Here is a 72,089-nt window from a genome sequence, read left to right as displayed (position 1 = left end):
TTACCTTTCTGCTCTTCATCTTGGCCAGATAGACCATGTCTTCATATGTATCCGCACCGTCTTTCACTTTTTCTCTAATGCTCGGATACAAGAACTCTAACAACTTAGACAAATTCCAATATTGATCTCCTTTTACCCCAGTAGTAGCAACCTCTAATTGCCTCCAACTGGCTTCAAACTATTCAAGAAAAATGGGAAAATCCTTACATACATCCTGGTGTACCGTCTTCAGCTTTGCACCAGCTTCCTCCGGTGTATTCACTTCTTGAAACTGCTCTAGAAACCCACTTTGCAACTCTTGTCATGATCCTCGGTCACTGCTCTTTAAACCATCAAACCAAATCTTGGCCCATCTGTGCATCAACAATGGCACCGTTTGCAGCTTTTTTAAACCTACCAGGATATGCATCCACAATATCCACATAACTCGAAATCTGCTAACCAATCCTTAGGATGTTCAATGCCCATAAACATGGGGCCAAAAATTGGCTCCACCATCTTTGCCAGATTCAAACTCAACCACCGAACACTTTGAGCATCAGCCAACCTCTTTGGCGGCTACCAAACCTTGCTTTAAACCTCAAATCGCAGCATCAACCAGCTCCTGAGTAGGGCCACCAGAAGATGGAGAGGGGGAAAGTGAAACACACCAACACACAACACAATGCCTCACTATGGATTCTTCTTCTTGCCTTTCACATGTTCTCAAACTTTCCTTCTATTCTTCCATTGGATTACTCTTTAAATTTATCTCCAATCGTTGTAGTGGTTGACCTTCAAACACTTGTGGATTCTTGTCATCTTCTTCAGAAACTCTTTGGTTGACATGGAGATTGATGTAATCTTTCTCAATAGGGTCAATGGCATGAGCATCCTCTATACCAACAATCTCGAGTAAAACTTTGGCAACCACAATATCTTGTTGAAGGACTACAAGTTTAAAGAACACCCAATTTTAGATTCCAATGTATCTACAATTTCAATACATATTTTATGTCACACTCTTATAAAAAACTAATTGTAAATAAAAAATTTACTCAATGAAAATACATCTACAACGACTTTATTTTTATGCTCCTCATTGTCTAGAGATTCCTAATATTTATCTAGCTACATTAGTTCTTTGTCCATGATGGTGGTGTCTGGAACTGCAGGGTTGTAGACACCAGAATATTTTTACATTTTGTACCAAAACTGGGGTAACTTGGGGATTTGCGCGGGCATGTTAGGTGCATTAGCATGTTAATGATTTCCATAATGGATGCATTAGTGCTAATGTTTGTTAGTTTTTATGACTACTTGTTGATAAGTTCTTACTTAAGGAAGTTAGTCACTCGGTGGCTTGAGTTAGTTTTAGGCATCTTGTCGATAGCTATCTTAACGACATCAAATTCAAGCTATGGCCATAAGGTATCTCAGTTTATGCTGTTAGTGACCGCAATGGGGTTGTGAGCTTGAGATTAGTCAGAATGGATTCTTTAAAATTTCTTATAGTTGCTTTATGATGTAAAAAAATTATTCTTTTAATGACCGATTTGGTAGGATAGATGAGTCACCCCATGCCTAGTCCTAGTGAAGTGTAATAGTGAGGTCTTGAATCCAGTCTTAGCCAAAGTAGATCTTCGGAGTCTTGTGAGTTTTCCCTCACTTACGTTAATGCATGTTAGTCAGTTGAAACAGTAAAATCCTAGTTAGATTTTGAGCTTGTCTTTGAAGAAACGGGAAAGTTATACAAGTTTTAGTGTAACTATCGGGAAAAGCTTTAAATTTTGACTTAGAATCCGGGAGGGACCGTGAAGTTCAAGAGAGTAAGGAGAGAGAAGATGTGAGCTCGATGCTCATTGTCATGATAGAGATCTTTGAGGTTTTGGGGATTTTACCCCTTTTTCAAGGTGGGAGCGAGGTCTGAAAAGACCAATGCTTCACAATGTTTAAAAATAATAATAATAACAAAATAGAAACAGAATTACGTTTTTATTGGCCATGCAGAGGGGAACCGCCTGGAGGCGAGGTCGCAAGAGCGAGAGGGAGGGAAGCAGATAACCTGAGTGAGGAGAAGTTGGGAGCCCAAGTGGGCAACCCTATGTGTGCGTGTACTCATTGGGGAGACGAAGGTGGGGCTGCAGGCGAGCCCGAGAGGAAGCCGAGTGCAAGGGCCACGAGACGGGAGGAGTGCAAGAGAGAGCAAAGGTGGTCGCCAGAGCATAGTTTGAGAGAGAGAGAGCCTGAGTCGTGAGAGCAAGAGTTAGTTGGGGAGATAGTTTTTCTTGCCAGAGGGAGAGCATGGTGGGTGCTGCAGTATACGATACAGAGAGAGAGAGAGAGAGTTTTAGCGCTGTTTGTTAGTGAGAGAAATTAGGAGAGAGATATTTCGCTTGAGTGTGTGTGTGTATTCATTTGCTTGACTGTGTGTCTGTGTGTATTACTTGCTGCCTGCATAGTATAGGTCGCTACACAGAGAAACTGAGAGGGAGAGAAAAACGCTGCAGGGCATAGTTAGAGAGAGGGTCGCCTGCAGAGGTCGCGAGGCAGAGCCTAGAGTGGGGTGGCCATGGAAGGGTGAGAGCTGAGTAGGGCTGCTGTGTGCTCATTACCTGCAGAGGTCGCGGACCAGTAGAGGGTTGCAAGCCGAGAAGAGGTAGACTTGCTGTGTGTGTCTCGATTAGAGGCACCGCAAGTTGCCAAAGAGGAGAGTAGAGCTCGAAATGGTTGCATGGTGGGGGCTCCAAGAAGAGAGAGGAGGAGCGTGATCACGAGGCAAGCCAGGAAGGTGTAAGCGCTGCTCTGTGTTCAGAAATAGAGAGAGAGATCACTTCATGAGGTTGGAGCCGAGAAAGAAAGAGAGAGAGAGATATTTCGATGCAAGAAAGATAGAGACGATGATGATTTTCTGTGTAAGCGCTGCCTGTGTGTGTTATTGAGATTAGAGAGAGAGAGAGAGAGAGAGAGAGAGAGAGAGAGAGAGAGAGAGAGAGAGAGAGAGAGAGAGAGAGAGAGAGAGAGAGAGAGAGAGAGAGAGAGAGAGAGAGAGAGAGAGAGAGAGTAAGTTTTCTGCTTCTGTAGCGCAAGATTAGTGAGAGAGATAATATGCAAGCTTGCGAGAGAAGGAGCCACAGAAAGGGCTACCATTACCTCTACACTGCAGGCATAGTGTTGTAGTAAGAGGCATAGAGAAAGAGAAAATTATTTCTCTGTAGCAAATCGAGAGTAGGATGGGCCGAGTAGGGGCTGTCTTTGCTACGCCCTGAATGAAGGGAAGATACTGAGAGGACTTGATGGGGTTCTAAAGGAGGCCGCCAAGAAGGTGGTGTGTATGAGAGTTAGTGAGATAGAGAGAGAGTAAATACCTTGCTGATCTAGTGAGAGAAAGAGAGAGAAACTTGGAAAGTAAATTCAAAATTCTGCTGCGGAGTGACTCACTTTCAAGTGAGAGGAGCCGCTGCTCGAATTCGGACGGAGACGGAAAGCAAAGCACACGAAATCGAAAGTTAAAATTCACTGGTTAGTTTTTCTTGATTTCCAAACAAGTTCATAATACTAAAAAGAAGTATTGCTAGTTCCATTATTTGCATTGCTCGCTTCATAATTGAAAACAAATCTGATCGTTTGAAGATGTATCTGCATTAAAATCATACTTGGAAATGCAATGTTGCATATTGTTGCATGATTAGTGGCATTTGGGAAGGGAAATTAAATCATTGACAGTTTTTGGCATTTCAATGGAAATTTACATTTTACAAGATTATTCTGGTGTTTTTCATTGAAAAGTTTGCAAATATATTCAGTGATTCTAGTTGAAATGTTCAATAATCTGAAATCCAATGAGTGATTGATTTCTTTTATGAGTCTAGAATGTGTAAGTTTTGAACTCTAGCGGTCAAGTAAATGTCTAAATGATTGCGTGCTGATATATCTTGGTTAAAAACTCCATTAAAAATGTATATGGGAACTCAGATTTTAACCATAAATAGCATATCTAGAGAGCATACATGAGTAATCTTGCATATTAGAGAGTTGGACTACGAAGCATACTAAAGTAAGGAAAATACGAACGCATAATCAAAAAATTGCTAAAAGGAACTTGAAAGCCGCACAATTATGGCAAATTAGTGCACGTCTAGGGTAGTTAGGGGGCTGTTGGGTGACTTGAACATTATTTAGAAGACTTGGAAGGCGACGTTCAAGGGTTTACAAAACACCCCAATCCACTAGAGTTTTCACCTTCAAAACTCGACACTATCCGCAAGAAAACCACCACCTTCACACAACCATATGCACACATGCTCTGCAATGCATCAAACAGACCCAATCATTTTTCCCTGCTCAATTCACAGCCTTCCACATGCACATAGCCTCTTTCCATATCTCTTTGCACGACAAACATTGGGGGGGCACACACGCCGATACACGCCCAAAAACACACACACACACAAGCAAAGAAGGGAAGGGGAAAGGGGCAATGATGCCAAGACACATCAACGATGGACTCTATTATCACCAAATCAATCATACCAAAAAAACTATGAGCCGGCACAATCCTTGGCTAAAGAGCATAATGGCCAAAAAGCCCCAATGGCTCCAAAAAAAGCCCATAAAATTCACGGAGTTCTCCAGCTTCTGCACTTAGCTTCAACTCCTGATAACATTTATTTTTTTGCATACACTTGGTCTATTCCCTTTTATAGGGGTTAGCTAAGTCCAGAAAATAGAAGAAAAGGAGTTCTCCAGCTTGTGCACTTAACCTCAGCTCCTTATAACTTTTATTTTTTTGCATACACTTGGTCTATTCCCTTTTAGGCATGATTGCATGGTGGACACTTCACATTGCTCTTTGCCTACCTGGCTTGCCCTTTGAACTCGCCGTTTTGGCCCTTTCATTGCCTTGGAAATTCCCTCTTTCTCCCTCTGTGCCAGCTGTCGATAAGTCCCCTTGCATGCTTAGGACCGCCCTTGAGAGTCTCTCTCTGCATCTCATTTGACACGGGACACCCCCCGTAGCATTGATTTTTTTTTCCTCTTAGCCCTGCTTGCCAACTGCCCCACAATGCTCCGATTGCCAAGCCATCAAGGCCACCGAACCCTTTCCTGTGGCTTCAAGCCGCTAAACCCCCAAACTCATCTGGAATCTGGGAAGACCTCAAACCGACGCCGTAAAAACATGAGAAAACCAGCTGTAGCCAAACTTGAGGAGCCACACGCAGCCTTCCAACTACTATAACTTTTCGCTCCCCGCTCTGTTTGATGAGCAGTCAATTTGTGTTAGCTCCATACATCGCAAAGAATGCACACTGTTTTTAGAAAAGCTCAAAAATCATTAGATGGCACGTCTATCGATGAGACCAACTGGCACAAACCTGGCCCTCGGCAAAACTTCAAATGGCCATATCCTACAATCCATAGCTCGGATATGCAATCTGAAAAGATGGGCATGATCCATAGTTCAAGGACTAGCGTCTATACACTGACCTGCACTTAGACCACCTATCCCCAATTGTCCTGTCCGTCGACTGCACCTTCAAACTCCAATATCTTGGGCTTTATGGCTCTGTTTGATGATCCGTTTAGACTTGCTCCTTCAACACCTCAAGCTCTACATTTCTAGGCCCAGAGACTGCACCTTGAACCTCCTCAATCTGCTACCCAAATTAGCCCCTTTTGGAGCTTTTCTTAGCCTATAAACCGCATCAGCCATACATATGTGTTTCTACCTATCTGCCTACGATCTTTACAGCTTGCCATCCCTTTTCCATGCTTCTGTTAACCTGCACATACCTACCCATGCCATCTTCTATGTTTGACCAACTTTGGCTACATAAACATGTCCACTCTAATGAATCATTCTTAACCTCTTGCTGCAATGGATACAATAATTGTGATACCAAAGGTATGAATATAAAGAAATATTTAACCTCCTGTATGAAAGTGGAAAATTATCTTGTATCCTTTGGAGATGACAGCAATAACAAGGCTTCTACTTCCTGTGGATCTGCCTCAATCCCATTTTTTGAAATTACATATCCAAGGAGCTTCACTCTTGGCTGTGCCAAATGACATTTCTTAGGGTTTAACTGACCCAGGCATTCATCATACCTTGCAAATTTCATTTCAAGCTTTTGAACATACTCTGTTCTTGAACTTTATACACAGAAATCACATATAAACCCTTTGACAAACTTCCCAAGGAACAGGGTAAGGATCCAATCCACTTTTATTTCAAAATCTCCAAGTCCATTTGTCAACCCAAAAGGAAGACAGGAAAACCATAAACAACCCCATGGAGCTATGAAAATAGTCTTTTTTTAATCTTCAAGGAAAGGATAAGTTGGAAATACCCTAAACAACCATCACAGACACTGTATCTTTCAAAGACAACCACTCCATCTTAAAGTTGATCAATCAAAGGTAAGGGATAATGATCTTTATTGGTCAGTGCATTTAATGGCTTAAAATCAATGCAAACTCTCCAACGCCCATCTTTCTTTGGAGTGACCACTCACCCATTCAACAGTATCAACTGGTGCAATGAACCTTGCATCCAAAAGTTTATCTATTTCTTCCTTTAAAGCATTCGTTTTCTCCTTACCCATCCTCCCATATTTTTGTTTTACTGGCTTTGCCCCTTCAACTAGTTCAATATTTACAGGGTCTCCAACAAAACCTCTTATTTCTTGATATGAAGTGATGAAAAGATTTGAAAACCTTTCCAACATTGTTAAGTACTCCCTTCTTTTTCCTTGTGTCAATTCAGTACTCAACATGTTTTGAATCAACCCCTTCTTCATTGGAAATTCCTGTTTAGGCTGCATCAACTCCTCAAGTTGTTCTAAATGACTTGAAGCATTTATATCCCCTAACACTTGCAGTACTTTGCCAATTTCTCTCTTCTTCTTGTCCAATAGCAAGAATGAAACTTCATCCATATCACTGGAACTAGAAGTAGTGCCACTTTCTAAATCTTTGAGATTGTCTTCACTAATAACTTTGAATTCATCATTTTCACCCACATCTTCTAGTGCCAAAGGTTTCTTGGTAGTCATATCAAACAAACTATTTTCACCCTTCTTGCCATACACACATATTGTGCCCTTGCCCCAATCTTGCACAACACCCACAACTCTCAACCAAGGTCATTCCAAAATGAGAGGAAAAGCTCCCAAGCCAGCTCGCATAACATGAAAGTTTACTATAACTTTCATGTTGAAGACTTCACCTTCCAAATTGTTAATGAGCCCCAAAAAATTCACTTTGTCTTGCTTTTCTAGTCGTATCCTAACCCCGTAGCTTGGGCATCTAATGAGACCTAGTCTCTCAACACATGACTATGTGATCGCACAAACTTGAGCACCTCATGTGATCGCACAAACTTGAGCACCTCCATCAATGTAGGCCTCTCCCATGCCCACACATTTGTGCCAAGTGTTCACCACATGACAAATGTTAGGTAACTCTCCCACATCAAACACTCTGACTTGTCCATGCTTCGGCTCTTTCCTTGGATTCACTAATGACTTCCACCGCCTCTTAAGTTTGGGCACCATATTCATCTTCTTCTAGTTGATTCCAGTATGCCAGTGGCTTCTGAACAAGCACACTCTAGAGAAGTTACTGAAAATCAGAATAGCAGTTCAGAGCTCAAAGGACCGTCTTGGGATTATGCTGAGGAGTCAACCAAAAGAAAGGGTGGTGGGTCTAGCTGGTTGCTTCCAAATGATCAAGAAATAGAGGAATGGAATTTGGGTTCTGAGGAAAATCCTAGATTGATCAAAGTCAACAAACATCTAAATCCAGTAATGAAATAGAAGGCCCAATATATGTTCCAGAAGTACAAAGATGTGTTCGCATGGGGACATACTGATCTCAAGGGAGTAGATTCAGAGGTATGTCAACATAAAATACCATTGAAGCCAAATGCCAAACCAGTGAGGTTGCAAAGATACGAGATGAATTTAGATTATGCTAAGAAGGTCAAGGAAGAGATCAATAACCTTTTGAAGGCTGGGTTCATTACGGAAGTGTCCAGTAGTGACTGATATTTCCTATTGTGGTGGTTCCCAAGAAGAATGGAAAGCTTAGAGTTTGTATGGATTATCAAAAGCTAATGCTCATACCATCAAGGATCCCTTTCCATTACCATTTACGGACATGCTACTTGACGAAATTGCAGGTTATGAGATGTATAGATTTATGGATAGTTATAGTGGTTATAACCAGTTATAGATTTGCGCTTGAGGACCAGAGTAAAACCGGTTATGTTGTTTGGTCTTTGCAATGCTCCAACGACTTCCCAATGATGTATAATGGAAGTATTTAGTATATTCCTCCACCAATTCCTTGCCATATTTATGGATGACTTCACTGTATATTCAAAGGAGGATAAGGATTTACTTTTTATCAAAATGGTTTTCTAGCATTGTCAAGAAAAGCGGATCTGTTTAAATCCATTTAAATCTGTTTTCTTGGTCTAGAAAGGAAAACTAGTGGGACATGAAGTGTCCAGATATGGTATAGAGATCGCCAATGACAAGATTCAGTGTGTCCAACAGGACAAGGTGCCCCGCAATGCATCAGAGTTAAGTTCTTTCTTGGGATATATCAATTTATAGAATATTTGTGCATCAGTTTGCTTCCCAAGCATTACCTTCATATGAGCTCACAAAGAAGGACATCAAGTTCATTTGGACTGCCGAGTGTGAGGAGAGCTTTCAGAGATTGAAGAATGCTATTATCAGTAAGCCAATACTTCGACAACCAAATTGGGAGGTCATTTTTCATGTACATGTAGACGCTTCAGGACTGGCGATGGGAGAAATATTAGCTAAGCCAGAAGGGAGGACTTATTATCCAGTGTATTTTGCTAGTCGGAGATTCAGGCATGCTGAACAAGGATATACCACTACTGAAAGAGAAGCCCTAGGAATGGTTTTTAGTGCTACTAAATTTCGACACTATTTGATGGGTAAGCTATTTATTTTTATGTGGATCATCAGATATTATTATTCTTCAAGGTAGACTGATAAGATGGATGACGTTCCTGATGGAATTTGAGTTTTGTATCTTTCATAAGCCTGATAAAACCCATTATGGTGTGGATTTCATGTCCAGGAGTATGGATGGCTACTCTAAGACATCCTTGAGAGATGAGCCAGTGGATATTAAACTGTTCCAGATGACAATTGAGGAAACAATTGATCCAGAGTTGTATAATGAATACTAGTTTCTGTCTAAGGGAGAATTCCCAGAAATTGGACTCAGAATCAGAAGAAGGCTCTAATTATTAGGAGTGTGAAGTTTACCATCATTGATGGATCACTCTACAGACTGGAAGTAGATGGGGTTCTTCAAAGATTTGTACCTATGGAAGGGAGAATGCAAGTTATTTCAGAGGCACATGATGGGGATTCTGGAGGACATTTCTCCACTGATATTAATTACAAGAAGATTTTCCAGGCTAGATTGTGGTGGCAAACTTTAATATCTGATGTTAGAAGCTTTTGTAAAACATGTGATATATGACAGAGGATGGGTAGACCCACATCAACAGATGTGACTCCTCTAGCTCTAGTCCACTGGGAGTATTTACGAAATGGGGTGTGGATTTCATGGGCCCATTCAAGAAAATTACTTCAAGGAAGAATCGGTATATATGAATGTCCACTTGTTATGTCAGCAAATGGGTAGAAGCTAAGGCTCTTCCCGAAACACCATGAAGTCCACAACTGTATTCTTATTTAAAAATATTATCTGCCATTATGGATGTCCCGTGGAGATTGTGTATGATCAGGGAACACACTTTATAAATGATACTATGGACATTCTAATGGAAATGCTCTCAGTAAAGCATCAAAAATCAGCACCATATTATCCTAGATGTAATGGGCAAGCAAAGAGCAGTAACAAAACTGTCAAGTCCATTCTTACTAAGATTGTGCAGAAGGAGCCATACAGCGGGATCTGAAGCTCCAGACTTCTCTGTGGGCATATAGGATAGCTTATAAGGTCACCACTCGACTAACACCATTTAGAATGGTGTACGTCACTGAAGCTGTCGTGCCTATGGAATTTGTAATTCCGAGTCTCAGGATGCAGTAGAGTATGGATTGGATTTTAATCACAATCTCAAACAGACACTGGAAGAGTTAGCACATCTAGATGAGTTAAGACAAAGGGCTATGCTGGAACAAGAAATTGTTCAGCAAAGAAGGAAACATTGGCAGGATACAAGAATCAAAGTTAGGGAATTTCAGAAAGGATATTGGGTTCTGCTCTATCAATCTAAACTGGGTCCTAAGAAACCAAACTTAAAAATGGCTTGGGCTGGTCCATATGAAGTCGATTGGTGTTTTCCAATGGCATAGTAAGGCTGAAAGATTTATCTAGATTATTGCTGCCAGGTGTGTATAATGGGGCCAAAATCAAGCTATATTATTCAAATGCCAAAGAGACTTCCAGGGATAATGATACTGGTATTTTGAGAACTGAAGGCCAGGAAAATACAGAACACTTATCACCTCTATCAAAGCTTCTCTACCACTTATTCCCCATATTAAGATACATCGCTGTCGTGCTGTGACACGTACATAGTGTGAAGTAAAAACATTTGTCTCACTTTTAAAACTTCTCGATGCATGGAAAGAAAAGTAATCATGTACATATTGTGGTATATGTTGAAGCGGCTACTGCGGTCGCTATCATGTACATGCCTATCCGAGAATTCGGGGCCCTGGATGTGGAACCTTTGCGTGCTTTTCCACATGATAAGATGCTTAATTTGGTTTGAAAATGTACATAGTCCAAGTGTTTCATGGTGGAACCCTCATCTCGCCTATAAAGACTGATGCGAGCAAAAACTACCAAAAATAACAGCTAAAAGGCACCATTGTAAAATTGCATGGAAAGTGATCCAAAATGGTATATTGATGCAAAATGATGCTTATTTATCCTTTTTACGCTTATGCGAGTGATCCCACAAATTTAGGGATTTTCCTGACTCCGTTTGGGATTTTTTGCATAAAAATGACATTTTTGGGTAAAAAACGAGCTGAAAATGGCCTAGTTTTAGTCCAAAGTGGCAAAATAGCCCAACAATTGACACATCAGCTCATATTTCCGTGGGTAAGAGAGAGAGGGCTGCTTTTTACAGAAAGGACCGGAAATTTTTCTCTAATGTGCAATAGCTTCCATGGTTGCCCAATCTATGTGTGTTGTAGTCCCGCCTCATCGCAATCTTATATCTGGGCCTGTGAGGGAGTGAATTAGGGTTTTCCTTATCAAAATGTTGTGTGAGATTCAATAAAGAAGCTCTTAAATATCTTCAAAATAAAAAAATGGTCGCCAAGAAGGTGGAAGCTTGAGTATTCCGTTCAATTGTTTGAAGTGACGCCTATGTAACAAGGGGCGAGGCTACATGATACCATGAAAGAGGTTTGGTTTTTGATTGATATTTGTGCTTGTATGAGCGTTGGGGTTTTATGGCTGAAACTTTATTTTTTTTCAATGGTCTTTTTAAGTGAAATTGAATGTGATTTGGTGATCCTCCCATCATAATCTCAACAACAAAAGCAAGCAATTTCCAAGCACGATAGGAAAAGGGTTTGTGACTTTGCTGTCACAAATGCTCTTAGATATTTACTCAGCCTTAGAAAGAGGGTTGATGATTCTTCACAAATTCTTCTTCACAAAGTTTTTGTGACTCTCATCACAAACTCTCAGAGCCAGACGTTTTGCACCTTCCCAGCTAAACCGACACATTCTGACATTTCTAGTGAACCCGATGCGAAGTGGCTGGGGTGATAATTTGTGATGATATAAATCTATATGTACATGATGTTATTCTAGCAATGGATTGCAGATATAGAGTCAAATAAAATTTTGTTAATCAAAATGATGGAGATGGAAGAAGTAGTGGGGATTGCATTAAGTGAAGTGTATGAGAAATGTAATGTCTTTGATGGTTATGACCCAAGAGGCTTTCTTGAGTGCTATGCAATGCATATTAAGGTCCAAGGGGTTCCTGAAAGATTGATGATTATGTCCTTTCAACAGTTAGTGGCTCCAAATTTCTATCAGCAAGTACAAGAGATTGCAAAGGAATGTGGAGACAATTGGGATGATTTTTCAAATGCTTTTACACAAGAAACCTTGGGCTTTATGGAATGGGAAATGGAGTGCGTTGCTTCTACAAAAGTATATGTTTTGCAGGATGTTGAAAGTAACAATTGGATACAAGTACCATGCCATACAATTAATTGCAATCAGATTCATGAAAAAACTGGAATCTATAATAGATGAGTGCCTTCAACAGGAAAAAACATTGTTACATGCAAAAGATAAGGATGTAGTCAAAGCTATTTATGCAAAACTTGGTGTTTCAGTTTTGGCACATGAGAATTGTGCTTCCTTGTGTGATTCCATGGAGTTTTCACATAGATCTATGGTCAAAGATACTATGGATGGCATTCAATCTGCAAAAGATGCTTATGTGAGCTCAATTTCTGTTGGGGATTCACTGGAAGGGATTTTTTTTTGTGATGCTTACATTTCTTTTGGTGAATTGATTATGCAAAAATTGGCATGTTGTGAAGAGAAGGATGATAAAGATGTTGTAAATCATGTGGTAGAGCATGGATTTAGCCAAGGACATGTAAATGCACAAAACGCTATGACCCGAGATGACATAGAGTATTGTGATTTGGAAGTCAGTTCATGCTTCAAAGAGGTTCACAAATCTCCAAATGAAGATAATACTTCCTGTGATGCCAATGCTCTTTGATGTGATACATATGCTTGTGGATTTGTGGATGAGATGTATTTCAAAGTTGTAGGCTCTTGTTTGGAGGGGGTGCAATTTGATATTCAGCCACCCACCTCTACCAATGATTGGAAGGGTTACGATGATGAAATGGAAAAAGAATTGACTTCTATCTTTGTGAAGCATGCTGATATTTGTGAGATTGAAATACAGAGTTACTTGAAAGAAGGTGTGATGGTAGAGAAAAAGTGTGAAGAAAATATGGCCTATATGCATACCACATGTGATGAGGATCCACTGCATCATGGGATTTGCTCTCAAGAGGGTCCCATTGAAGAGGATCTTATGTATCTTTTGGATGAATCTTTGGATGGTTTCCATGCTGCATACAACAAGGGTTCTAAAATATATCAATCATGTCATAAATTGGGACATCATGAACATGAGGACTTGGAGCTTATGGCTCTTTTGGATGATGCTTTGGAGGAATTTCAAGCTCCTTATGATAGGAGTTTTCAAAATTACGATGAGGTATGTGACCTACAAAAAGAAGGAGATGAGCATGAGGTAGATATAATATTCTTGGACTAGGTTTTACAAGATTTCATGACTCTAAGAGAAATTATGCATGTAGCTTATGATGCACCAAATGAGGTAATGGATAATATGGAGCATGTTGAAACTTCAGATACTAGAGAGGGTGATGCTAATTCACTACAAATTCATGGTATGTGGAATATGTGGGACTTTCTTATGCTACCTTATGACCCATGAGGACATTATGATGCTTATGGTCTTTGTTGGTGTACTTATATGCCCTTTGATAGAGGAAAATGCTTTGATGTTCTTGATGTATGTCCCTCCAATATTATGCCTTCAATCTAGGGAATGCATTAATTATCATATGGTTGTGCTGTTATAACAGAAATATTGTATGCTTTCCCAATGATCCAGATGGGAACTATGTGCTTATTGTGTCTCTCACTGCATGTTTACAATCAAGGCGTATGCAAACAAAGAAGAAATCAAGTTGGCACATACCGAAGGATGTGCAGGCTTAGAGGGGGTGGATGGTGTGCCATGGCACGTACATAGTGTGAAGTAAAAACATTCACCTCACTTTTCAAACTTCTCGATACATGGAAAGAAAAGTAATCATGTACATATTGTGGTATATGTTGAAGTGGCTACTGCGGTCGCTAACATGTACATGCTTATCCGAGGAGTCGTGGCCCTGGATGTGGAACCTTTGCGTGCTTATCCACTTGATAAGATGCTTAATTTGGTTTGAAAATGTACATAGTCCAAGTGTTTCATGGTGGCATACTCCTCTCGCCTATAAAGACTGATGCGGGCAAAAACTGCCAAAAATAGCAGCTAACAGGCACCGTTGTAAAATTTCATGAAAAGCGATCCAGAATGGTATATTGATGAAAAATGATGCTTATTTATGGTTTTCATGCTTATGCAAGTGATCCCACAAATTTAGGAACTTTTTTGACTTCGTTTGGGATTTTGCAGATCAAAAATGACATTTTTTGGGTTTAAAATGACCTAGTTTTGGTACAAAGTGGCAAAATAGCCCAGAGATTGACACATCATCTCAAATTTCTGTGAGTAAGAGAGAGAGGGCTTCTTTTTACAGAAAGGACCAGCAAGTTTTCTCTACTGTGCAATAACTTCCATGGTTGCCCAATCTATGTGTGTTGCAGTCTCGCCTCTTCGCAATCTTGTATCTGAGCATGTGAGGGAGGGAGTTAGGGTTTTCCCTTATCAAAATGGTGTGTGAGCTTCAATATAGAATCTCTTAAGTCTCTGCAAAATCAGAAAATGGTAGCCAAGAAGGTGGAAGCTCGAGTATTCCTTTCAATTGTTTGAAGTTACGACTATGTAATTGGGGGTGAGGCTACATGATACCATGAAAGAGGTCTGGGTTTTGATTGATATTTGTGCTTGTATGAGCATTGGGGTTTTATGGCTAAAACTTTAGTATTTTTCAATGGTCTTTTTATGTGAAATTGAATGTGATTTGGTGATCCTCTCATCATAATCTCAACTACGAAAACAAGCAATTTCCAAGCACGATAGGAAAGAGAGTTTGTGACTTTGCTGTCACGAACGCTCTTAGATTTTTAGTCACCCTTAGAAAGTGGGTTGGCGACAGACGTTTTTTCACAAATTTTTTGTGACTCTCATCACGAATTCTCACACCCAGAGGTTTTACACCTTCCTAGCTAGAACACACACATTTCGACAATGGTATGTGTTTACCGAGCAAGCAAAAGCATTGCTGCCACTGTGGGATTTGCATGTGGTTGTGCAAGCCACAAGAGTCAAGTTTGACACAACCATAATTAAGCAGGTTCTTGATTCCTTCAATGTTAATGAAGACAGCGCTGTAGTGTATGGTAGAAAAGTGTCAGCAACTCCAGACGACATTGATTATGCTTTCAAGATGCCAAATGAGCCGAAGCCGACCATTGCCACTGCAGAGCATATAAGTGCAACTTTAAAGGAAGACGATGCAGCCAAGAAAAAGCACAAGTCCAATACACAAGGGGTTCTAGTAGCAGGTCTGGACGTCCCCATTGCTTACCAGTTTGTGGCTGAATTTGTGAGTCTGAAAAACAATCCCACATATGTCTCAAAAGATCTTTTTGCTATGTTGCTTGCAAAGAGACTAGATGCCATAGCTTCGATCAACCTATGTCATATTTTGTCTCAGAATGTGCTTCAGTAGACCACCAAGATAAAGTCTCAGACTGTTTTTAAAGCCTGGTATGTCTGGCAGTTTCTTTACTTGGCAACTTCTCATGATGCTCATGACCAAGTACAGATGGCTTGGAGTCAGAAACCCATCCCAACGACTAACAATGTTGATTTATTTCCACATGAAGAAACCCCAGGTACTCATTTTTCTCTCACTAGACAAAAGAGAAAGGCCACACAGGTGGAAGCTGGTAGTTCCAAAAGACTGAAAACTACATTGGCCAAGAGCAGTGCTTTCTTGAAGCAACTAGAAAGTCAGGTTAAAACCGTGCTTACTAAAAAATCTTCAGCAGGCCAGATTTCAGTTGGTTAGGCAAAACAACTTCCAGCAAAGATTACTGTTGGGACTATCCAACAAGCGAGGCAAAGTCTAGCAACCACCAGTGCTAGAAAAGACCAACCAGACAGGACCAATGCTGATCAGGTGGCTGTCCATACTAATAAATAAAAAAGGTCCAGCACCTGCTAGTCCAATTAGTAAAGATTTTATCCCTTTCAGCAAATTGGCTTTAGCCTTAACTAAAAAGGATAGATTACAACATCTACAGAGTCACCCACTCACAAGTTCAGAACAAACCAGACTTTACCACATTACCATATATGTCTCCTGTTATTACAGTTTATGAGCCAGTTGCCTCTGACCCAGCGACAATCATGGATGGTTTATCGGTGCTTATCCAGTCATCCTCAAATATGATTGTCAATGCTTTGGGAAAAATGACGGATGTATCAGAATCTACTAGTGAAGTGAACAAATTAAAAGCATAACTGAGGAACAGCGAGCAGCAAGGCGAGAAGTTGAAACAGGATATAGGGCACAGTCATTGTGGCATAGTGTTCTTGAAAATCAATCAGCCAGGACAATTAAGACATTGAAAAGCAAGTTGTTAATGCTTGAGTTTGACATGAGGCAGTTAAATGAAGAAAAGCTGGAGGCTGAGAGAGCTACTGACAGATTTGAGACTATGCTGAGGATGAAGAGAGTTGATTTCAACACATTTCTGACCATCCACACTGCATTAAAAGCTTTGTTAACAGAAAGATACTTTGATATTTTGAATCCAGAAGGCAACACCATTTTCGATATGGATAAGCGGAAGGCACTCATGGAAACCATACAAAGTTATTTTCAGGATAAGCTGTCTGAATCTAACAGCGCTTTGGCAAATCAAGCTATTCTAGACTACATTGATAAGAAGAATAACCTCGCTGAGGATTTTGAGAAAGCAGAAGAGAAGGATGAAGAGAGGGAGAATGAACTAACTGATAAAGAGGATGATGATAATGACTCTCCTCCATCTCTGCCTTCAGGATCTGGTGCTGGTGGATCAGTTGCCACAGGAGGCAATCATCCCAACATAGACCAGTTAGACCAATATAAGGATTAGCAATGATTGAATGAGACTTTGAAGGGTGATGAGCAACATTCATTACAGCTCATCAAATTGAACAAGAGGCTAAGACATCAGCAAGCTGCTATTACTAGGATGTATCTGGAGAATGATGTTCTTCCTTCTGATCTGGAACATTTTCAAAGACTATATGTTGGCGCCAAATTAAAGAAATGCTTCAACATTGGAGATCAGCCGCTTTTCATGATCAAGAGTTGTGACAATTACTTGATCATCCTAGAAGAATTTAGTTGCTAGAGAGAGTACTTGAATGGGCACTTACCTCTGATGATAAGCTCGTCAATCCACACTGGCAGCGACAGTCTAATGTAGATTGTCATTCCCTTGCCATTAAATTAGAGCTCCTACTTGGGAACAACTAAATGTATGAAAGAAGTTAGGAATCAACTGAAAGAAGTTCTACTTTAGCTGAAAATTGCTAGAGGAGTTCTGGACCACAAGGTACAAGCTATTACTGAAGATCAGACTTCCAACAGTAAAGGATCACAAACTCAAATGATAGTAGGGAAACAAGCAATTGCTCTCTAAAGACTATTTCAGCTGGTTCAAGTCACTAGGAAGATGATGCAATAGGAGAACCAAGCTGTCCTCAACTTTCTAGAGTTTGTAACTGATTTCCAAGCTCTCCTGTATGTATTGCCTGCTAGAGAGACTGAGCTGCCTAGGTTTTTCCCAGCTTTGTATCCTCAACATCTAAAAACCAGTGAATCGGCTCATATACTATAACATCACTGATGATCTTCAGGATAGGTATGAGCGATCCATTGTAGAATAGAAAACCTGGCAAACAGTGTTCAATGATGCTCTCCAGCTAAATGATGTTTTGGAGCTGCAAGGAGAAATACAGAGGGTCAAGCTATGTATGGGACAACGGAAGATCTAGCTCAAAGGTCTAACTAAGATCACAAATCAGGTACTTCAACTTACTTTGGAGTCCTTTAAGATCCCTGAAAAGGATATTATGGCTAAACCAGGTATGGGGCCATAGTACATAGAAATGGCTAAGATCCTCTTCGAAGATAGGATTAAAACAAATCAGCCTCTCACGGAAGGATGGATCTACACAGCTCTGCATTGTCATAAACTGGCCCAATGCCGTCTGACAAAGGGTAGACGCACACTGTATGATCCCGACAACAAAACCTATAATCCTCTCATGCCTTATGAATTGGAGATGTCTACTACAAGGCGGGATGAGCTTGAGAAGGAGGCCATTTATCGACTTATACAAAAGGACAATGCTTGCACTAGAACTTCTAAAGCACGAGCATAGAAGACGGGAAAGAGGAAGCGGGTTCAGTGGAAGGATACCAATTAGCTCGATCTCAGAATCAGACGGAGGATTTTCCCAGTGAGGCATTGGAATTTCTTTGCCTGGGCAGCCTTGGAATTACAATTATAGGGGTTTCAAGCACTCAACAAGCATGAAATATGGTATAAAGCTAGCAATACTAGAAGAGCTAGCGACTCCATAGGAGTACTATGAGGAACATAGGCCAACTCATGGGGAACATCAGCCAACTCAGCAAACAAATAAATGGGTTTAGGGTTTAGGGTTTATGGTTTGGGCCTCAACCAACAACCCAGATGGGTTCCTCAACACCATTTTAGAATCGGGGTGGATTTTTCAAAAAAATTGGCGTTATACCAAAATTCAAGGAATAATGTAGAAGGCGAAGACAGTCCCATCAGGCGGGAACTGTCTCCTCGGAAGCGGAACAGTGGATCAATCACACATCAGTAATTACCATGGCAGTTACTACAGTAACTTCTAGAAGGCTATAAATAGGACCTATTACATTGTAATTGGGTTTCTTACTTCTTAGTTCTCTTGGATTTAGCTTTCAAGTATTTCCAAGCTACAATCTCTTTGCCTTCAACTTCACCTTGTAATCAGTAATTATTGTTGTAATCATTTGAGCTTCAATCCGTTACACCTTGTACTGGTTGTTCCTGAACTATGAATTTGAAACTGCAAACACTTTTCCAGTTGTTTAGTCTGTCTCTCATCTCGGTATACTATTTCAGTTTAGATAACTATTTCAGTCCAGTCTCCACTCTCTATTCTAGTTTTACTGACTGAACTGATGATAACTATCCGTTACACCTTGTACTGGTTGTTCCTGAACTATGAATTTGAAACTGCAAACACTTTTCCAGTTGTTTAGTCTGTCTCTCATCTCGGTATACTATTTCAGTTTAGATAACTATTTCAGTCCAGTCTCCACTCTCTATTCTAGTTTTACTGACTGAACTGATGACTTACCAGGAGCTCTAAATTCTAACACTGGAATCAGCTATCTGATCAGCTTCAATTCCATACACATTTAGAGAAAAAGAGAAAGAAAACATTACTAGGCCTGTTAATAAATCAAACACAAAATACAAGAAATATACTAGCGTAAAATTATGTATATCATAGGGTCTATTTATAGAGCTAGACTAGATATCTAGCTGGCATCTTTCCTACTAGGCTTACACATACCCATGCTACAGAGCTTTCATCTCCTAAGCCGAATGCCATATACAATGCTACATAAGTATAGAGGTGATGATCCAATAATTTTTGCATACCAAAGCACTTTTACTTACCACCTCGAGTCCTCAATGGATATGGTAAGTAATTATCACTTTCTAAGAGGAACAAATTCATCAAAAACATATTTTTCTTTGTATAGAACTATATTCTTTGCACATGAAACTTTCATCTATCTACCGCATGATTGTGGAAAAGTTGCATACAATATTATACAAGGTCTCTTTTTTTTCTTGAGCTTATAAAGTCAATTTCTTCAAAGCATCATTGGATGAACTACATACCTACTCCAATAATCCTTCCTTTGGGCATGGACTATACTAAAGAAAAATGGATTAAGATTCAATTCCACACATGCTACTAGTCACAGAAACTAAATATGGGTTTCAATGGATATGGTGTAGCACAAACTAAAGATTCCTCCCCAAAGAAGGAGGAAGAGCATACATTTCTAGAGTATATATGAAAAGTTACTATAGTTATCAAGGGTGGCATAGACATGGAGACAATACTCCTCTTTTAATATTTGGCTTTGTCTTCTTCTACAATTTTTCCTTTGCCTTTGCCTTCGTTGTTTTTGTCATCGTTACTATGGCATTTTGTCAGTATATGACCTTTGATGTTGCATTTGCTACAAAAATTATTTTGGTAGCAATATTTTAAAAAATGCTCTAATTCTTTGCACTCATATCACTTTTTGTTATTTTTCCTGGTTATTTAAGATGTAGACCTATATGATGATGCAATGAGAGCCCATCCATTGGATGGAGTTATCTTTGTTTGGTTCTTCTCCTTTTCAATTAATGCATCGATCACATCCTGCAAAGTGGGTGTAGGATTCTTTTGTTCTAGCATTCTGACAATGTTGTAAAAAGTTTTGGGAGAAACACTTAAGAGCATGGGAACCTTATCTTCAATGGGAATCTAACATTCAATGTAAGTTAACCAAGTAATGATACTCATTAGCCTATTTGTGAGGCTTGAAATATATTTTCCTTGATTCATTGCTAGTTTGTAGACTAGTTTATTTTTAAGGCTTATCTTTCTCATATTGAGATTGGCACCAAAATTCTTGGATTGAGGTGGTTTAATTAACAATGACGTGTACAGAACTATCGTACAACAAAGTAGTAATTATGCAAAGAACCTGGCCATCTTTGGTTTGAACTTGCATTACTTGGGCTCTATTAATAGTGCTTTCATACGTGGAAAATTTAGCTACCTATGCTTTGACAACAAACCATAATTGTCTCTGCATAAGATATCCTTCCCACCTGGCTAACCAAGCATGAAAACTCGTCATTGAATTTCTCAATTTCCATATCCCCCATAATGTAAATAGATGAGTCAAGGAGAGTGTTTTTCGCTCTATAAGAAATTGCACGAATGCGGGAACACAAGTAATAAAATTGCCAAACGTAAAGTTACTCTTTACAAATAACTTGTGAGGAATTTTTAAAAACAAATTAAATTCATCTTGAACAATTTGGAAGCTCCATTCTTCGATTTGGGGATACCAAAAGAATCCTTTGAAGCTTTGCACCCTTGATATTAAAGAATTTGGAATTTGTAACTCACTCGCACAATCAAAAGTCCGGTGGGGCTTGGTTCCTGCGCTCGAGTTTCAGTTGACGGAAGGCATCTACCTGTGGATGGGTCGCACCACGAGCAGGTCGCAGCGCAACATTGTCTGCCTTCAGCTGTGTGCACCGCCTGCGTGCACTGCCGTAGTTAAGCAATCTCGACCTGCGGGCCGGCAATAGCCATCGCGAGGACCGTCCAATGTCTCCCACTATATCACCACCTCACAATCGACCAATCGCCGTCTGCAGCCACCATTGGACTAGATACATGATGCTGAGGTCGTGGGAAAGACACCACGGTGCGGAGCATGGCTGCGACCTAGTCCACTCACCGCATAAAGAGCATCGCCACCTCTGTGCTTAAATAAGCAGCTGGCCACGCCATTTCGTGCGATGCATCCGGCTCACCCTGTCCATGCCCATTGACACGCCACCTCGCCTTCACCTCTCCTTTTCCTCTTCACCTCCCGCTAAAGCATGGCGCATCTTCTCAGATTCCACTCACTTTGACCTGCTGCCAAGATTGCGGACACATACTCGCACAATCATAATGAAGATCGTACTAAAAGTTGCTTGACAAAAAAAATTCATTGAAAGTGAAAACTTGAAACCTTGGGATCTTGGCCTTTTGAAGTGAAGGTCCGTCCAATTAGACATGCCAAAGTAAATAGCCTTGTGAAGATGCTTGGCTTGATAGCCTTGGCTAAGCTTGTAAAGGGGTTTGACAAATTTTTTTTTTAATAGCAAAACTCACAATTGTGAGTAAATTATATTGAACAGCCCAAAAAATTACAAGGTCTTGTCATGCTCTTGTTGAGCCATGACATCGTCTAGGGAATATAATTACATCAGCTATCACGGCAGCCACCCCTACCAACCCACCCCCTCCTCCTTGACACACAAGGTCCATAATCTTGTCCTGTTGATATCTTTTATTTATCGATGACCAAGATTTCCCCTGACCTAGGCATTCCATCTGCTGAAAACAAGGCACAAGTAGTCCTAGAACAATCCTCCGAATGTTGCTTGCGCCCGAGCGTCCAAATTAGCACTTTGCTTTCTTGAATAATTTTTGCGAAGCTTGCCACCTCAAAACCTCCTTCAAACACATGGCGGCTCCTTGTTTTCCATACATTATGTAAGAAGAAGTATCTGACGATTTAAGTGTTGAGGAGGAGAGTAGGACTACCTGAATTCTTACCTTCAAGGAATATGTCAGTCTTGAAAAAATTAATTTTCCATGTTCTTTGGACCCACTTGCATATTTTCCCTGCAAGGCCTTTGATAGTTGGGCAGTCCATGAATAGGTGGCCTAGATCTTCACTAGCCATCCTACACCCCAAGCATCGATCTGACCCAATCCCTCTCTCCTGAATCTTCACCCCCTAGGGGTTTGACAACTTAAAGGGGTGTCGAGCTTGCGGTTGTATCATCTTATGTGAGACTAGTTGGGGCAATTTTTAAGTAGGGGAGAGCTAGTAAAAATGCCTCAAAGCAGTGTAGCTAATGTCTAATTAATATTGAAAGTTGATTTTCAGCTACTCAATGAATTGAGAATGGAAGAGGGGTTGGTAACCACATTCAAGAAGGATGATTGAAGTGTTTTGAAGTAAACAAGAAAACTTTCCTTGATTAAAGAAGCCAATTAGCGCTCTTAATCAGCTCCTAATGCTTTGTGCAATCACCAAAATTTATGCAAGAGGGGGTTCTTTGTGATTCTTACAAGATTTCTAAGCTAATTTAATATCAATTTTCTTTTATACCAATTGCTGGGTTCAATGTTTATGAGAGCTAAAAGAGGCAAAATGGTGATGGCGGCCGTAGCTTACATAGATAGATTGAGAGAGAGAGAGAGAGAGAGAGAGAGAGAGAGAGAGAGAGAGAGAGAGAGAGAATTTCACGGATTCCAATAAATTAAATTCTTGTTACAAAATGAAAGAAATACTCCATCAAAAAATTGTGTATATTATATGATTAATTTGTAGAGCTAGACTACACCCACCAACTGGTATGTTTCCTACTTGGCATACACATAGCCATACTTCAGAGCTTGTAGCTCATAGGCAAAATTTCAAGTACAATGGTACACCGGTGAAGACATGACATCCATACTCATTGGATGAAGGACATGCCTACTAAAACACCTAGTAATAACCATGCTTTATTTATTTAAAAAATATTGAATTTTTGCTTATTTATCTTTTCTAGGTAGATTTGACCAAAGGTGTAGCTAGTTCTAATAAAACTTGGGCCAATGCAGAGTGCCATGCAGGGTGTTCCATTCTAGTTCTACATTGTACCTATGAGCTTCCATTTTGATTGGATTTTTGTTTATTAGCAAAGGGTGAACTTCTAGTTTAATTAATCAAAGTTTTCTTTGCTATTATACAATCAAGGACCATAATTAACACTTATATTACATCTTGGCATCAAAATGGAAAATCTTCAAAAAATACAAAGTGAGATCTATCAAATAGTAGGAATATATCAAAAGTGGAAATCTAGAATTCCGTGTGCATAACCTATTAAGAAGACAAAGTAACATCATGAAATATCCCCTATTGATCATCAGGTGATTTAAACTGTTAAAAGATTATCTTTGGAACATGAAAATGAAAACTTGAACATTAAAGCATGAGACAAAATTTGATTACTATAGCATATTATAGAATATGCATATACATGAGTGCCTTAATGTTGCACTATATAGAGAAAACTATGGAATATATACATGTACAAGTGCCTTATTTTTTATGCATATAGATATTTATTGTGACATAATAATGGCTTAGTGGCCGAATGTACCTGAATCCCAAATGGGCTTCCTGGTGTCATGAAGGTAAAGGACAAGATTCCCATCATCTTGTACAGCAAGGTAGGTTCTAGACCAACAACCTGGTCCACTTGAGCATCGAGTAGGGGTCCACCATAGCGGGGTACCATCACCATTATACACAGCAAAAGTCCCATCTAGGTTGATGCGGGCAAAACAAGAATGTCCGCCCTCATAGCATGCAAAATTTGGACATGCCCATATTGGTTTGTTTATATTTTCATCCTTTATGTAATGATATAGCACCAAGTTGCAATCATCTTGAATTTGCAAGTAGTATCTCTCATTGGGTGAGTATATGTTGTCTGGATAATCAGGGCCACATTCTGCACTTGTAAGAACATTGAGATCATAATTAGACGTAAAGAGAGAATAATTCCATGGAGAGCAATCCCATGTAATATCTTCTCGTGAAATGATGCTTGTTGTATTGCTAGTAATAAAAGAGTTTTGCAAAACGTTGCTGGTTGTATTGCTATGACGAATATGTCGACGTGGAGGAGGTTGGCTTTGATATGTGGCGTTGGCTGGTAATGAATCAATATTTCCATTCATTGAAGAGTTTAATTTTCCTGTTGGAACACCTAAATGTACATCAAAACATACGATGAAGTAGTCATAATGATTTTCTAGCTAAAGAATAGCTAATTTTAGAAACATATCTTTAATCCAATAGATATGTATTGATCAATGATCTCTGTAGTTTCCATCTCCTCTCTCTCTCTCTCTCTCTTACCCATACACATCGTGAGTATGGGTTTAATTTCTCCTATAGCTGCACATGTTTACTCTTATAAAGAAGCTTAGTCTCTTCTTTGTATTTCTTCATGAAAAAATCATTGGGTGATTTCCTAAAACGTATTAATAAGGCAAGGGTTATGTGTGTGTGTGTGTGTGTGTGTGTGTGTCACACACATACATACACACATACCTCTCTCTCCCTCTCACATGTGTGCATGCACACATGTGCCACACACAAGTGGTAGCTCTCTCTCTCTCTCTCTCTCTCTCCTTATATATATATATATATATATATATATATCTCTGTTCATGGATTTTATGCATGTGTAGATATATCAAGATTCACCTCCATTACTATGTAAAGAGTTACTATATATAAAACACAATAGATAGTAGTACCCGAAATAGCAAAAAGTTTAGCACGACGATTGGAATTGTTATCTGAGTCACCCTCAGTCTCTTGTGTGTTAGGTGTAGATCCTCCAGCATCAGAGCCACCTATCGTCTCCACCCAATAATAGAATACTGTGGAGAGACCTTCTTGAAGCAAGTTTTGATCATCTGCACCCTCGACCACAACTCCAAATCCAAATCCATTTCTAACTTGATTTAGTATGGTGTTAAGCATGTTGTTCGTAAATACATATATATAGAAAGGACAGAAATAGGAATTAGTCGAATAAAGTGTCTCGGTTCCTTACCAACAATTGCTATAATCGTTTTATGTATCTAAAAGCAAAATTTCTAGGTCTTGCTCGTCATAAAGTAAGGTTACAAGATGAAGAAAATTGAAGATTTTTTCCATACCAAAATGAATCTTAACTTAAAAGATTCATGATAATTATTTTGTGCAACTATAAACAAAATCTTGCGCTATATTCTTAAAATTTACATAAAATGCACATAGCTTCCTTTCAAAGAAATAGTATTTTTTATGTTTATAAATCCTTGCTAATAAGAAAAAAAAAACTTAGTTTTCATGTGTCATATAAATAGCAATCAAACAAGTGAAATTTCAAAAATGTTTAAAGAGGCATTTTTGGCCCTTGAAAGATTTATTTTTGGAGAATTGATGTTTTTTCAATGAAAATTTATGATACAAAGTGAGTATATGGGTTAACAACAAGAGTTTCTATCTATTAAGGAATTATATATTAAAGAGAATTTCTTCCATGTGTAATTTATCCAAAATATAGACTTGTCACCAAAGAGCCATGCTAATGAAATTGTAGACGATTTATGATTGATCAATATTACTTGTTTTTTATATAATCATCAATAGAATACATGTGTAGACATTGAAATGACAAAAAAATACTACATACTTTATATATGAGACCCACACGACTTACAAAAATCTATATAAACTTACACCATTTTTTTCCAAGTAAACCTATTGATAGCCGTTTTTCGGCTCTTTGTAATTACCACAGTGAGTTACCTCACTCTACCAAAATCACCCAAACACTGTGGCTATCCCTACCATTTCACTGTACATAGGCGTGCGTGAGTCACGGGACTTTTCCCATATCTTCTTAAAAAACCCTCAATTAGCTAATCATTGGGCTAGTTGAGCCAAAAAAATAAAAAAAATAAAAAAATAAAAAATAGAAGTATATTATGGCCCATGCGTATGTAAATATTTCTTTGTATATAGGGCCTAAATAAACGATTTTTTCATAATTATTTTGGTATTTATTTAAATATTTCTACTTAGGTGTGTGTTATTTATGCTCTGTACATTGCCTCACCATTACCACAATTTTTCTTACCATTTTTCATACTCTTTATTCCATATAGAAATATTTTCATGTAAGCTTCTCTTATATTTGGTGTAACTCCACCCCAACAAAAATCCAAAAAAACTAGTTCTATTTATGTGTATATTTTTTTCACTATTGTGATTTTTTCCTTCCTACATATATTCTCTATTACTCTCATAAATTAGACCACCAAAAATATTCATCTTTTTATGGTAGACTTATAATGAGAGAGATTTATTTTGACCCCTTTATATTTTTCCACCTATATTATTTATATTTGACATGTACATATTTTTTAGACCCCTCAATATTTGATTTTCTTAGTTGTACTATTCACTTATATCCTAATCTCAACAATATCTTCAATTATAGACCTACCAAATAAGGTCAAGGGTAGGTGGCATGCATACATGCACTATGGAGGGCTCACTCTTGGAGGTATTCAAAAGAATCATCCAAAGAAGGACCCCACAAGGACCTTTGCAGTGGAAAAAAACGGTCGATTTTGCTAAATTTTTAAAGCTCACTTGCTCTCCGAATTTGAAACGGTGATACAAACAAAAGTTGTAGCTCGTGGGCTGAACTTTTGCCTCAAAGTTTTTCATATTTTTTTGAGCTACGAGCTGTGAGCTATGATTTTTTTAGTGGACCCCAGTTTTCCCATGCTATGCAACCACACTCTCTCTTCCACTTTATCATTTTCCTCTTTCACACACACTTCTCCACTCATCATCCCCATCTCTCTCACCACTCCTCTCTGCACCCTACTCACCTTCTCCTCAACCTTGAAGAATAAGAGAAACCATGGTGAACTCATACCTCCCACACACAATTCCATTCCAAAATTGACCACCTAGTCTCATTTTTCCTCCTCCAATTTACCCATATCTATCAAAAAAACCACAAAATTCAGCCTCTTCTCTTAAAAGACAGCATCATGGTGGTTGATTACTCAGCTTCAATTACCTTGTCTCTCAAGGAAGGTCAAGAGTGGAGAAAAAATGTACCGTCAACGCTAGTGGACCGTCAACAGGCGTCAAAATCGGCCCTACTCAAGACACTTGGAGCATCAACCTTGTAAGAAAGCCACCTTTTCTTACCTCTTAAGAGTTTTTTCTTCCTTATTTGTATCCTACATGGATACTCCCATTGTAAATATCCAATTCCATTTGTAAATTAAGACTAACTCTACTAACACTAACCCACTATGAAAAGTCCTATCACCTCCATTTCTCTCCTCTCTCTTTTCTCACCAACTTCTTGATAATTCCAAGAAAAAGAAATTAGATAAATTGCTGAAAATCTAACCCAACCATGGTTAGAGGAGTAACCCTAGCCTTCAAAATTGCTATAAAAGGAGGGTGTAGCTAGCACAAAAGGGGGAGCCATAAGCAAGAGCACTATGCTATAGCTTGAGAAGCCAAGCTCAACCTCTCTAGAAGGATCTCTTGAGCGGAAGCTCATTGTCTTATGCATGTGCATGTGTTGTAATAGGGGATTAGCAAGGGAACTCTATGCCATTGTAAGAGAGAGAGTGATCATTCAATTGAGAGTAGGAAATCTATCATTTCTCCTACTAGTGTAAGCCCAACATTTGCTGAATCAAGGAGGGTGGATTTGGACTAAGCTTGGATATTTTGTTTCCCTTCCAACGTGAAGTAATGGACAACAATGATGCGTAAGTGTCTTGGTGTTTTTTGTTAAGTTCTTGATAGCTTGTCTCTGGTGTTGTCATCAATCTAGCCATAAATCCCACATACTGTAAGAGGGCGACAGGGTGGAGAGGACTCCCCTGGCTTTAAGACAGTGATTGGGGTGGCTTTTCTTGTGATGTGAAATTTACGCAAGCTATGTTGAACAAATACTAATTTCACTTTGATTTGTCATGACAGATTTGTAAGAAGGTATTAATGCAACAAGCACCCCCTCCCCCTTTCTCTCTCTTTCTTAAATATATAGTTGTGTTTGCTTGATCATTGCCGATACGTTTCAAAGCAGCCCGAGCACTATCTCTCTCTCTCTCTCTCTCTCTCTCTCTCTCTCGTGTTTTAGTGTGTGAGAGTGTTCCATTGGTGTTAGGGTTAGTGTAAATTCCTTGCTTGTTTGTGGGTTGCTCTAACGATTCTCCTCTTTTCCGTCCTAGTTCGCTCTTAAACTAGGTGGTGCCCCTTGTGTAGTTGGGATTTGGCTGTGGGTTTGTTGTTTTGGTTTGTGTTGTGTTGTGCCCCAGTCCCATTGAGCAGCACGGGAGCCTTGAAGGGTGTCTAGAGGTCGCTCTTCTTGTTGCCCGCCCTGGACCGCCTCAAATTGGTGCCCCCACGGAGGAAAGGCTTGTGTATCTTTTTGTGTAGGTTCAACCTTTAGCATAGTCAAGTAGGTTGCATGAATCACGAGAATTTGTATGATCCTTTCATTCCCATTGCAAGGCAAAAGGTACACATAATTGTTAGTACTAAGTTGCAATTTCAGCGAGTAATTCATAGGATTTTAGGTCCTCTTAGGTTGGCCGAGATAAACGCTTCAGTAAACCCTTTTATTTTGCCTCTGATTAGGTACGACCTTAGTTTGGACGTCTATATTTTTGTTTTGTTTTGAGTATTAGGTCATGCATAGACCATGGATAATGGCCCAGGAATAGAGGTTTTCCCCTTCCATTTCACTCCACACATTAGAATAAACATTGCAATTAGTAGAAAAATCCATTTTCAACAACGTATGGTGTTCATGTTTGGTGCCAAAAGAGTAGGAGAAATTCTCGCGTCACCAAACCCTGTCATCCTACCTCTCATTGATTATCATAGGTCATTTGATGTGAATATTTTTATTTTGTTGTAGAATAGATTGCAATTTAGAGAATATTATTGTGTAGATCTTTTAAAGAAAGAAAAAACAAAAACGCGTCACTTTGAAATCAATTCAATGGAGAACCAACGCCAAATGTCTGGATATCCTCTTTTCTTTGGAGAGCCTGGAGAGGATGCAGAATTATTTTTGGCAAATTTCAAGATGTCTTGTCGTATCAAGAGGATAGTAACTGATCAAGAACGTGTAGAAATGTTTGAGGTAGTCCTTAGGAAAGATGCTAGTATTTGGTTTGACTCTTTGCCTCAGGAAGTTAAATAAAATTACATGGAAGTTGTCAATCGTTTCAAGAAATACTTCTTTGATCCCCAAAACACTCAAAAATTATGGCAAGACATTGTTTCTCATAAGCAAAAAGACTTAGATGACTACTACTTGTACAAGCAAGAGTTTCTATGTCTTTGGGCTCTATGGATACGAAATGTTGCTAACCCTGGTGATGGTGCAGAATTTTTAAAGAAGGAGAGGTTCATAGCCGGACTCTTTCCTGACCTTAAGGTAAAAGTTGAGGCGGGTGCACCTGCTACCTTTGATGCAGCTGAAACTAGGGCTGCTGAGAAATATAGGAAACTCAAGTGCTTAAGGGGGGAGGTTCCGATAGAAGGTCTTAGACCCAAAGGTAAGTCACAAGCATCAACATCTAAGGAGCTTCCTGAGGTAACGGCGGAAGTGATTGAGAAGTTAAATGAATCTTTAAGCAGCTTGTCAATTCACCTTGCACAAGCGGTAGGTCCAAAGGGACAAGCAAAGAAGTCTGAAGAGCGAGACCCACGACCTAGGAGAGTCTTGCAATGTTGGAATTGCGGTGAGTCTGGACATGGGATGTATAATTGTCCTTGGCCCCGTGGGGAGCCAGGGAGACCTAACTTGAATTACCCAGTGATGAATGCAGGCGAAGGAACTAGTCAGCAACCACGGCTTATACAAAGGCCAAATGGAGCAAGACCACCTCCACAAGGAGTGGAAGGAGTTCCACCTTTGCCAGACCCAAACGTGCATGTGGTAGAGGTGACAAATTCAAGAGAGGTTGACATGGAAGCAAATGGCATTAAGCGTGGCCGAGGGAAAGGTAAGGAGAAAGAAGGAGTTACATCACAAAGTGACCATGGACGAGAAAAGAAGGCAAAGGAGACCAAGGAAGCTAAGAGCACTCGACATCGTATCAACCTCCAAGACTTCCCTCTTGGACATGGAATGGCTCCATACAACCTGTTGGAAGACATGAGAGGTAAGGGTCCTGATATCTCATGGCCTCAATTTCTTGCATTATGTTCACAAGTTAGGAGGGATTTAACAAGGGTAGTTAGCACTAGGAGAAAGGTAAAAGAGAGTGTGCCTGTTGTAAAAATTGCACAAGCTGAAATGAATGAGGACATTACACCTGTGCTAGATTGTTACATAAAAGGGAGATTCGTTAGGAAAGGTCTAGTGGATGGGGGTGCACAAATTTGCATCATGATAGAGGGACTCATGCAAAGACTAGGCATGCACATCCATGAAACACCTGAAATCAAAGTGAAAATGGCAAACAATAGCAAAGCTAGGTGCGTAGGAATTTTTAAAAATGTTTTTGTGGAGGCCTTTGGCATTAAGAAGGCAGTGGATTTTTATGTTATGTCGACCAAGGGAAGTGGTTATCCATTTATCCTAGGAAGACCATGGCTAATGAAAATGCGAGCTTTGCAGGATTGGGAGAGTGGGAAATTAATTTGCAGGAATGACAATCATAAGAAGGTTGTCTTTGACATGAAGGAGCAACGCCAAGAGGAGCTCCATGAAGAATCATCTCAAAGTGAGACGGAAGAAGATTGGACTGAAAACACTTCAGAAGAAGAAAGTGGCAGCAGCATTACTGAAGAGGAGTCCTCCATTGAAGTCATGGGGGTAAGGTTTAAGCCAAACAACCAGGAGACCTCTTCTCGAGGTTTGGAAGAGGTAGGTTCCCAAGAGAACCAAAAGGTGGAAGATGAAGGAATGTTAGAAGGTATGTTGTCTACAACACTTACAAAGGATGAAAGAGAGGAGTTCAAATGTGTGCTAAGGAAATTTTTGAGGCTTTTTGCTAAAGACTACACCGATGTGCGTGGAGTAGATGTTGTTCAACACAAGATTGAGTTGAAGCCAGAGGCCACACCTAAGGCTCAAAAGCTACAAAGGCTAGGAGTCATCAAGGAGCAGGCTTTACTCAAGGAGGTAAGAAAGCTTCTAGCAGCAGGGTTCATTTATCCAGTGGAGAATTCAGAGTGGGTCTCTCCTGTTGTTGTCACTCCTAAGAAGAATGGCAAGTGGAGGGTGTGTGTGGATTACCGTCCCCTCAATGAGGCAACAAAGAGAGATCACTTTCCCCTCCCATTCCAGGATGAGATACTAAATGAGGTAGCTGGTCATGAGAAGTACACTGTGTGCGATGGTTACTCAGGCTACTTTCAAATAGGGATTGCACTGGAGGATCAATTGAAAACAACCTTTATCACTCCTTGGGGTTGTTATGCTTCTAGAGTCATGCCATTTGGTCTGACAAATGCTCCTGCAACATTCCAACGTTTCATGAATATGGTGTTTCAAGCATTCTTTGGAAAGTCAATTAGGGTGTTCATTGATGATTTATGTATTTATAACTCAAAATCATTGCATCTACAAAGGGTAGAAGAAGGTTTAAAGAAGCTCTACGACATGGGAGGTTAACTCAACCCCGACAAGTGCCATATAGGTGAGGATGAAGTAATCTTGCTTGGTCATAAAGTTTCTTACAAAGGCATTGAAGTGGATCCTTCAAAGGCAAAGGCTCTTATTGAGCTACCATCACCCAAGAGTCTTAAGGAGGTCATCTCATTCATTCAAAAGGTGAAGTATATGTCACGCTTCATTCACTTAGCCTCGGAGTTACTTCACCCTTTGCAAAAGTTGACACAACAAGTAGAATTTGCATGGTCTGATGAGCTTGAAGAGTACTTTTGTAACATTAAAGTCATTTTGTCAGAGCTACCAACACTCATGCCTCCTTGTTGGGAGTACACATTCTTTGTTAGCTCTAGTGCTGGGAAAGAAACAATTGGTGCTGTGTTGCTACAACAAGATCCCCACAGTACAAGGATGTGACCCATCTACTTTGCTAGTAGGGTCATGAATGCTTTGGAGAGAGACTACATAGAAGCAGAACTCATGATGCTTTCTCTCATGTTTGCGGTGAGAAAGTTTAGATCCTACTTGCTCCCAAAACCTTTTGTAATCCTCACCGCAGAGAATTTGTTCCCTTGGGTGTCATCTCAAATGAATCTTAGTACTAGGATCTCAAAGTGGATTATGGAGTTGCAAGAGTTTCAATACTCTTTCAAGGTAGAAGATAGTGTGCGTGCACAATTGGCAGGGATTCTCACTTATAGGGTACATGAGAAGGAAATTAAGGTGCCTCAAGTAAAGACCCTACCATTGCCACCACCAAAAAGTATTCCTAATGCTTTTACCTTGTTCTTTGATGGAGCTTTTCGTCGAGCCACAGGAAAAGCGGGGGAGGGCTAGTGTTGCTCAACCCAAGTGGAGAGGTGGTCATGAAAGAGAAGTTCAATCTACCAAGTTCAGCTAGCAACAATGAAGCAGAATATGACACTCTACTTCATGGTTTGAAGATGTGCATTGGCCAAGGGATACAACGTCTCATGGTAAAAGGAGATGCACTTCTCATTGTTAAACAGATTTTAGGCATTTGGGCATGCAAGAATGAAAGCTTAAGGACAAAAGTTCATGCCATTCGTAGGCTATTTAATCAATTTGAGGAGGTGCAATTATATCATATTCCTAGGAAAAAAAATGAAGATGCTGATTTACTTGCACAACAAGCCGTTGCATGTGTAAATAAAGAAGTGCAGGTCATCATGGTGGCGGCTGCTATGAAGCAACCGAGGTACCAGGGATTGGAGTCATTGGCTCCCATCATTGGCTACATTTTGGAGGGTGAGTTTCCACCAGACTTCACAAAAGCTCAGAAGAGGAGACTCATGAAGAAGGCAAGCATGTATCTCTTCCTAGAAGGCTCCCTCTATCAAAGAGGGAAGGATCAAGTGTGCAGAAGAGTACCAACTATTGAGGAAATTCCAGCCATTCTAAAAGATTTGCATGAAGAGGCATGTGGTGGTCATTTTGCCCAAGAATCAACTGTGAAGAAGATTTTGCTTGCGGGGTATGTTTGGCCAAGCTTGCATGTGGATGTTCAACATTGGTGTAAAAGCTGTCACAATTGTCAGATAAATGGAAATAGAAGGTTGGTGCATGGCCCGAGGCAAATAGTGCTTGCAAATGGACCCTTTGAAAAGTGGGGCATTGATGCTATGGGTCCTCTGCCTAGGACAAAAAATGGTAAACTCTACATTCTAGTGGCTGTAGACTATATGACTAGGTGGGTGGAAGCACAAAGTGTGGCAAAGGTAAATGAGAAGACAGTGAGAAAATTCGTCTACACTCACATTTGTTGTAGATTTGGCACACCTTTGGAGATTGTTTCTGATAATGGTCCAGGGTTTAGGAAGGGATTGCTCACAGAAGTCTGTGAAGAACTTCACATTCTACATCGTCACAGTACACTCTACTATCCCCAATCAAATGGTTTGGTAGAAAAAGCTAATGGTGTCATTGCAGGCATCATTAGAAAGATGGTGAAAAACAAGACAAAGTTGTGGGATGACTTCTTGGATGGTGCCTTGTGGGCGTATCGAACCACATATAGGGAAGCCACGGAGTTCACACCATTTCACTTGGTCTATGGTCAAGAGGCTTTACAGCCAATTGAGATAAACATTCCAACAATGCGACTTCATGGCAAATCAGCACAAGATGATCAAGAAGCATGGATGGATCGACTTCTTACCTTAGCTGAGCTTGAGTGGAAAAGAGAAGCAGCATACGAGTGCTACAAGAGGAAAGCTACGCAGGCGAAGGAGGAGCTTGAGAAGAAACTAAAGGACAAAGGCATCAATGAAGGAGATCTGGTGCTAAGGTATGACAATCGACTCGATAATCGTTTTGATGCCAAGTTTGAAACTAGATGGCAAGGGCCATACATAGTCAAGAAGGCTTTCAATTCAAGTTACTATCAGCTTATGGACTTGAATGGTAAAGAGCACTCGAGGGAAGTAAACGGGTATCGCTTGAAGCCCTATTTGAGTCGCCTTCTACGAAAGGATCTACCAAAGATCTGTCAAAAGGCCACTGTCTCATGTAAGTATTGTTACATGAAGCATGAGTGTAACTCTAGCCAAAATTCCGAGGGGCCAAACAATGAAGATCTTGTCAAGGACTCTGAAGCACTCTCTTTGGAAAAGATGCTCTATGATGGTACATGAATATACCATCATCCAGGGGGAGGGCTAATGATAGCCGTTTTTCGGCTCTTTGTAATTACCACAGTGAGTTACCTCACCCTACCAAAATCACCCAAACACTGTGGCTATCCCTACCATTTCACTGTACATAGGCGTGCGTGAGTCACGGGACTTTTCCCATATCTTCTTAAAAAACCCTCAATTAGCTAATCATTGGGCTAGTTGAGCCAAAAAAATAAAAAATAAAAATAAATAAAAAATATAAGTATATTATGGCCCATGCGTATATAAATATTTCTTTGTATATAGGGCCTAAATAAACGATTTTTTCATAATTATTTTGGTATTTATTTAAATATTTCTACCTAGGTGTGTGTTATTTATGCTCTGTACATTGCCTCACCATTACCACAATTTTTCTTACCATTTTTCATACTCTTTATTCCATATAGAAATATTTTCATGTAAGCTTCTCTTATATTTGGTGTAACTCCACCCCAAAAAAAATCCAAAAAAACTAGTTCTATTTATGTGTATATTTTTTTCACTATTGTGATTTTTTCCTTCCTACATATATTCTCTATTACTCTCATAAATTAGACCACCAAAAATATTCATCTTTTTATGGTAGACTTATAATGAGAGAGATTTATTTTGACCCCTTTATATTTTTCCACCTATATTATTTATATTTGACATGTACATATTTTTTAGACCCCTCAATATTTGATTTTCTTAGTTGTACTATTCACTTATATCCTAATCTCAACAATATCTTCAATTATAGACCTACCAAATAAGGTCAAGGGTAGGTGGCATGCATACATGCACTATGGAGGGCTCACTCTTGGAGGTATTCAAAAGAATCATCCAAAGAAGGACCCCACAAGGACCTTTGCAGTGGAAAAAAACGGTCGATTTTGCTGAATTTTTAAAGCTCACTTGCTCTCCGAATTTGAAAAGGTGATACAAACAAAAGTTGTAGCTCGTGGGCTGAACTTTTGCCTCAAATTTTTTCATATTTTTTTGAGCTACGAGCTGTGAGCTATGATTTTTTTAGTGGACCCCAGTTTTCCCATGCTATGCAGCCACACTCTCTCTTCCACTTTATCATTTTCCTCTTTCACACACACTTCTCCACTCATCATCCCCATCTCTCTCACCACTCCTCTCTGCACCCTACTCACCTTCTCCTCAACCTTGAAGAATAAGAGAAACCATGGTGAACTCATACCTCCCACACACAATTCCATTCCAAAATTGACCACCTAGTCTCATTTTTCCTCCTCCAATTTACCCATATCTATCAAAAAAACCACAAAATTCAGCCTCTTCTCTTAAAAGACAGCATCATGGTGGTTGATTACTCAGCTTCAATTACCTTGTCTCTCAAGGAAGGTCAAGAGTGGAGAAAAAATGTACCGTCAACGCTAGTGGACCGTCAACAGGCGTCAAAATCGGCCCTACTCAAGACACTTGGAGCATCAACCTTGTAAGAAAGCCACCTTTTCTTACCTCTTAAGAGTTTTTTCTTCTTTATTTGTATCCTACATGGATACTCCCATTGTAAATATCCAATTCCATTTGTAAATTAATACTAACTCTACTAACACTAACCCACTATGAAAAGTCCTATCACCTCCATTTCTCTCCTCTCTCTTTCCTCACCAACTTCTTGATAATTCCAAGAAAAAGAAATTAGATAAATTGCTGAAAATCTAACTTAACCATGGTTAGAGGAGTAACCCTAGCCTTCAAAATTGCTATAAAAGGAGGGTGTAGCTAGCACAAAAGGGGGAGCCATAAGCAAGAGCACTATGCTATAGCTTGAGAAGCCAAGCTCAACCTCTTTAGAAGGAGCTCTTGAGCGGAAGCTCATTGTCTTATGCATGTGCATGTGTTGTAATAGGGGATTAGCAAGGGAACTCTATGCCATTGTAAGAGAGAGAGTGATCATTCAATTGAGAGTAGGAAATCTATCATTTCTCCTACTAGTGTAAGCCCAACATTTGCTGAATCAAGGAGGGTGGATTTGGACTAAGCTTGGATATTTTGTCTCCCTTCCAACGTGAAGTAATGGACAACAATGATGCGTAAGTGTCTTGGTGTTTTTTATTATGTTCTTGATAGCTTGTCTCTGGTGTTGTCATCAATCTAGCCATAAATCCCACATACTGTAAGAGGGCGACAGGGTGGAGAGGACTCCCCTGGCTTTAAGACAGTGATTGAGGTGGCTTTTCTTGTGATGTGTTGTGGTGAAATTTACGCAAGCTATGTTGAACAAATACTAATTTCACTTTGATTTGTCATGACAGATTTGTAAGAAGGTATTAATGCAACAAGCACCCCCTCCCCCTTTCTCTCTCTTTCTTAAATATATAGTTGTGTTTGCTTGATCATTGCCGATACGTTTCAAAGCAGCCCGAGCACTATCTCTCTCTCTCTCTCTCTCTCTCTCTCTCTCTCTCTCTCTCTCTCTCTCTCGTGTTTTAGTGTGTGAGAGTGTTCCATTGGTGTTAGGGTTAGTGTAAATTCCTTGCTTGTTTGTGGGTTGCTCTAACGATTCTCCTCTTTTGTGTCTTAGTTCGCTCTTAAACTAAGCGGTGCCCCTTGTGTAGTTGGGATTTGGCTGTGGGTTTGTTGTTTTGGTTTGTGTTGTGTTGTGCCCCAGCCCCATTGAGCAGCATGGGAGCCTTGAAGGGTGTCTAGAGGTCGCTCTTCTTGTTGCCCGCCCCGGACCGCCTCACTATAAGAGCATATATCAATAGCATAAAAAATTATTCTCTTTATTCATTTCTAAGCTTATGGTAGTACCTATTATTGAGAACATCTCACGAAGTTTTGTAACCGTACTTTCTATGGGTCCAATTATTTAGCATAATAAGTTAAATGAGGAGCCAATTTGAAAAATTCTATGATTAGTGTATAGAGAATTCTTAAAAGGATTTTTAGAGATTCTTATTATTCGAATAAACAAAGGAATATTAAAAAATTAAGGACACTTAAGTGTCCTATTTTTGGACCAAACTAGCTGTTTAAAAGTAATTAAAGTTTAAAACTATCCAAAAGTACTTAGCTTTAAACAGAGAATTTGGTTTTGGTGCCTTGGTTGGAAAGTGATTGTAAGGTATCTTGTAAAGATTATCTTTCATAAGGTGATTTTAAGGTTTATGACTGACAAACTTTAAGATCATTGACATACTTGGGTCTATTCCCAAGAGTATTAATTAATTAACTATCGAGATTCTTGCCCGCTCCCCCTTCAAAAGGAAAAGTCCGTGTCTTTTCCTCCGTTCCCATGCACCAACTCTCGTTCCCTTGGACCGTCTCTGTGCTCGCAGCTTTGCTATCCTCCCAAACACAGCCCACAATCGCGTCATCCTTTCCCCCTCACTTTGGAATGCCGATGCCCAATAGGAACACATGTCATCCCCATGCTATGTGGTGCACTTAGGAGGTGTGCCATGCAATCCCTCATCCTCGTCTCCGTCTATTGCACATAGGGCCTCCCTGTACACAACAGAGAGAGAGAGAGAGAGAGAGAGAGAGAGAGAGAGAGAGAGAGAGAGAGAGCCTTTCATTGCACGATGTCCCAAGAGAGAGAGGCCTTTACTGCGCCAACGCGCCCACTGGTAGAGAGAGAGAGAGAGAGAAAGAGAGAGAGATATATATGTGTCTCCCTGCATCGTCGCCACCCTCCCCTCACGTACCAGCCTTCATCATGCTTCTAACGCCATGTCTCCAACCTCCTCGCGCGAGTCGCTACAACATTCAGCTCGTGCTCCTCGCCCCTGCAATAGAAATGTGGTTGCATTCCCATCTCATTGACCCCCATGCCAAAAATCTACCCCCTCTCTTATCCTCTCTCCTCCACGTGCCACATTTCTCTTTTTTTGCTTGGTAGACATGAGAGCATCTCCCTCAGATTCCTATTACTTCTCCTGCTTCCCAAAATTAGAGAGACATACTATTGTCCATGATGATAATAAGGTTTGTGTACAATATACAAGTTTGAGTGTATGTATGATAACTTATGAGAGAAGAAAATAGTGACCATGTCTCTCAACAAGGTCAAAGCCAATGATTTCTCCAACACCTTGTCCATAGCATTGACCAGTATTATAAAGTGTTAAAGTGGTATGAAGGCGTATTGTATTGAGATTTGGATGTCTTCAGATTTTGCAAATTCTTGTGAATATTAAGTATCACTTTCAATAGATTCCGTCGTAAAGCTCTCAATTTGATCAATTGCATTTTCCTGTGCCTGCACATAAAAAGTGTAAAACATTAGAAATTGTTACCATCACAATGTTAAGCTACATTTATTTTCTCTTGAAACCTCGCATAGAGCTGTTATTCTTTTCTCATTTATATGAATGGATTTATTACATACAACATCATTGAGAAGCTTAAGTGCATACTGCAAATGGCACATTAAAAGGTTTTGATCTTTTGATCTGTTGACTCTTAGGTTGCTTTTAGATTGCCTTGTAGACATTTAATGCACTTTCTCACACAAAAATTGAATGATCTATAAGCTTTGCACCAATTGTGTTGGCATAGCCACACAACAAATGAAGCAACTTTTGACATCCAAGACCTACCTTAATGACATGAATGGCTCAAAATGAAGCAAACATATTGTGGGTGGGTAGGTGGGTGGGTTGGAACATCTTTTTTTTTTTTTTTTTGGGGGGGGGGGGGGGGGGGGTGTGGGGGTGGGGGCATGAGTCACCATGTGAGGTAGTTGGTACTGGTAGATTGCCTTTTTCAAAATCTTAACGAAGTCTTCTTGGGCGGTTATTTTCATTGTTCGACTTACGACTCAATCGCTTGTAGGCTGATCAGTTTGAACCCAACCTTATTTTTGTCAAAAGAACTTGTTCACGTATTGGTCCTAGTTTATTGACCTTGGTTTATTCTTCCTTTACAAAAATTGACCAAGTTCAAGGGTTGGTTCTATGTAAACTAGTTCAATTCTAATAAGGTACACTTCTATAGAAAGTACTCCCTATAGAAGATTGTTTTCCTTCCCTTTGAAATTGACGATTTTGAAAGTGTCACGAATCATGGGGGGTTGTGATATGTGTAACCCACGAAGGTCGATGAGCATAGAGGCGACCATTAGGAAGAGAGTAAAGTGAAGGAGGGCCTCTTTATTTCGTAGTTTAAGGGAAATCAATCAAAGGTAAACTTTTGAATTCAAATAAGAAAAACGGTTAGTTTGTTTGAATTTAAATTTTCTCCCCAAAATTAAATTTGAAATCTAGTAGAAAAAATCATACCATGTAGCATATCTATGGAAAGAGATCTAAGTGTGGATTTTAGATCTATAATCTCCACTCAAATTGGAGATCATATATAGAATTTATAGAAGGCCTAAAATCATAAATTATCCACTCCCTTTTTTGGGAAGAAAAGTGCATCCTTTGACTACCTGTACACACCCACCATTCTTGCACACATGGCATGCATCTATGTTTCAAAATGTTTATCGCCTCCATAATCTCATGGCAAATAAAGAGGCCCTCCTAAACCCCATCCTCTTCCTAATGACCCTTGGAGTAATGGGTGAATCACAAAGGAGGATCCTAGGCTGCTCCTCCCTTTACATGTTGTATCCCTCTTGTGTCCTGGCTCATTTCACCCCTCTCTCTTTTAAGATGGTGGAGGGTGCCACTCCATGCTTTGGCTAAAATGACGTCTGAGATTCTTTATGAAGTGCTCCGTGAACTTGGCGGACAAGCCAAGGACACAAGGGAGATGACTTCTTGCTTGTTGGAAACCAACAACATTCTGTGGTTCAGCTAGCTTCTTGGATGGCTTTTCTTTTTGGTGGATGGCTCTTGAGAGACTGGTAATGGAGCTTCGGGCTCCCTCTCTCTTGCGGTTCACTGCGTGTATGGTTGACTTGCAACCTTTTTTATGTTGAGTCATCTTGTCCTCCTAGGGAGATGATGGACCTTATGTAGAAGGCTTGCGGCCAGTGGCAACAGAATTGGAGATTCTCAATAATGTTGTTATTGGTCAAGGTGCATGTACTTCATTTGATTTTTGTGGGGTGGCTCCCTTGTTCTCCATTAGAGTGTGTATCATTATTTTTGGTCACCCTTGTACTCAATGGGTCCATATGAGCATTGAGTTATCATATCCATGGGTTTCCTTTTAATCTATTATCACCCAAAGAGTACTCCTAAAAAGGAAGAAGAAGGAAGTAGTCGGTGTGTTCAATTTTGTTTCAGGGTTTGATTAGAGGTTATCTTAGAAGATATCTTGTTTGATATCAAAAGGAAAGTGGAATGGGCTTGGCAATACTGGAGGCAGTGAGAACCCCATAACAAAGTATCTTTGAAGATACCTTGTTTGACAAGTGAAATGGGATTGGAAGTGGAGGATGCGTGGCAAGGAGAACCCCATGGCAAAATTTTAGGAACCGAGACTAACGAGCATGTAAATGGATCTTCTCACCTCCTACAACTAAATAGACTGTTGATTCGTCTTGTGGGTGAAGACTTAAGGAAAGAGAGATGTGGAAGAAGGTGTAGGGAATGGTCCCCTATTGACCATTCCTTGTTTTCAGGGAGATCACATGGCAATTGGAGGATGCCGGGAGCCATTGGTGGGAGCGCCGAAAACAGCGAACGGTCAACAGGGAACCATTCCCGACCGTCAAAAGTCCAAGGAGAGGGGGCACCACCTTGAGACTAAGTGACACCCATATTAAATGCAGTGTGGAGTAATGGGATCGACGGTCAGGGCTGCAGGGCAGGATCTCGAGGCACACTAAACTTAGCCAGTGAGAAAAACGAGGCGTATTAAACAGGCCAACGGGAAAACGAGGACCTGGCCGTCCGGGTTTAGGGTCACATAGGCTAGCCACCTCACCCGCGCACGCATTGTGTACACACAGCCGTTTTTACGACATTATATTATAAGTTAACATGCATTCTTTTGGCTGTCCAGGTTTACTTTTAATTTGACTGTTGCGGCTGCAATCCCCTCTGCTTTTGCGTGTGAGCTTCTCCGCCTTTGATCCCATTGCCCCCCCTCTTAAATATGGATGTTACTTAGTCTTGAGGGGGGCACCAGACAGTGCCGTGCAAGCATACTTCGGGCACTGAAAGTGACCCATTGGCTGATTACGTGCGGTGAGTGCGATGAAAGCGACGTTGCAAGTTATGTGCAATGATGTGCATGCCAATGATTGGCTTTCAAAAAAAATTGTTCCGCCTGCTGATGTGTTAATTATCCTGCTCATGTGTCAATTATCCAACAGGGATGTATTCATGAGTAGATGTACGATGGAGATGACCTCCCGAACTTTGACGACATGAGAATTAGCAGCTAGCAAAACAAAAAAGAAAATTACTCATGCAGGTAATGGCTTACGTCAGCGTCGGACAGATCCCCCTGTCGGCCTTGCTGGCTGGTAATAGCATGGGCGTGATATATCAACGCAAGGAACGTGATGATGAGGAAACAGCGTCTTGTAGATGATGGGACCGCCATGGATCCGATCCCCAAGTCCTACCAGCTACTAATACGTCTACGTTTGTCTTGGCCCTTCTATACTTACAAGTGAGAGCTAGAATTTACAAGTGGAATCTTGCTCAAATTGACCGGCCTGGTTATCATTATTTCAGAAAATCCAACCAACGATAGACTACATTAACTGACTCAGGAGGAGGTCACCCGAGTGACGCAAGGTGCACGACTACCACAGGCGGCAAGCCCTCTTGAGAGAGCGAGACACCAATAACGTACATGTGAAACTACATTATCACCAGCTGCCTAGGAGCCACCACAAAAGAGATTTCACTAGTAGAGACAAAGCAGGAAAAGTTTTCAACCCTATGTTACCTCTAAAGTACTCTTGGTCTTTTAAAATCCATTGTGATGCTATCCATCCCATGTAGTTTTCCTCTTGTGTTGATATTTCATCTTTAATTCACACTGGATCAGTGACTTTTGCTAAACTGCTCAAAGAAAAATCCTTGCTTGACTTTCATTTTCTATAATGAGTACTTGGGTTAATATAACTTTGCATTGTTGCGTGGCTCCCTAGAGGTTTTTTTGGGGTCATCAATTGAATGGAATTTTCTAAATCTTGACTTTCTTGAAGAAGTTGATCCATGAGTGTTTCTGGATATAGAGGTATATGATTTCACATCTTTTGTGCTCATTGGTTGTAGGTCCACTTTAGCTTTACCTTTGTCTCTAAGATGTGGTGGTGGTTCTTGTGACATTTGTAACTGTGAATTCAACATTAGCAGTGCTTGTAATTGTTGCTTACTACCACTTGGGAAAGAGAATATTAGCAATGTATTTTCTCTTTGGCCTTGTGTTGGTCTAGCCATTGATGTCCAAGGATGACATCTGCATGCATGTCTTTTGAAGGATATACTTGAAACTTTACCTGCTCTTCATGCTTCTGGATGCTAAGAGTAGAAACAATTTCTCCTTGACTTAAAGCATACCTAGCATTGCTTTATTGTTGTCATGCTTGCATGGAGTGATCTCAAGGAATCTCTATAGATACCCTCATTGGTGGTTCTCTAGAAGATCCTTGTCCTTCTTTTGCCATAGTCTTGTCCTAATCTAGGTTAGTCTCTATGGAAGGTCACTTGAGACTTTATATTCCACTTTGACTTATAGATATTTGGACTTCTTGCTGCTTCCTAGTTGTTTGCAACCTCAATCTTCTAAGCTTTTGGCTTCGATGGCATTCTGTGCTCAATAGATTTTGTGGTTGTTGTATGCCCTTTTGAAACGCACTTCTTGATGCCAAATTTTTTTGAGGTTCTATTGGGCTGCAAAAACGCGGCATACTCTGCCTTTTTTCCTTTTTTAGGCGCCAGTTATTACCGCGACTATTACTGCGCCTATTACCGCAGCCAGTCATTTCAAACGGATACATGTGAATCCGAGGTTGTGGGGGGGGGGGGGGGGGGGGGGGGTGCAAACCACCCCCTCTACCCTTAGCTATACATTATTTCATTTTTTAGCCTTTTGAATTTTTTGATGAAGATTTTTAATTTTTTATGGATACTTTATTTTGTAGTACTTTAATATGTTTATTAATTGAAATTTTAAAACTCTCTTTTAGTTAAAAAATAATTTTAACACTCATTGTTTTTTATTCCCTTTGGCTTTAACGATATGTAGTTTTTCTAATGGAGTTAAGTGTTTTTCTAATTATTTATTTTTTAGGACACATGACTAAATAAACAACCTTTTGCGTGAGCAGGACATCAACTGGGATGATCTTGGTCCTCCTGGAGGCCCAGAGCGAAATCGTTGGCTCAAGGAAAAACTACCTTGTCCTTGCGCCAAGAGCAAAAGGGAAATTCTTTGCTTGAGGCGCATTGCTTTGGAGCACGTGGAAAACGAAGGGCTTTGGCATCCTCGAAAAAGCGCTCAAAGAGATGATAGCGCGACTCACCCATCGCTTGAGGAGGTGCTCCATTGGCCTGTGTTCGGTGGTGGTGCACCGGCGCGCAAGGCCGAACGGCAGAGGCAAGAGCGTTTAGGCAATTTAGGTGCACTGCATGGTGATCCTCCCGTTGGCTCTACATCGACAGCTCCTATGGTGTCTTTGTCGCACTTTGAGGTAGAGGATGAGTACATGTTCGACATGTGTGATGAGTTACTAGCTCATGAGCGCGACATGTGAGAAGAGGATTGTCAGCCCTGCATTAAACGGGTTGCTCAAACATAGGATAGATTGATGACGAGTGTCCGAAGACCTCTTTACGATGGTGCACGGTACTTGGTGCTCCGAGCATCGTTTGAAGTTCTCAACTTGCAAGTAAATTCGGTTGGAGTAATGCAAGTATCGATGCACTACTTTTGTAAGTATGGAATGTGGCTTTTATAAATTCTCTCCCTCTCTCTTTATGGTATCGTCTTCTAGGAATTATACTAATACGCATGTTTGTTGTAATTTGATGCGCAAAATTTTTCCAGAAGATCACCACATGCCTCCAGATCATCGACGAGCTAGAACGTATGTCACTGCACTTGGAATGGAGTATGAGCGCATCCATGCGTGCGTCAATGATTGCATGCTATATTGCAATGAGCATGCACATGCTACCTCATGTCCCGTGTGCGAGGAGGCACGATACAGACAGGTGTGAGCAGGGCACACCTACCCCGCAAGGTATTAAGACATTTTTCATTAATTCCTCGCATCCAACACATGTTTAAAAGCAGGTCTATTGTGGAGCTTCCGCATGGCACACAAACCATCGCTCAAATGATGGAATGATGCATGTCCCTGCCGATTCACCTGAATGGAGGCACATCGAAACTCAATGGCCAGAGTTTGCATTGGAGCCTCAACACTTGAGGCTTGGGTTAGCAACTGATGGTGTCATCCCCTTAGACACTAAGTCTACTTCATGGAGCACTTGGCCAGTGGTGATCGTCAACTACAATATTCCACCATGGAAGACAACCAAGAAGGGAAATATATTTCTTTCCTTGTTTGTGCCAGGGAAGTACAAAGTGTCAAATATTGACATTTACCTCGAGACCCTCATCGCGGAGTTGGAGGAGTTATGGGCATTCTTGTTGTCGATGTTGTTGGGGTATAGGCGCTTGTGCCTTGCCTGGCCGCCCAGAGTCTGGGCGCCCATTGACTTGTATACCTTATATATAGCATAAGTGCATAGGGGTCTGCTCACTCTTTTGAGTCTCCCTACCCATATCTGTGTGTCGTGTGTCTCCTTCTCTCGCTCACTCTCCGTCTGAGGTGCTCTGCGATCCCCTTCAATTGGTATCAGAGCAACAGGTGTGAGAGCGTAGATGGACGACTTCGCGATGAACTCGTCGGCTATGGCGGAGAGGTCACAGATCTGAGCAAAGAAATAGAGGAGGCTTGTGGAAAGCCATACAGAGGCTTGCAAGAGAGCTCTCAGGAGCTTCCTAGTGCTCACAGATTAGTCCACAGTTCCTCTACAGATCAGCCCACTGTGTACAACATTTTCCCTCTTCTCGGCAAGCTTTGCAACGGCTACATCGGCGACAAATTGGAGCTTGGAGCTTCCATAGACATGGAAGCATTGTGAGATTGATGCATTCAGCTCACGCATTGAGGTGGGAAGTGAGTTTGAGCCTTTCTATGAGCTCAAAGAAGCACATAAGAAAGTCGTTCAGTTTTTTGGCAGTTTGACAGTAGTCAACTGGTTTGCTCATAACTTGCGCTACAAAGCTCTGATTCTAAAACTTTTTGGTTCAAAACGGAGGTGGCTTCAAGCTCTATGACTTTGTAGAAGGAATCATTTTCTGATTCGGAGTGCAGGTGGGTCTGAAATTAAAAACACAAAGACTGTTTTTCAGGACAGTTTTAGGCTCTATTGTTTTCTTTGCTGCAGATAGCTTACACGTGCACACTGCAGGTAGCAGACACATATGAGGTGGCTTGGTTTGATTTGCTTGATTGTGAGCATTTGCAAGTGTTACAAATTCGGGTTCGACTCCCAGGTACATGTTGAGTCTATTACTCCCATAGGTGTTGCCAATTGCAGTTGAGTGGTTCTTCTGTAGTGTTGTGGCTTTCATACATGGTCTTTGAGTAGGTAATGCTCTATGTATGCTTATGTGGTGAGCGCTAGATCTTGTGAGCAAGTGTAGAGGTTGGTTGTGGATGACATGTATGGTCACCTGTGGTACTCTTTGTGAGCAATTGTTGGACACAGGTTTGCAGATCTTATGCATGTATGTTGAGTGTAGTTTGATGCACATTGATTGCTCATTGTATTGAGCTTGCAGGACAATGGTTGTTTTGTGTTGATAGCCATTGTGCGTTGAAACTCTGGCAAAATTTTCCCAAGAGTTTTATGCACATCATTTATGCGATCTAGGTAGAGATAGCGGGTTGCACTCAGCATTTGCGTGTGGTGTTCTCTGCAGGTGGGAGATTTGTGCGTGTGTATGCATCGATACCGCATAGTGTGGGCTTGGTGATTAGCTCATAGTTTGACAGGCATTCAGTTATCTTGGCACACTCACAGGAGTGAATATTGTGATGTATGCCTGTGTGGCTACAAGCTAGGTAGCCGGATTCGAGTCATATTGACTTGTGATTTTGTGCAAGGTTTAGCACGGTTATTGGTGCATTTTTGCATCAGGTTTTGAGCCATATTTGCAGACTTTTGTTGATGCTATTCGAGCCAGTTTAGGGCTGATTGGTTGACATTTGCTACTTATTGTTGGTTGCTTTTTTGCGAGCTGATTTTTCATTTGACTTCCAACGTTATGATCTGACACAGTTTGATGGTGCAGATTTTGTTGCTTGGAAGGAGCATATGCTTGTTGTATTGGCGGATTTTGGGCAGGATAAACCCTTGCATGGTTTATCGGCAAAGCCCAAGTCTATGCGTGATGATGATTGGCAGGATCTTGATGAGTTAGCCATGTCTACGATTCGTTTGCATCTCGTTGAGTCTGTTTACTGGCAGGTCTCGAGGGAGACTACAACTCATGCTTTATGGCAGAGTTTACATGCAATGTACGCGACATCCATGTCTACAGGGGAGTCTAGTCCCACTTCTATGTCCATGGGAGAGATTGGTCCCACACACAAGTCTCGACGGCATAGAGGCTTGACATGTTGGCATTGTGGACACATAGAGGGCACATTAGGCGTCAATGTTTCAGGCTTTTGAGACAACGTAGGCGACAGATGCGTAATGCAGATTTGGGCATGACAGATTCTAGTGAGATCAGTACGGTGGTTACTGAGTATGCTTGTGACGGCGATGTCACATTTACATCTAGCCTGTCTTCAGACGATCTTATGTCTACGGATTGCATATCGGATTGCACATTCTCTTCACATTGGTTACTAGATTCAGATGCTACTTTCTATGTCACGTCGCATCGTGAGTGGTTTAGCACATTTTTTAGTGGGAGACTTGGTTGTGTGCACATGGCTGATGATGTTGTGTATGACATTGAGGGTGCAATAGACGTATGTTTGTCATTGCCCAGTGGTTTGAGATTTACCCTGCATCATGTGCGTTATGTGCTAGATCTGAGACGGGATTTGATCTCAGTCAGATAGTTACGGGATAGTGGATGTCGGGTATCGCTGCTTGAGCGATCTTTTGCGTTGCATTTGGGTTCACTGGTGATTGCGAGAGGTGCTAGAGTTGGCACATGGTACCCATTGCACATAGTACTAGTGCGAGATGGTCGAGTCTCAATCTTGTTACAGCCATGCGAAGAGCGAAAGACCCGGAAAGTATCTTTTGCTCATGGGTTGCAGGATGCTTTGCATGGAGTGCAGAGTAGTGAGCTCGTTGTGCACACAGTTGGGGCACGACTTGAGCAGTCAAACAGAGACGTGACAGAGTCAGACATGAATGCTTTGCTAGTGATTGAGCAAAGCGGAGAGTCAGTTGTGCGAGATACTTCTATGCAAGATAGATAGGTAGAGTGGTCTTGCTCTAGTGAGTCACGACAGGAGGACATTGTCCAAGACTCTATGCATACGGAGTTAGAGCATGAGAGCTCTAGTGAGTCATAGCAGATTGAGTGGTCATGTTTGCAGTGGATGATTGCAGAGGAGGATGAGATGTCAGCGATTATGCAATCATTCCTTTCTATGCTCGACAGTGAGCATAGGGATATAGTTATGCAGGATATGTCTTCCAGCAGACACCTAGAGCAGGTGGTTTGCTCTAAGGTTGCACGACAGGTTGATGCGTCTTTTGTGGATAGTCAGGAGATGCATGTGGCTGACACGCCTTGTCAGTCGAAGATGCCTATTTCCAGGGATATATATGTTGATGCATGCTCTGTAGAGCTAGCAGGGCCCGCTAGCAATGCATCAGCATTCGGTGGTCTCATGTATGAGATGCTGATCTTGAGACCGGATATCGCAGCTACAGTGGGAGCATTTGCAGTTGGGGTTGTCAGTCATTTGTTGACTAATGATGGCATAGTGCACGAGGGAGATATAAAAGTATTGCGTACATACTTGCAGCACGTGTGCGGTACGTCTGGTGGTGTATGGACTTACATGGGAGCAGGACAGCCGGATACACACGATCACAGTCAGCCATTGGGCATCAGCTGAGAGAGATTTTCTCTCGCCTTTTGTAGTCTTTAGACTAGGTTCTCTTGCTTAAAGGCACAGTCGCCTTTAAGTGGGAGGTTGTTAGGGTATAGGCGCCTGTGCCTTGCCTGGCCGCCCACTGACTTGTATACCTTATAGTACATAGCATAAGTGTATAGGGGGTTGCTCACTCTTTTGAGTATCCCCACCCATATCTGTGTGTCGTGTGCCTCCTTCTCTCGCTCACTCTCCGTCTGAGGTGCTCTGATGTCTCACTTGCAAAGGGGGGGAGAGAGGCTCAAGTGAGGGGAATCCTTATGTGGACTATGCACGACTATCCTAGGCTTGGAGAGATTTCTGGTAACCCCCTTTCCTCTATCTCTCTTTCCCTCTAGCTCACTGATCTCTCTAACCATTTGATATGTATGCAGGGTTGTCCATATCGGGGCACAATGCATGTCCTACTTGCGGGCCATCGTTGGTGACGGAGAGGCCAAATTCCTTGCACAAGGTAATCTATCCAAATAACCATCGTTTCTTACCCCAAGGGAATAACAAGCACAAGGCTCCAAAAAATAGAAAGGCTCCTCTAAAGCTCACGATGGCAGATTGGGCAGTCATTTGGGAGGAACACCACAACAACAATCCGTCTCCGTGTCCTCCACCAAAAGGTATGTCAACGTATTTCATATTTTTAAGGCTTCCATATTGGAAGTACTTAAAAATACAACACCTCTTGGATCCCACGCACATATTCAAGAATGTAGCCCAAACACTATGGGACCACATTATTGGCAAGAAGGACTCTTTGGATGCGAGGGAGGATTTGAGGCTTTTAAAACGTCTCCCTGCCTCTGCCACTCCACGGCGTGCCCCAAATGGCCAAGGTGCTCATGTAGGTATAATTTGGTGACCTAGGTGACTTTGTAGGACCTCTATGCTAGCACCCTATAGCTCTAGGGCCACACCGTTGTCGTGCTGTGGCACGTATATAGTGGGAACGGGCATTAAACGATTTGTCTTGTGACTTTTTGATGCATAAGTATACTTCATATAATACTCATATGCATAAATAAAATCTTTCTACCATACCTTAGTATTACCTTTGAAGTAATATAAATGTACATTACTGTTAGAAAGTACTGCAAGAGAAGTATCAAGGATTGTGCCTCTTTTTGTCTGGGGGAAAAGCATTTGTATATTTCTTCTAATATCTCAGCTATACCCTACCATATATAAATTATTTTCTTCTTTTGACATTTATTTAATAATATAACCCTTCAATAATGCATACCTTCTTGGATACATACAAGAGGGAAGGGTCTACTAGAAGACCTTATGGAAAGGAAGGTCCAAAGCTTCTTGGACCATCCCAATTTGAAAATCCCGATCTAAGGGCATGGAGAAAAGGCCAAAACCAAGTCAAGCTCTTTTAGTAGGCCAATTTTGCCTTTTGAAGCATGTCAATCTGAGTTACAGGTCAAAAGTTACAGGGAAAAGAGTGAAAAATCCTCTCACAACTACACTACAGGAAGAGATGGTAAACAGGTGAATCAAGTGAAAAGAGGTAATCTTGGTATTTTTCCATAAAATAAGATATTTGGAGGATAAAAGACACAAGCATGTGAACGTGACACCTCAAAGATGCCTTGAAGGACAAGACACACAAGTTGGAACCCCCTGCTGGAACCACACAAAAGATGCGTAGGTGGGGCCCACATACATCATGCACCCACATGGAGCCTCAACGACCAAAAATGCTGAATTTCATGATATTTTGAGTCCTAATATTTCCCATTTTAAGAAATATCCAAAGAACATTTGATTTGGGCTAATTCTTTAGCCTAATTAAGTGATTATGTAAAACATGGCTCCCTCACCTATAAAAAGGGCAACCTTCTCTTCATTGGGGGTAAGTTATGAGTGAGTGAGAATAGCTCAATTCCATAGTGAGACACTCATCTTAGTGCCATACTTTCCCTTGAAGAAAGGCTGAAGTCTTGCCTCATCTTCTCTCTCCATTAAGGTGGTGACGATTGCTCTCATGTAAGATATATGTTGCTAGTTTTTCTTTCATTTGCATATCTAGTCCAATACTTGTCTCTAACTCCATCTCTATCTCTCATTATTTATCTTTAATACCACCACCACACTTAGATCTATCTGTAATTATATATTTACTCCTCCTTTCATCTCTCTTGTTGTGTCCTAATTGTTTCATTGGAAGGTATTCAAGCAACAATCTTGTCAATGTAACGGGCACAACCTTCTTGCGGGAAAAAATTATGTACACAAGGTTAGTAACCATATCTTCATCTTTCACAAGCACCTCTCTCTCGTAAGGTTCTCATTCTCTTCCACAAAGTCTAGAATCTCCTTGCTACAGGTAATTCTCTCCCCTCAGTATCCTTATTGCCTAAGGGCAACAATAGGGCTTGGGAGAGAAACTCTCTTCTTCTTCTCCTTTCACTTCTTTCACACCTTTATCTTTGAACGCACTAAGTATATCATCGATGAATAACCATAATCCACATAGAGGTGATTTCTTTCATTTCCATTTTGTGCAATCTATTAGGGTTAACATTTGGATTAGTCGAAAGATTCACTTTCAGCAATGTATAGTGTTTCTATTTGGTCCTAAAAGGCTCAATGAAATACTTCTCTCATCAGATCCCATCATACTACCTATTATTGACTATAACTTCTCTTTTGATGTGAGTGTGGTTATTTTATTATGAATCAAGAGGATTTGTACTCACAACTAATCCCCATTGCTAGAAAAAACATATGATCCTTATTTTATTATGAATCAAGATGATTTGTACTCACAACTAATCCCCATCGCTAGTAAGCACAAAGCTACAGTTCCAAAGAGCAATCCGTAGCTTATTTGGACAACAAAGATTAAATATCATTAACTCATCAATTAACCCTTTTATCCTACCCATGATACAATATGATCGTAATCTTGATGTTTTCATTTTTGTTTTGTTTTGACTATCTTTCATGAGTTCTCTCCATCACGTGTGTGTTTGTAAGGGAATGTGAGCGGCTTCTTTGGCTACATTTCTTCTTTAGCTCTAGAAGCTATGTTATCTACATCTTAGCTCCTTCTCATAACCCTTGAGCTTCCTCACAAACTCTCACAGCAAGAGGCCCGGTGCCTTCCTGGCAAGACCGCCAACTTCTTGACACCGTGCCCCTATGCTAGTACCCTATAGCCACAGGGCCACAAGGTGCCTCTATGTTCGTGTTGGGAATCGTGGGATTATTCCTAGAGTCACTAGAGTGTGAATAAATGAAAGAAGAGTCAATTGTCTGAGATATAAAGGTGTGAAAATTTAGAGATACATAAAGATCCCTTTATGAATGATCCAAGGTTTTGCATTACATGTCTCTTGTCTCTTGATGAGCTTGTGATAGGCTAGCCAACTACTCAAGGTCATGTTTATGAGTACAAGCTAATCTATCTTAGAGCCTCATTTGCTTGAGTAAAGATGTAGCCTACACATACTCACACATGTGCATAATGTTTGTCTATCACCCACTTTAGCTATCACGATCCCAATCCCAACAAGTGGTATTAGAGCCATGGTATGCTGGCTAGGTTTATTGCTATGCATTTCTGTGCTAGTCTGATTAGCATCTCCATTAGGTTTCTCTTCTTATCTTTCTTTCTAGCTTAAGTTCCCTAATTATTGATGATCTTAATTAGAGCTTGGGCATGCTCTTGGAAATACCACAATGAGTCACTATCCTCATTGATTAAGGAATTAGTGATTAGTGGAGCATTATGATCCTTGCTAGGTTCTCATTGCATTGCAATTAGTACAATTTGGCATCCTCTTTGTGCCCATATCATTAAGAATCCCCTTGATTTTTTCTTTCATTCATTATCTATGTTATGTAGCATTAAGAATCCCCTTGATTTTTTATTTCATTCATTATCTATGTTAAGTAGCATCTATGAGGAGCTTCAATTTGAGCCCTCAAGCTCTGAATTTAGAGCTCATTTGGGTGTTTGACCTCACCTTCTGCTCTTGGGTTCTCTCTGTGTGTGTGTCTCTATCGAAGTAAGCTTATCACTAGTATTTTTGGAGCCCTTCTCAAGCAAGCTCATGAGCCTTGTTGGCTAGCTCAAATTGAGTAAGCTATTCTTGGTGGTTGGGGGTCATGGGTTCAAAGCGTACCAATTTTTGGTGATGGATCCTGGGCGGACTTGAAAGCCATCACAAAATAGCTACGAAGAGGGTCGTGTCCGGATGGATGCCTGCCAACGGATTGGATTAAACTCCTTTAAAGTTTTCACCTAACATTTAACGTTTGTTCAGACCAATCCCACCTGTCTGTCGTTGTGCTCCCAATTGGTTGCTGCTATGACTCCTATCCGGCCATCCAATCGACTCTACCCTTAGAGGGCTCCCCAGCCTATGGCTATAGCTTGTGGAGACCTCCCTACTTGGAGGATCCATTCTCATGATGCAGTTTCGCAAGAGGCCTCCAAACTTAGAGTTCTTTCTCATGTTTCCACCACTAGCCTTTTAGGGTCACTAAGAAGTTGTTCCCAATTTCATTAGAAAGCCAAGAAGAGATAAAGCCAGATACTTTTCAATTTTTTCATGGTGAGAAACCCTAAACTCCATAGTCATCATCATCTCTCTCTCTCTCTCTCTCTCTCTCTCTCTCTCTCTCTCTCTCTCTCTCTCTCTCTCTCTCTCTCTCTCTATGTCGTTTTTTGCGTAGTCACCCTCTGGATGATTGTTTTTTCGCATATGAGTGCATGTATGGATTAACCGAGTACATACAAAGTTGCCCCATGATTATTTCATCATGTTTAATACACTGATTTATGCACATGATACGTTTATGATCAAGTGCGTGCATAAAAAGCGCTTTTTGTTTCACGTCATAGAAGCGGTAGGAGCACTGTTTTGATCATAAATCACAAACCGTTATGAATCAACCCAAACCCTTTATACCAGAGATATAACACATCATTTAGAACATTTCCTCTCTTCTGTGTCATGTGAAAAATACGCACGAGCTAAGAGATATGGTCAAAAAACAGTACGTTTGCTGCCCACTACACGACCAAATATTTTTGACTCCAATTGGAAAACCACTATATAGATTCATCGGATGGGAAAACCCACTTAACCAATTGAAATATTTATGAAACTTGATGTTAAGTTTAAATCTCCGTTATCACTTCGGGAATGCGAGTTATTAATCTCTCTATAACCGGTTTTACCTACATGCGTAGGAGTGCTATCAAGGGGGGATACCATTTGACGTCGTGAGTTAACCAAGCCGTTTTGATATGTTTTATGGTTTGTTTTGGTGTGTTGATTTCAATTATTAGATGGCTATAAACTTATGTGGGAGTATATGATTAAACATCCCGAACCGCATAGACAAATATGAATAAAGTGGCTTTCTTTTGGGGTTACCGTTTTTTGTGTGAGTACCATATGGTCAAAGTGATGTGATAAAGTGATAGTATATATTATGGAGCTGAATTTGATGCATTGGGTTGAGGTCAAATATTTTCATTTGCATGTTTTGCATACTGCCAAAAATCTCTTGTTTTTTTGCATATGTGTGAAGTTATAGTTTATGGTTGACGAAAGGGTCGAAGTTGATTTGAATCATGTTTATGGTGTTGAGATGTTATCATATGATGTATGTGAACTCATGGATGGATGTGGAAGCGTCATATGCATGGTTATGATTGCTTTCCACCTTTCTAGGTCAAAACTAGCTCTATGTGCTGGAAGGTGAGGTGCATATCAACTTTGCATGGTTGGATGTTGTCAAAATATGATTTTTATATCATGATTAGTTGCTGGTCAGACTCTTTTTATGCATGAATAATCACTCCTTAAGGGTCACATGTGTGTAGACTCCGATTGATTGCAGGAGATGTGTCAAACTTTAAGTGTGGGAGTTGGTTCAGTGTGATTATGATTTATGGTCAAGGGATGAGATTCCCTCATGGATTATGGTTGAAATTTTATGGTGAAAGCTGGTGTGGCTTATGGTCTTTTTTTTTGGATTGGATTATGCTGTCGAAATGCTGCCAAAATTTTTGCAGCCATGTTATGTTCTAAAGTGGTTATGCAGGATTGGTCGTGTCTCACCCAAGTAGTGTGGAGTGCTCATCCGTGTGATGTGATTGGATTATAATTTATGGTTTTTTTGGGATTGGATCATGAAGTAATCAAAATGGTTTATGTAGCCATTGTGAGCGGGATGGAAACACACACATCGCCTCTATAATAACCCGACACACACTCATGAGATGATACACACACACACACACACACACACACACACACACACACTCACACACACTAACACTATGGGGCACCACTCGGCTTACACAACCCACCTGGCCGAGACATGGAACACACTGATGGAGTGAGATATCCATTTGTCCACTCAACACAGAGACACACACACTCAAAAACTCAACTCAAAAGAGGAATATTTTTTATGTTTAGATACAATTAATCTTGGGTCAACACCAATGGGTCAAATAGCTCACACAATATGGGATAAAATATGCCAGATACAATCACAAATTGGAGCAGAGGCTTCGCTCATAGGAGACACTTACACAGCCAAAATAGTGAGAAATTTGTCAAAATGGACAGCGCCATCACGTCCGGAACGGCCCAAAATCCCAGTCTACAATGTCAAAGTGCTCAAATCCGATCCCGGATGAGCTGTTGAGGGCCAAAAAATGCTCCAAAATGAGCAAAAACTGAACTGCGGGGATTCCTCCTCTTCTCCACGTTTTTTTTGGTCAAAAAAATTCATCATAAGGTAATTGAGGCAGACATAGTTACACGATCAAATATTGGAGAGAGAGGTTATATTCCAAGGATCAACTTTGTTGCTAGAAACCATAAGGGACTTCCATTTCAAATGAAGCGTTGTCGGTTTTTGATCAGGCTAGAGTTTGGGATGACAATCAACAAAGCACAAGGGAAATCACAAGGAATTCTTGATCTATATCTTGCATCATTGACCTTGTCTCATGGAAAATTATATGTTGCAATGTGTTATCAACAAGCTAACCCATGTACATTTTTAGGGAGTTGAGTCAGCTTTGTCCAATGGATTGACAATTATGTTTGTGGTTCTCACTATGTTTGCAACAAGATAAGAGCGAGGTTAGCAAACCCATCTACATTTGGCACTGCAGTCGGAGATTGAATGGACCTAAACTAGGAAAAACAAGAGTGTCTAGTGTAGTTGTCCTTTAACTTCCTCTAGGACCACCTAGAGTTAAACTTTCTCTTTAAAACCGCATAGCTTAAGAGTGTCGTCTTTTGCTGTGTAGATGTAGCTTGGGAGTAGATTGTACTTGCTAAGTACCTTGTAGGATTGTAGGGTTAGTTTAGGATTTTAAAATGATTGATGGACAAGACAATTCTTAAGATCAAGGCTCAGGAAACCATGAAAAACAAGAAAACAAGTGTTTGTGGACACCTTTCACAACCCAACTACAACAGAACCTAAGAGTAGGGTTCCGAGGTGGAATCTCAAATCATTGTTCACTCCAAAAGAATCATCTATGAGTTTTTTATGTGAAGTTGGAAAATGTCAGGTCTACCACTTGAAACACCATCAAAAGACTGTCAACCATTGAAACCAACTGGAGATTATGCTCATAAGAGTTGTATGAACCAGTGGATAAGCATAGGGATGCATTTGAGGTAAATTTTCAAGAGTTTGCAAAAACTCAAATTATTTATATTTTCTTGAGAATTTATGCCAAATTAAATTTTGACTTGACTTTAGAGGCTTAAAACATGTCACAAAAGGACTGACCATTGAGAAAAATACAAAAATTGGCCAAAAGCAAATAATTGCGATTATTTGCTTTTAGCTCAAAATTGACCAAGGTTCATACCAAAGACTCTTTGCAGCTTGATTACAAATATCTTTTGTGAAGTCTCAGAGAATTTGGATCATAAAACAGACCAAAATCTTGATAAAAACTAAAATCTGTATTGATTGAAGAGAAATCGAGTTTGACTTGATAAATCTTGTTCAAATTTTGTGAAACTTAACGCAGAGGCTTAGTTTAAAGTGCTTAACATGTGTGTATGCTCAAATGATAAAAAATATGCTAAAATTTGACAGATGTAAATAATCGCAATTATTTACTTTTGTCCAATTTTCAAACATTTTTGGCCAACCAAGCATACCACAAGTTCTATCATGTTGTGTAACATTTAATGGCCTAGTAACTTATGTGTAGTGGAAAATAACATGAACATAGTGAGCATTTCATTAGAATAGATTCCTAATGAGCATAACAAGAGTGCTTGGGTGAAGAGAGCAACAAAAAGCATAACACCTAGTTAGATAGCATGAACAATACTTCAAAAGAGAGAGAAATTAAGCTATTGACAATAGTTGAGGACCAGATTTTTGTGGAGCCGGTTTTCCCTCCAAAAGGCTTTGTATTATAGTTTTCTCCCATCAAGAGAGAAATTTTAAAATACAAGCCTTTGTGTTCCTTCAATACTAGCTAGTGCAATGAAGATGGAAATTTCAAGCACTAAGAAAAACACTTATAAAACACAACATCAATTCCCTCACACTCTCAGACCCGAGACCTCACACACCTTTGAAGATGGTGAGAGCTAGCAGGGTATGAGAGTAGATTGAGAGGAAGAAGGAGTAGTCTTATGAGAAAGATGTACATCTTCTCACATAATCACTCATATTAGCATAGCATAGCTTAGTAATTAGCATGGTAGAGGAGATGAGCATGCATTGAAGCTTGGATCTTGGTTGGATTTGCATCACAAAGACAAGAGTTGTTGGTGTAGGCCTCCCTTCTCACAGGCTTGGAGTAGGTGATAAGCTTTCCATTAAATCTTGAGAAGGAGAGAGAGAGAGTCTTGCAGTACAACCACGACAATGATAATGAAGATGATGATAAAGGCACTCGTTTGAGGGAAGGACATGAAAATGAAGACAAAGAATTAGACGAAGATGAAGGAGCTGACAAAACTATGATGAATGATCTCCCATTCAAGGAGAGATTTCTTACAGCCTTTGTGGTACATGAATGAATGAATGATTAATGAGTTTGAGTGGCATAGATCTTGTGTGGCATATGAATGAATAGAGCTTGAGTGGCATATTCCATGTGCGGATATTGTCATCCTGTGGGATACCATATGTCATCTTGTGTGGATATAGAATCTTCAATGTATTGTCTTAGTTCAAACCCCAAGGGGAGGGTTGTTGGGAGTTGTGGGCTTTGTCCTAGAGTCACTAGAGTGTGAGTGAATGAAAGAAGATGTGAATTATCCCACATGTAAAGGATGTAGAGCTACATAAATCTCCCTGTTTGAATAAGCAATCCAAGGTTTTGCATTATATGTCTCTTGTTTCTTGATGAGAGTGTGAAAGGCTAGCCAGCTACTCAAGATCGTGTTTATGAGTCCAAGCTTATCTATCTTGGAACCTAGCTTGATTGACAATCTAGCCTACACACACTCACACATGTGCCATAAAGTTTGTCTATCACCCACCTTAGCTAGCACAATCCCAATCCCAACAATTGACACCCTATGGTCATAGGGCCACATGGTTCTCAAACTCTATGGCCCTAAGGCCATAGGGTGGACAAAGGTGCCCTTGGGTTGCCTAGGTTTGTCTCTAGATCCTCTATGTTGGCACCCTAAGACCTAAGAAGTGTAGAGTTCCATCTAATATAGTGAGGAACCCTGTGGCCATAGGGTAACCAATGTGCCGTCCCTCTATGACCTTTAAGTAGTAACATCTACACCAAAGTACCTAGTCACCCTTGTAGATGCTAGCATCCTATGGCCCTAGGGCCACATGGTTCCCTCCTCATTCCTTCCATGTTACTTGAGAACCCTATGGCCCTTGGGTATTAGGGTAACCAAGGTGCCCCCTAGGACCTTTAGATATAAATATTTAAAAATAGTACATAGTAGCTTCAAGGATATTGGGTGGTCACGGGGATTTCTAAGACATTCAAGTACTAACATATACACCAAAGTATCTAATTACCCTTGTAGACCCTTTATGCTAGCATCTTATCGTCCCAGGGCCACATGGTGCCCTCTATGTTATTGAGAAATCCTTTGGCCCTTGGGCCATAGAATAACAAGGTTCCCCCTATGACCTTTAGATATAAACATTTGCAAATAAAAAATAATAGCTTCAAGGCCATTGGGTGGCCTAGGTGACCTCTAAAACCTTTAAGTAGTATCATCTACACCAAAAAGCTTAATCACGTTTGAAGAACCTATATAGTAGCACCCTATGTTCCTAGGCCCATAGAGTGCCCTAGGAACATAGAGAGACCTCTATGTTAGTGAGTAGAAATATTTGCAAATAGAACATAATATCTTGAGGGCCATTGTGTGGCCTAGATGCCCTAGTGCAGTTGGTTGAGTCCGTATGGCCCTAGGGCCACAGGGTGTCCTCTCTATAAGTGACGAGCTATATTGCCTTAGTTACATAGGGTGGCCAGTTCTTTTTAAGATCTTTAAGTAGGAATGTGTAAAACGAGAACCTAGTAGCCCCAAAGCTATTTGGTGGCCTAGGTGGCCATAAAGAGCCTCTATGTTGGCACCCTAGGGCCATAGGGTTCCATCTATGTTATTAAGAATTTCTATGACCCTAGGGACATAAGGTGCCAACATAGAGTGGAAAGAGAACCTAATAGTCCCAAGGACATTGTATGGGCTATGTGCCCTTCTATAACCTTTATGTTGGCACCCTATGGACCTAGGGCAATAGGGTTCCCTCTATGTTATTGAGGATCCAATGTGTCCCTATGGCCATAGGACAACTAAGGTTTTGTCTAGGGCATTAATGTAGTAACCTTTATGAGGAGAACCTAATAGTCCCAATACCATTGGGTGGTCTACATACCCTTGTAGTGATTTTACATTTGCATCCTATGGCCTTAGGGCCACAGGGTAACCTCTAATCTATTGATGGATCCTATGGCCCTGGGAACCTAGGGTGGCCACACTGCCCATGTAGGTGCCCTTGAGTGAGCTAGAAGCCCCTCTAATCTATTGATGGATCCTATGGCCATAGGACCTTAGGGTGGCCATGGTTCTCATGCGAATTCCCTTGAGTGTCGTAAATGTCCCTCTAGAGATTACACATTGGCACCCTATGGCCTTGGGTCCACATGGTGCTCAGTAATCTAGTGCAAGATCATATGGCCCTAGGACCATAGGGTGGGCATGGTGCCTATGTAGGTGCCATTGAATGATGTAAATGACCATCAAAAACTTCTACATGGGCACTCTATGGTCTACTATAGTCAATATATCTCTCTTCATGCCCTTGGGTGGCCAAGGTTCCTCTATAGTGCTCTTTTGTTGATACCCTATGGCACTAGGACCACATGGTGCTTAAAATGCTAGTGAGAAACCCTATGGTTCTAGGTCCATAGGGTGGCCAAGTTGGCCATGTAGCTGACCTTGGGGGCCTAGGTGCCCCTCAAGAGTTTCTTTCTTGGCATCCTATGACCTTAGGCCATGAGGTTTCTACATGGTGGTTATGATATTTTAATAAAATTAAAGATTATTTTATAAAAAATTACTCTAAAAGTTCTCCCTTTATCACTCTATTATTCAAACACTTTGGTGTTGAAAAATTGTTTGTATTCCTGTAGCTGATTTAGTTTCACCACCCCCTACTTCAACATGACCACATATTTGTCCTTGTAAAACATCACCTGGTACTCGTTCTCTTTCAATATAACCCTGTACTTCTCCTACAAAATTGTCCCTCATAGCGTCATAGGAATGCCATACCTATGTTTCTTGTTATCTTTCGGTTTATAGAGAGATAAATTTGAGTGTAAGAAAAGAGTAATATTAAAGATCTTACATGTGAGCGAGCTTGGGTTGTGATTTGTATGCCACAAGAGAGGCACCACTCAATGAAAGCGCATGAGAGAGGATGCTCAATGACAATCATCACCCAAAAAATAGGTATTGATTGGGAGAAAGGATGAGAGAGTCACCTCAACGCAGGAATACCGGGGCTAAATCAAAGTTGTACGCATACAGAGACTGCCCGCGGGTGAAAGAGAGATTGAAGCGTAGGGATGATACGAAGGTGAGGAGGGGCACTAAGGTGGATCTGTGAATGAATTTGTACACACACATCTATGTAGAGGGAGGAAATGGCTATTAGATTTGCCTACAAATTTGTGTAGAGGCACGGGTGCAGCTTTGGGTAAGGACAATGATAACAGCTGTATGTATAGGAGGCATCAAAATTCATGATGGGTCTTTGGGAATGGGGCATTAGTGTCGATGGTAGAAACAACATCTCTATGCATAGAGGGAAATGGGTCTATGCATAGGGAGGGAGGGATATAAAGTGGATCTATGCAGGTAGGCATGTGAAAACACGAGCGAGCAAGCGAGAGAGAGAGAGAGAGAGAGAGAGAGAGAGAGAGAGAGAGAGAGAGAGAGAGAGAGAGAGAGAGAGAGAGAGAGAGAAGGTTTGTTTGTAAATTCAATATTTGAATGTTGAATTTCAAAATTTGAACTACAAGGTAAAATCTACACTACAAGAGGTCCTTCAATGTAGCGACGCTCAAATGGGAAAAAGCCCGACGTCGCTATAGGCGTTGCTATATAACAAACACTATAGAGACGCTCATAGAGACGCTTATAGCGACGCTCATAGCGACGCTCATAGCGACGCTCATAGCGACGCTCATAGAGACGCTCATAGCGACGCGCATAGAGACACTTATAGCAACGCTCATAGAGACGCTTATAGCAACGTTCATAGAGACGCTTATAGCGACGCTCATAGAGAAGCCGACCCTGTAAAAATAGTTTAAGGGCACCCGAAACTCAGATCTGTAGATCTGAGTTTCGGCACTCTCTGCACAATAGTTATACCTATCCCCCCCTGCCCCCCCCCCCCCCCCCCCCCCCCCTCTCTCTCTCTCTCTCTCACACACACACACACACACACACACACACACATGAGGAGAGGAGGGAGAGCCAGGTATGCTCCCTCCCTCTCCTCTCTCTTATGTTCCCTTCCCCTCTTTCATTCTCTCTCTCTCTCTACACTGTGTGTGTGTGTGTGTGTGTGTGTGTGTGTGTGTGTGTGAGAGAGAGAGAGAGAGAGAGAGAGAGAGAGAATATACACACACATGTGTAAACAAAGAACACGCACATACACATTGAGAGAGAGAGAGAGAGATAAAGAAATGAAATGAAATGATATATTTAACGTCTTCAAAATGCCAAAATGACTTATGAGACCAATCCGATAAACTCCTTGTGGATCTAGTCTAATGTCTAAGTACAAACATAAAAGTGAAGTGGAAGACTAAAATCATCATCATCTTCATCAATTTCCAACATTGGGCATTGTCTGAGAAAGTAGTGCATCGGTCGGTGAAGAGCTTCGTCAATGTCCGCCTTTGTAAATAGATGTAATGGGTATCTCCCATATTGCGCTAGAGTAGACTTGATTCTCTGATGGAGCCTCGATTGATATCGTGGACGTCTAGCTCTCCCGAGCTCAATGGCTCTTTCAACTAATATTTTAGTATGAGAGAGAGAGAGAGAGAGAGAGAGAGAGAGAGAGAGAGAGAGAGAGAGAGATTGAATTATTGTCCACGGAGGTCATATATGACCCATGAGAATAAAAACACAACATTACAACAATTGCTTCTTAGTGCGGGCTGATACATATCAGTTAAGGACTGAGGGTCCATCAAGAGGGTAGAGTAGGGAAAAAGAGAGAACAAAAACCTAAGGGTCAGCTGAGAGGAGAGGTTTGGGTTTTTGAAATTCCTGGATGATTGCTTTGCCACCTTGGTAGACTGCCCATTTGCCTTGCTTGCATGCTTTTTGTATTTTCTTGAGCTTGCTTGCTTTACTCTTGAGTTGATTCATGGTCCATTCTTCTGCATTCCAAAGCTTTTTTCCCTTGAGAAGACGAGATTCACGTAGCAACTTCATACGCTCATATTTGTCCTTGAAAGTGAGTATGCAATGCTTGGGTGGCACATGTCTATGTGTATCATTGATCCCAGCAACAGTTTCGGGCTTGATGTAGATAGGTTGAAGAATGTCATTGAGCTTGGTGATTTCTTCCTGAAGGGTGTCCTCCGCGGTACACCACGATAAGTGTAGCCCCCCAATGCTGACCTTGAGGCCAAGAGATTCTTGTAGCCGACATTCTTGTAGGGCCGCCTATATCTTGGTGTCAATCTTCTTATGTGTTGTTTCATGTGATTCTTTCTCCACTGCCACTTCGACACTGTGTTATTTTTCAAGCGATGCTTGGCTCTCTTCTTCCTTCACATCTTCAAGATTTCGTAAACATTCTTTAAGACTCTCCTTTATGTCTCCAAACTTTTGACTTTACAACGCTATATACAAAGCTAAATTTTGGAGGACCTTAAATTTATAGTCAAGTCTCTTATTTCAAAAGTTTTTGCGTACAAGCTTGAGAAGGATAGGTACAAGGCATGCTAGTAAAAAAGTCAGCCTTGAACTTATGACTTCTTCTTGTCCTTGCTAACACTTGCCCAATATTTTTTCACAAGTTATGCAATGTAAGACGCTTTGTAGATTATCTTTTTGAGAAGGATAGGTACAAGCCATGCTAGTAAAAAAGTGAGCCTTGAACTTATGACTTCTAATGACTTCTTCTTGTCCTTACTAACACTTGCCCAATATTTTTGCACAAGTTATGCAATGTAAGACGCTTTGTAGATTATCGTTTTGTCCCTGACGTTCCTTCTTTTCAAGATTTTATGTACTTGAATTCGAGTTCTATAGGTGGAGGAATTTATCCTAAGGAGTTTTGTGAACTTAACTGTGAGTTTTGTGAACTTAACTGTACCTCAAAGAGTGATTGTTGTGCCTTTTTAGACCTTAATATTTTTCAGACTCCCTTGGGATTAGAAGTAGATATCTATGATAAGCGCCTTGAACCGGAATATGCCAATCTAAAAATCATTCGTATGGGCAAGCGTACGAGCTGTTTCTAAAGTCCATTTGCGTTTTTCCATTGACAAACTTCAGAAACGGCTTGTATATCTGGCGTTTCTTGTTGCGGTTTTTTCTACGGCTTGCCATGCGCGCTCTTGACTTTGCCTAAAGCTTACCTAATCAACTATAAATGGTTTGGGCAAGCACACAAACCATTTCCGAAGTCCATTTGCGTTTCCGAAGTCCGTTTGTAATTTTTCGTAGAAAAACGAGAACGGACTTTAGAAACGGCTGGTATATTTGGTGTTTCTTCTTGTGGTTTTGTCTACCGCTTACCATACGCGCTCTTGACTTAGCTTAAAACTTACCTAATCAACTATGGATGATTTGGACAAGCCGTAGACAAAATCGCAAGAAGAAACGCCAAATATACAAGCTGTTTTTGAAGTTCGTTTGCCCAAACCATTTATAGTTGATTAAGTAAGCTTTAGGAAAAGTCAAGAGCGCATATGGCAAGCCATAGATAAAACTGCAAGAAGAAACACCAAATATACAAGTAGTTTCTGAAGTCCGTTTGCGTTTTTTTGCAAAAAAACGCGGACTTAAGAAATAACTTTTGTGTTTGGCGTTTCTTCTTGAAAATTTGCCTACGGCTTGCTATATGCGATATTGACTTTTCCTAAATCTTACCTAATCAACTATGCATGGTTTGGGCAAGCGCACAAGCCGTTTTTGAAGTCTGTTTGCGTTTTTCCATAGAAAAATGCAAACGGACTTCAGAAACGGCTTGTGTATTTAGCGCTTCATCTTATATTAACTTTGTCTAAAGCTTACCTAATAACTTATGGATAGTTTGGGCAAGTGTTGAAGCCTCTTCGGAAGTCCGTTTGTGTTTTTTCGTGGAAAAATACGAAGGACTTCAGAAACGGTTTGTACATTTAGCGTTTCATCTTGCCGTTTTGCCTACGAATTGCCATACATGCTATTGACTTTGTCTAAAGCTTACCTAATCAACTATGGATCGTTTGGGCAAGTGTTGAAGCCGTTTTCGAAGTTCGTTTGTGTTTTTTTATAGAAAAACGAGAACGGACTTCAGAAACGGCTTGTATATTTGGCATTTCTTTTTGCGGTTTTATCTACGGCTTGCCATACACGCTCTTGAATTTACCTAAACTTTACCTAATCACCTATGAATAGTTTGGACAAGCACACAAGCCGTTTTTGAAGTCCGTTTGTATTTTTTTGTAAAAAAACACGAACGACCTTAAGAAACGGCTTGTATGTTTGGCGTTTCTTCTTGCGGTTTTGCCTACGGCTTGCCATACAAGCTCTTGACATTACCTAAAGCTTACCTAATCAACTATGGATGGTTTATGTTTTTCGTAGAAAAACGTGAACGGACTTCTGAAACGGGTTGTATATTTTTGTCGTTTCTTCTCACGGCTTTTTTCTATCGCTTGCCAAACGCGCTATCGACTTTGCCGAAAGCTTACCTAATCAACTATGGATGGTTTGGGCAAGTGTTGAAGCCGTTTTCTAAGTCTGTTTACGTTTTTCTATAGAAAAACGCAAACGAACTTTAGAAATGGCTTGTGTGTTTGGCGTTTCTTCTTGTGGTTTTGCCTACTGCTTGACATACGCGCTCTTGACATTGCATAAAGCTTACCTAATCAACTATGGATGGTTTGGACAAGCGCACAGGCCGTTTCTAAAGTTCGTTTGTGTTTTTCCGTAGAAAAATACAAACGGACTTCAGAAACGGCTTGTGTATTTAGCGTTTCATCTTGCCGTTTTGCCTATGGCTTGCCATACGGACTATTAGCTTTGTCTAAAGCTTACCTAATCAACTATGGATGGTTTGGGCAAGTGTTGAAGCCTTTTCGGAAATCCGTTGGCATTTTTTCATGGAAAAACACGAAGGACTTCAGAAACGGTTTGTAGATTTAGCGTTTCATCTTGCGGTTTTGCCTACAGCTTACCACACACGCTATTGACTTTGCCTAAAGCTTATTTAATCAACTATGGATGGTTTGGGCAAGTGTTGAAGCCGTTTCCGAAGTTCGTTTGTGTTTTTTTGTAGAAAAACGAGAACGGACTTCATAAACGGCTTGTATATTTGGCATTTCTTCTTGCGGTTTTATCTATGGCTTGCCATATATGCTCTTGACTTTGCCTAAACTTTACCTAATCACCTATGAATGGTTTGGACAAGCACACAAGCCATTTTTAAAGTCCGTTTGTATTTTTTCGTAAAAAAACACGAACGGACTTAAGAAACGGCTTGTATGTTTAGCGTTTCTTCTTGCGGTTTTGCCTACGGCTTACCATACAGGCTCTTGACATTACCTAAAGCTTACCTAATCAACTATGGATGGTTTGTGTTTTTCGTAGAAAAACGTGAACGGACTTCTGAAACGGGTTGTATATTTTTGTCGTTTCTTCTCACGGTTTTTTCTATCGCTTGCCAAACGCGCTACTGACTTTGCCAAAAGCTTACCTAATAAACTATGGATGGTTTGGGCAAGTGTTGAAGCCGTTTTCTAAGTCTGTTTACGTTTTTCTGTAGAAAAACACAAACGAACTTCAGAAACGGCTTGTGTGTTTGGCGTTTCTTCTTGCGGTTTTGCATACGGCTTGACATACACGCTCTTGACATTGCATAAAGCTTACCTAATCAAATATGGATGGTTTGGACAAGCGCACAGGCTGTTTCTAAAGTTCGTTTGCGTTTTTCCATAGAAAAATACAAACGGACTTCAGAAAAGGCTTGTGTATTTAGCGTTTCATCTTGCCGTTTTGGCTACGGCTTACCATATGCACTATTAACTTTGTCTAAAGCTTACCTAATCAACTATGGATCGTTTGGGCAAGTGTTGAAGCCGTTTTCGAAGTTCGTTTGCGTTTTTTTGTAGAAAAACGAGAACGGACTTTAGAAACGGCTTGTATATTTGGCATTTCTTTTTGCGGTTTTATCTACGGCTTGCCATACATGCTCTTGACAGTGGTCGATGATTGGACATGAACCCACACCATACAAGCGCGAGTATGCGGACAAAAAGGGCTTAAATGTTCTTATGGACATTTAGAGTTATCGCTCCGACTTGGGCAATATTTAACCTTACACTCTTACATTTGTTATATTTTAATAATAAGCTAAACATTAGATTGTTTTGTAATTATTTATTTATACTTACATAAAGTCTTATTGTGTTTTTTTTTTTGCAGTATCCGACAGATGTGCCGCTCGGACGCGATGAGACATCAGATTAGTTGGCATCAAAGCAGCCGTAGCTAGATAACACTAGTTTTATTTTTTTCACAGTGTATATTAGGAGATGACGTGTGTACGTCAATTTTGTAACTATTGGCCAACAATGTATTTTTTCAATAATGAATGACAACTGCGTTGTAGCTAGTACATTTTAATCAAAGCTTAATAATCAAGTTATTTTGCCTATGATGTGTATAATTTTGTCAATTTATTACTTTGTCAATTCACTTTTATCGATATACTTTTGTCAGTTTTGCATCTTAGTTTTGAAAATTTTATGTTCAAAATGGTTGATGGGGTGGTAGGGTAATGTATGCCCTGCCACCAAAAAAATTTATTCTCGGGCGTCGCTATATACGTCGCTATTTTTGTACTTGCAGCGTCGCTATTTGCGTCTCTATGTGCGTCGCTATTAGCGTCTCTATATGCGTCTCTATTTGTATCTCTATATGGGTCTCTATTTACGTCGCTATATGCGTCTCTATATAGCGACGCAAATAGAGACGCTCTCTTTTCGACGCGCATAGCGACGCTTATAGTGACGCCGGGGGTAAAAAAATCCTCGTGTATTTTCATCGCTAAGGCCGTCACAACTGTGAAGAACCTCTTGTAGTGCTATTCACATACCTTTCCCACTTTATTTATATTTTGTAGAGTATGAGAGATTTTCTCACAATGGGAGGTAGCTAGTAGGCTTGGGAAATTTTAAGCGCTATTTAAAAACACAAAGAGTATGGATGTTTTTTTGCAAGTGATGGCATAAGATGTTTTTAGTGTCTATATCTTGACATTGCGAGTTGAATAGTACCCATGAAGTCAATTCAAGTCCAATGATCAAAATTCACATAGCAAAAAACACTAAAAATAGCAAAAATTAAATAGTTTTTGCTTAACAAATATGTGCTATTTTTTTGCACATTATTGACCCATTTGATAAAATTTAGGGCAAGCCTTTTTTTTTGGAAATTTATCAAAATTTTATATAGAAATTATTTTTGCACACGAATTTCTAAGAGGAGGTGGAAGAATCCAAAGCATGAAAATCTGAACGTGGGGATTTGGTCTCTTTTGGGACTGTTGAAGAGGAAAATTAATGTAACAAACTCCTTGCCCACTGACTTACCCTTCTACCCACTTTGCCTTCCATTCCTACATTCAGTAAGCCATACTATGCCGTTTTAAGCCTCGTAAAACTCTTGTTAACACTAGGTTGGTAATGGGACACTTTTATGTCCTGTTAAGTGACCATTTTCCTTGAATCATGTCAAGAGTTTCAAAATGGATTTTGAGGTGCTATCTGTCTAGAAATTTGTCTCATGAGCTGAAAAAAACTCGACATTTTTTTGGAATATCAATTCCATCTTTAACCTTGTCCTTACACAACATTTCACAACCTAAACTGTGTGAAAAAACGGGTCCTATTTTTGGCTTTTTTCAACTTTTTGCAACTATACCACTCTAGAATTCATGTTTGTGAGGTCTATAATGCTAAAGAACTATCTTTAGTAGTCCTTAACATGTCCTGATGCTTCTAGGGAGAAATAAATGTTAAAGTTTTAAGTTCTGACCAAATTACAAAAATTGTCAAATCCTGTTTTTTAGCCAATTTTAGCTCTTCTATGATTTTTTTGGTGGCTTTCATGATATCCAAATGCAGTTTTGATTTTCTATGTCGTATATTGTAACATAAATCTAATATTCCTTGAGTTTTGGGGCACCTAATACCCTATTTTGCATAGTAGACAACGATGGTTGATTTTTTCAATTATAGAAGAAAACGAAACATTCTAGTATATCAAGTATAGCTTTTTCAATATTGTTAGTTTCTGGTGACAACTACATGCATTTTGTAGGTAGTAATCATATCTAGTCATAAGGATCAAATTTGGCTAGATATTGAATAGTTTCTATGGGATTCTACAACTCATAATGTTGAACTTAGTTTTTTCATGTTAGCTGTATTTAGCACTTCATCTTTGTCCCCAAGATTCCCCTTGGTAAGAGATGTATTATTCTTTTGACATGCTCCATGGCTCCTTATGAACCTTAAGGACAATAGGAAACTAAGAAAACATGCATATATTATTTGTATTGAGCGTGGCTATAGAAACTTTGATGATAGGTTTGCAGAATGGTAAAAATTCAACTTTTTTGTACCTATTTCTTCTGGAAAAACAAAAAATAGTGAGTGAGAAGGAATCATATGTTTTGATCACCAACCCATTGAAGTTAACTAGGGAATTTATCTCAAGTCCTACAAAAATCCCTAATCTTATTTTTATGCAACAAAGCGTAAGAAATGACTGTTTTGATGAAAATGTACTGGTCCATCAACTTTGGAGGCTTGGTGTGACCAAAAGATGAGAAATTTTACAAGTTTCTTATTTTTTCCATGTGTAGTAGGCCTTGAACTATAACCTCATGAAAGGATTTTACAAAATGAGTGGATCTACTATGGGTTTGGAGGTTTTTTTCAAAACCCTGAAAGGACACTTTTATGTCCTGTTAGGTTACCAACCTAGTGTTAAACCTTAGGAAGATTATTCATGAACTTCTAAGGTGGCATTCATATTTTGGCACTTCTTTAGCCATGATTGCACTTCCTTGCATGTCTCATTGTATATTAACATATACTTTCTTCTGCTTTCTCTGTCTAGCGTAGTCGTTTTGGTTTGATGAAAATGCATTTCAACCGTTAGAAGATTTCCTACTCAATCAATTCTAAAGGTAATGTTAACCTTTCGGAACACAAAGTCCTATGGTGAACCTTTTTGCCATGATTTGGATCCCTAGCTCTTCCACTCCATCTTTATCTCTCATACTAACATGAGATTTCTAGTGAGATAATTCATTTAAGTAGATCAAAAGGCAAATTTTATGGCAATCACTTATCTCCTGCAAGGCATAAATGCTCCATTGTATATCCTTATATGGACTGAAATATTCTATAGCCTCATCAATGTTGCACATGAAACCGTTGTGAGCGGGATGAAAACACACACAGCGCCTCTATAACGACCCGACACACACTCTTGGGAAGATACACACACACACACACTATGGGGCACCACTCGGCTTACACAACACACCTGGCTGAGACAGGGAACACACCTCTGGAGTGAGAGGAGAGAGACTATTCACTTGCCCACTCCACACAGACACACACACACACACACACTCCCCTAGCCTGCTAGATCATTCATGATCAGCAGCAGCAAAGAGAGATATGAGACTCGCCGCATCACAGGTCTCCTCATCCTTCACCAACTTTGCTTGCTCCACAGACAGCTCATCTTGCTCCACCATCATCAATCTAGCATGATACAATTTAAGACGCAATCCATTTACTCTTGACTGATGTAGAACACCATCTAGGTTAGCCAGCTGATATGTGCCATTTGGAAAACACTCTACTACCTTGAAAGGGCCTTCCCACTTAATTTGAAACTTCTTTTGGAAGGTGTTGTCCAGCTTACTGTTGTAGCGCAAAACCAAGTCATGTTTCTTGATACCCTTACTTTTGACCTTTTCATTTATCTTTGTCAAAGCCTTATCCTGCATCTGTCCATAATGCTCAAATGCGCTCATCCTATCCAACTAGACCTCTTGTAACTGCAAGAGCCTCTCTTTGAATGCATCACTAGGCGGCCCAAGCAACTTCTCTAACATCTTGACCGCAGGCAACTCTACCTCCACAGGCAATAGTGCTTCCTTTCCATACACCAAATGAAATGGAGTAAACCCAGTACCTGTCTTCACCGAAGTACGGTAAGTCCATAATGCACTAGGCAATTCCAAATCCCAATTTTTTCCTTGGTGCTCTGTCACTTTAGAAAGAATTTGTACCAAATCACCATTGAATCTTTCATTTAATCCATTACACTGCGGGTAATAAGGAGTGGTGTGCTGGTGCCTAATCTTCATCTTTGTGCATAAGAAGTCTAGCAGTTTAGCTCTAAATCCTGGCCCCTTATCTGAAAGTAGCTCTAATGGCACCCCAAACTTGCAACATATTTCATCATACACAAATTTTTCCACATCCTTTGCAGTGATCTGTTTTACTGCTATAGCTTCTGCCCATCTAGAAAGATAGTCCACTGCCGTCAAAATATAGCTTTTGCCCCTGCTTGTGATAGGTAACGGGCCTATTGCATCAATCCCCCACTTTTCAAACACATCAAACGCCATAATGGTTTTTCGTAGCTCTGGCTTCAACACTCTCTTCCCAAATGCTTGACACCTATTGCAAGACCTACACCAATGGTGAACATCCTTGTGCAAACTAGGCCATACATACCCCTCTTGCAAAATCTTATGCAAGGTGATCTTTAGAGCAAAATGGCCACCACATGCGCCTTCATGATTCTCTTCCAACACTCTGTAAAGCTCCTCCCGCCAAGGTACACGTCTCAACACGAGATCAACCCCTTTCATGTATAAGACATCACCAATCAATTTGTACCTGTATGCTCTACGCACAAAGCCATACTTCTTAGACTTTTGAATCTCCTTTGGAATGATTCCTGTTAGCAAAAACTCCTCTTCTTGAACCAAACTTTCCCGGCCATGATAAAGAGGTAAAGTGGTCCTCAACACGAATATCTCCCCAATCATGCCATGAGCTGCTTCATGTGCCTCTCCATTTAGAGCACGTTAAATGTGTTTGATGATCCATGCTTCGAAATTTTTTAACAGGCCTTTAATTCTGAAGCACATTTCCTTCAATGAGGTGTTCTTGCTCTTCCACACACCCAGCACTTGCTTCACCACTAACAAGGCATCACCTTTTATGCTCAACCTTCGAACCCCATGCTTCAAACAAATGTGTAATCCGGCTTCCAATGTAGCATATTCATCCTCATTGTTACTATGCGCATCCAATTTGAACCCTCTCTTGCATACTAGCTTCCCCTCTGGATCATAAAGTGCTATACCCCCTGAAGCTGCATCGTGGCTCTTTCTGTATGAACCATCAAAGAACAACCCATGTGCATTGCTAATCTGTGGCACTTCTTCAACTACCTTTCTCACCACCTCTTCCTTAACAATAAGGGGATTCTCCTTGTAGGTCAACAAATCAGCTAGGGTAGCCCTTGTACTATCTTCCACTAGAAAAGAGAACTCAAACTCTTGCAGCTCAATTACCCATTTCTTCACCACATTTGACATGTTAGTAACATTAATTAACTGTGGCA

At 40.4% G+C, this 72,089-nt stretch overlaps 1 pseudogene; it reads right to left on the bottom strand.

Annotated features, from left to right (window-relative positions):
• Positions 1-17,590: 17,590 nt before the first annotated feature.
• On the bottom strand, positions 17,591-42,071 carry LOC147439490 (uncharacterized; annotated as a pseudogene).
• Between the last annotated feature and the right edge of the window lie 30,018 nt (positions 42,072-72,089).

Source organism: Adiantum capillus-veneris, chromosome 16 (genome assembly GCF_014529385.1).
Source record: "Adiantum capillus-veneris isolate H3 chromosome 16, ASM1452938v2, whole genome shotgun sequence".
Lineage (NCBI taxonomy): Eukaryota > Viridiplantae > Streptophyta > Polypodiopsida > Polypodiales > Pteridaceae > Adiantum > Adiantum capillus-veneris.
The sequence above is the reverse complement of the archived record's forward strand: the minus strand, read 5'-3'. Positions and strand labels throughout refer to the sequence as shown.